The following is a 71,926-nucleotide window of genomic DNA, read 5'->3' on the forward strand; positions in this document are numbered from 1 at the left end:
TAAATGAAATACTTTCCAAGTGGCAATCAGATTTTGGATCACACAACCGCCATCAGAAATGATAACCAGTATACAATGAAGATGAGCGTTATGCATAAACGCAATGGAAGATATGTTATATTAATTATAATAAGCAGATCAGCGCAGGTCACACATAAACGTAGATCCAATTCACAAAATATACTCCAGATTTCCCGTAGCCATACAGAAAAACTATCACATTATTTTAGTGTCACAGCATCCGGGCACTACAAATGGAAAGGCCATACTTTAATTTTATAAGTCTTTAGCTCATAACGTTGTAAAACGCAAATTCCACTCTAAAGATCACTTTCTTCTTTAAATTTTCAGTCAAAACTGCACGCTATTTCTTGCATTTTTTAAAGATATAGATTTAATTGGATATAGAATTTAATCGAATGGATTGATATTTTCTATATACACTAAAACATAATGCGAATTCTTTATGTCGCGGATATTGATTGGAATTGATTGAGAAATATACATGCACTGTGGAATTTAATTCATGAAATATGATGTTTTCACAAGAGATTAGTGATCATTTTTTGTAATCATAGACTGATGTATCATGCGTCTAAATTCTATCCTTCGGATGTTGAACTTGTACAGAGTGTAGTCGGGTAAAACCTATTTGATGGTCAGGTCTCATTCCATATGAGAATTCTTACGTACAGTGTGGAATATTCGTCTCCTTAGCAATCTTCAATCTAATCATAAGCTGTTTTTGTTGCGATGTGTAGAATACATTACAATGATGACAAAGAATACAATTATTATTTCAATTATATGTTTGTTTATTCCGATAAATTACAATTCTATTCCAAACTCTGAAGGTTTCGTTTGTTGTCTTGATACATGAATTCCGAAGACATGAAGTAGTTTATTCTTATTATTGGGCGCTTGAATCCAGCGTTGATTAACGCAGGTGATATGTTGTCGCCGTGTTTGTATTGCTTCAAAATTGCACTTTGTCGCGATGAGCTTGCACAGCCTCTATTTGGTGTTTCCTTTCTTTGTATGAAGATTCTTGAATGGCGTACAAGAGAGTATTAGATGAAAATCGTCCGGTAGTCCACCGCAATTGATATGTTTGTTCAGTTTCAATAAGTGATGGTACCTCAGACCTTGCACGACAATGTTGAACTTCTGTTCATTCGACATCACTGACTGGTAGAATAAAATAATTGTGTTGCCGTGGTAGTGGAACATATCATGTGATAAGATTTTATGTACTTTCCATCTCAGATATGTGTAATTTCAACAAATCCGTAATGAACCGTGCGATATAGACCGCTTGTATATGATAATTTGATCTGACTGCTTTCTTGATGAACGCAATGCCCATTGCAATGATTACAATTACATCTGGTCTAGTGTATTTCAGTTCTTCGTTAGCAAATCTCAAAAACTCCGCCATCAATCCCAGTGGCCCTTCCGACGTTGATGTGCAGATATTTTTATAAGTATTCTAGATTCGGCATATAAATTCTTGCATCTTCAGTTCTGTAGTTTGTACCATATCTCCGAATACGACCATGTCTAGGACGTATTGAAATGCAGCGATAATGGAATTTCGCGGCTCTTCCTTTTCGAAGCAGTGTTTTATCACATCTTCCCATGATTTATGATAGCGAGCACAAAATCTGTCCATCTTTTCAATGTAGAACAATTGTCTCTTCTATTTTCAAGTGCGCGTCTACACTTAATTAAAAGCATATCTATGCTCATCTTATTTATTAATTTTTTTTAGAATGTTATTAATATCCACATGCCATGAGAATTATGGAAATTGATTTACAAAAAGATGTGATGAGTAAGAAAAAATGTGCGCTTTCAATGATTCTATGTACAAGGCCATACTAGAGCCCGTCCCTCCATAACTTGGTGTTGTGGGGGTCGTCGGGTTTCATCACACTTTATCGATTGAATCCACTAGTAGATCATGTTTATTCATTGAAAATGACAAGTTTCTGTACAGATTCTACGGTGTATTCACGCTGCTTGCTTAGAAATGATTTGTCTGAATTAAATATTGTTTTGTTTCAGGTTCGACTGATATTCAATGAGTTGGACATTATGTATCCATGATGTGTTAATTGTGTCGTATTTGTTTCAATTGTTCACTCGATTGAGATAAGTAAAAATAATCTCTGAGTTGGGAATGCCTCATATTTCTGAGTTGTGTTTCACATTTGATTTTTCTGTGTGGTTCATTAGAAATTTCTGTTGCAAGATATTACAAAAATTGATGTAATTAAATTTGTTTCTCGTTTTTGATTGAGTATTGTTGCTACCATTTAATAATTTGGACTTTCTCTACATGTTCAATAACAATATCGCATCTGTGAAAACTTAGTCGACTTGTCAACCACTTTGATGAAAGGTTTCCGGATGCAAAAAGATAGTGATCCCCGCGAGTCATATCGACATCTATTTGTGCTGCACAATAAAATATATCGCCTTTGAACTCTCTTATCTGACCTCTAGAGCGCCCCGTTTGCTGGACGAAGTAATATAGCCCCTAACCCTTTGAGTGATAAAGCATGAGAGCTGGGTCATATACATAGAGACATATGGTCTCCCGGCTTTGAGGAAAAGAGTGAAAACCGAGATGAAACCAGTGTATATTTTCTTCGTCTTGGATGCCCTCATCAAGGTTCGTAGTGTTTGTTAGAATGAAAATTGCATATTGGTCGATTTTATGGTGGTTCAATGATAGATTATTTTCCCCTGTTGTTGTTTACGTGTCGCCGCGCGTTGCTCTGTTCTTCAGCGTTAAGCATGTGCTATATTGTAATATTTCGCCTTTTGATAGATTGATTAGCTATTATTTCTCTCTGTGTTGAATGGTGCGCAGGTTTGGTTCCCTATTAATTGTAGCTGTTGATTGTGTTGTTTCTCGTTATTTCCTTACGTTAATGCTGTTCACTTAATAAGAAATTAAAAGTTGAGTAATGTTGGAATATGAAACTGATATTCCTTATTGCGCTCGAAATGTTATCACAGATATTGACGTTATTGCAATGATGGTTCTCACGTATAGGAATAATAGACTTTTTATAATACAATTTGTAATTTGATTGTCATCATATTGATTAAGAATATCTTCTTTGCTGTGGTATAGATTTTATTTCCTCTTGTGTTCTTATCGTTCGTGTTCTGTGGTCTTGCATACATCTATCGGCACCCGTCTTCAACAAATCAGGGCAGATATTATTAGATCTGGTTGTTGGCTAGGAGCGTGCTATGTGGTGAAGTTCATTTTTAACATGTCTATTTTCTGATGAGTTTCATGTTTTCTTCTGATTTTCTGAATGATAGATTACTCTGTTGTTTTGATTAGGAATATCTTCTTTGTAGTGCTGTAGATTTTATTTCCTCTTGTGTTCGTGTCATTCTTTGTCGTTCGTGTTCCGTGGTCTTCCATACATCTATTGGCACCGTCTTCAACAAATCAGGGCAGATATCATTAGTTCTGTTTGTTGGCTAGGAGCATGCTATGTGTTGAAGTTCATTTTTAACATGTCTATTTTCTGATGAGTTTGATTTTTTCTTCTGATTTTCTGAATGATACATTACTCTGTTGTTTTGATTAGGAATATCTTCTTTGTAGTGGTATAGATTTTATTTCTTCTTGTGTTCGTGTCCCATAGTCTTCCAGGGTCTCTGCTGTTCACAGTTAATTACATACAACTATCAGAACTTCCCGTTATTGCACTAATGATTCTCACGTATAGGAATATTAGACTTTTTAGAACACAACTTATAATTTTGTTTATAATCATATTGATTAAGAATATCTTCTTTGATTAAATGGGGTGATCGTTTCTCGTTTTGATATGGTGTAGCTATTATTTCGCTACATGTTGGATGATTGGTTCTATATTAATGCTATGTGTTGATTCGAATTATTTCCTTATGTCTGCGCTATTCACTTCAATAGAAATTGATTAATTAAATTTTTGACAAACAAAACTAAGCATTTTAAACTTTTTAAACAAAACTTGTAATTTTGATTGTAATCGTATTGCTTGAGAACATCTTCTTTGATTAAATGTGCTATCCCTTCTGATTCACTGAATATTTGTGTGTATGATTACAGTTAATAGAAAATATTGTGTTTGATCTGTGATACCTATTCAATGCTATTGTATCGTACCTGTAATAAGTATATTCTTTGTTACGTGTATTGTGTTTCTTCTGCATCAGGTTTCTGGGCTGGGTTTTTCTCCTTCACACAGAGTCATAACATAATTTCTGACACTAATGACTTTAATAAATATATTTTCACTTGTACTTTTGTGTATGGCTATCCTTTGCATGTAAACAGCCTACTGCACACCTGTTGTAGCTGAAAAAAATACGATTGAAGTCGGCCCACGTATGGCAAAAGAAGTCGACCCAGGCTGAAAAACGTGAGCTGGTAAGCGCGCACGCAGCCCTCCGGCGCCGCGCCACCCGTCGGTAAGCGCCTCCACCCGAGCGCCGCCCGGCGGGTGCGGGAAAAAATACGCGACCCAAGTCGGCCAAGGCTAAAAAATGTCGAAAGAAGTCGGCCCAGGCTGAAAAATGTGAGAGGGTAAGCGCGCACGCAGTCCTCCCCTGCCGATAAGCACGTGGACAACCCTCCGCACACGCGCCGCGTGCGGAAAAATACCCGCAAGGCTCAGGGGCAGGGGTGCCGTAGTTTCGCCCCCATGGTCCTTCTCACCCCCCTCCTACTGCTGATGAGGTCTCCTTATATAAATACCGGGATTATTACTCTGAATTTGTGTGCCGTGGCAGTACAGGCATTTCTGATGTGGGTGGTGGGTTTGGTTTGTTTATATCCCCACTTTTATATCATACTGTTCGCAACGATGCAGTCTTGAACAATCCCACTTGCGAAAGTTTATGGGTTGAGATAGACAAATGTTCTTTCTTAATTGCACATAAAAAGATTGTTATCGGTGTCATTTACCGCCCTCCTTCTGGGTCTGTGTACGAATTTATAGCTGCTCTTGAACAGTCATTGGATTTCCTATCTCGCGAAAATAAATCTATATTGCTTGTAGGAGACTTTAACATTAATATTCTCGATGAACAAAATCATGTTTGCCTCCTCTCGTTTATGACTTGTCTTAGTAGTTTTGGTTACGATTGTCCTGCTAAAACACCTACAAGAGTAACTTCTTCAACTTTGCTCGATCATATATGGCTAACTGACTGCGAGTTGTCCCAGGCTGATGTTTTTGAAGTTGACATTTCGGATCATTACCCTGTAGCCGCTGTATTGATGCTCCAACATAAGAAGAACGGTAGACATTCTAAAACTATTCGTTTCAGTGTTGATAACTTTGTTAAATGCCTTGAAAGTGTCAACTGGGCTTCTATTCTCTTCAACTCTTCAAGTGTTAATATTGCTCACGAACAATTTTCCGATTGTATTACTACGGCTATTGCAGCAGATCCTGGGGTATCTGTATCCCGAAATAAATATGCCAGCCCGGAGTCCCCTTGAATCACACACAGTATTTTAAAATGCATAAAAAAGAAACATAATCTCGGAAAAAAGGCCCTTTAGCGCTGGAATCTAAGTACGCACTATACGCACGTTATCTGGCGCGGGCATTAAATCATGCAAAGAAGCTTTATTACCATGCTCAAATCGCGTCATGCTCATCTGTTAAAGATAAATGGAAGGTGGTTAATAAATTTATTAACAGGAACGCCAGCAATACTCGTATAGACAAAGTGATATATAACAATACCACACTCCAAAGTCCATATGACATTGCTGCTGCTTTCAATGACTTTTTTTTTGGTACCTGCGTCAACCATGATACAGACGACACACCATTTGCTCCAATGCCATGTCGTCTTCTGCAGTCTTTTTTTCTTCAACCGACAACGCCAATTGAAGTGGCTGAGGTCATATCCTCGCTGCGTAATACACCTCCAGGGTATGACAACATAGCCGTATCGAAATTAAAACTAGTTAAGGCTGTCATATCACCTGTGTTGTCCCACATTGTAAATTTCTCATTTAACCAAGGCGAATTTCCTAAGTCGCTGAAACGCGCGATCATTGTGCCTGTACATAAAAAGGGCAATCCTTTGGTTATCATCAATTATCGTCCGATTTCTATTCTTCCGGTAATAAGCAAAACTATTGAAAGATTGTTGCAGAAGCGGCTGGTGAGCTATCTAGACAAATTTAACGTTATGTGTACTAACCAGTTCGGTTTTCGCAGTGGCCACTCTACAGAAACAGCTCTTTTAAAGGAGCATGGAAATGATCGTAATAAAATATGACGGGAGAAGTAGAAATTATGATTCTGAGCCCTGTGATACATATTCGCACAAAAAGTTTGAGCGTAGCGCGCAATCCTGGAGCGCAAGGGAGCTTTGAATCTCGCGGCAGAAATGCCCCCTCAGTCGGCTATCAGCCGCTGACGTCATGTGACCGCGCCGTCTTTTTCTTTATTTTTTGCGATTTCTCCGGCGCGCGCTGGCAAGCTGACCGGGAAGGAAGCGTTGTTGCTCATCGGACGCCGTGCGAAGGACAGGTGATGAATTGAACACTCTTTAGGCGACACGTCTGCTCTTCTCGACGAAACGTTTTATGGAGTTGGAGGCTAAGTTCCTCGAGCTTCGATTTCGCCACACGAATGTACCGGAGGCTGGTAAGTGATGCTGCTAAGTGTGAACGAACATTCGGATTGAAATATAGTGCTTCTTCTTGTTTACAAATGCATAGTCATGAAGACGCGGCGCAGTGACCAGTGTTTTCACTTGAAGATGTTGCCGACCATCATGACTTCTCCGTGTTGTGGTCAACACTATGGGCTCTGAACCGCATGGACACTGGCATCTCTGAGGCGAAAGAGCGGACCGATGAACGCATAGCTGTGTAACATTGCGCTTACCATATCTTAGTGATACCAGGAGCGTAACGTCTCCACAAACACTACAACATGAATACCAAAATAAAGTTAGTAAAGTTCATCTGCTAGCGATCTGTCGGAAACCCCAAAATACATGGTCAAATAATCATTTTCTTTTTTGAATGGTCATACGCAGAATACAACACTGGCACATGGAATAAATCTCCAACTGACAGGAACGTATTTAGTCGTATCACACATATATATGCTGCACACACAGACACAATACTGTTCACTAATGAACGACACCTCAGCACAATCAGAACAGTAATCACAACCGCGTACGATCCACCTCAACCCGGGCCGTCACTGCAACACAGAGGCCTGGCTACACCTTTTACACTGCCCGCAGTCTTGTTTTATGCAAAACTTACGAGACAAATCATGTAAGAACGCAAGTGAATGTCAAACGCAAATAAATAGCAACAGCGTCTCAGTCGGTAAGTTGCCATGATTCCTGAGCTAGCAGACGATTCTGGCGGGGAGCGGACGCTTCCGGCAGCCAATGAAGTGCTCGGACGCCTGACGTCACCACACGCCAGACTCGGCTTGGGGGAGACTGTCGCCGCGGAGCGCATTCTTCCAAACTAATTTTCTCAGGAAATTCGCGCTTTTCGAAGGAAATATTTTCCATAACAGTTTATGAAGGTAGTATGTTCATATCAAGCGGTGAAAAAATATATGTTCCAATTGATTTCCATGCTCCTTTAACATTTACGGAAGGCATCAAACAGTGAATTGATCAGGGGGGTATAGCTCTTTCTGTTTTCGTTGACTTCTCTAAGGCTTTTGATTGTGTCAACCACAAAATTCTTCTTTGTAAACTAGCCAAATATGGGATCACTGGACCTGCACTCAGCTTAATCAAATCTTATCTCGAGGATCGATCTCATATTGTTAGATGCAGGAAGTTCTCTCTCAACCTTCACTGTCTAACATTGGCGTGCCACAGGGGTCCGTAATAGGTCCACTCCTTTTCTTACTTGATATAAATGATCTTCCTGAGCAATTAAAATTTTCGGAAGCATTTCTATATGCAGATGACACGACTTTATTGTTAACTGGCAACGATATTATTACCCTTTCATTGAAATTAGAGGAAGACATTAATAATCTAGTCTACTGGTGTCGTACTAATAGATTACATTTGAACGCGAGCAAAACAGTGACCATGATTTTCCACTCGCATAAACGTAATGTTAATACACCCACTTCTTTATCCATCTTGGGAAGTCCATTGCAGTTTCGGCAAGAAACTAAATTCTTAGGAGTCGTGTATTCGACAGCCATCCTCGATTTACGTCCCATATTAACGATATCACTCGCAGGAGTTCATACGGTATCAGCGTACTCATAAAAAACCGACATTACTTTCCGCCGTCCATTCTGCTTAACTCTTACTATGATTTCATACACTCTCGTATGACGTACTATGCTTCTGTGTGGGGTTTAACTCACAAAACTCATATTCGTGCTCTTCAGGCAATTTAAAACAGAGCTATCAGAATTACATTTGGGTTACCGTTGCTCGCTCATGTCCCATATCACGAAATTCGCATTCTTACAGTTCATGACATAATCTCTTTTAGTATACTAAACCTGACCTACCGTATATTACAACTTAACCTCACTTTGCCAAAAATAAATTTTCTTCACCTTCGTTCAACCCAGCGTACTAGGGCAGGAGCTGGTGGTCTGTTGAACCTACCTACGTCTAATACAAACTATAAGAAGCTGTCGTTTTTGTTCCGTGTAGCTTGCGAGCGGAACCAACTAACATGTGACATAACACGCATTCGATCATATCCGTTATTTAGAAACAAACTAAAGCATGTGTTATTCCATAATGCATCTCGTTTGGCACCACCTTCGTTTTTATGTATCATCTATCTCCGTTCCACTTGCTTTTTTTTACGATGATATAAGTGTATTATAGCATGTATTATAGCATGTATTATAGCAGTATTATAGCAGTGTAGTGTGTGCTATAGCATCTGTAGAATCATCAAGTGTATTGTATAATCTTAAATTGTTTTTATCATTGTGCTCTGTTATAATACCTTCATTTTGCTATTCATGAGGAACCTTTAACCGGGAGTATTCCCTCTGGTTCCTCTATGTATATATTCATCTATGTATTTTCATTTGTTTTGGTAAAATAAATAAATGTCAAATGTACTTTGCATAATCTGGTGTCACACTCTCATGGCAGTGGAGACAGCTGCGCGATTCCACGCGAAACGATCCAACAGACCTGCTCGGCCCTCAAAAAGCCATCACGGAATTTTACGAATATTTTTGGCAGTTCATAATAGTGCGATTCGACATACCACGAAACGTTTCTTCCCAGACCTCAATGTGGCGGGTGCTAGACACACGCGAAGGTCGCAGCGCTGGCGAAAACCGTGCCTCGCGTGAACGGTAGCCGCCGCTCATAGAAAGCAGCTAGAAGTGTCCAGTTCTTTTGCATATAGAGGATGCCATGGTCTACACAGTGTCCAAATCGCGGATGTCACGCTATAATAGGTGCTGGTGTACACAGGCCTGAAGTTTCGCAATTTTACTCCTATTTCGCGATTTCTTTTTTTTTTAAATCAAATCACTAAATTTTGATGAATATTTTTGTTCAAAGGTCTCTTGGAATACTTCAACGGGAAAAATCGCAAGACACGTAACTTTCGTATTTATTGCCGGAAAAATAGGGAAAGTATGGGGGGGGGGCACCTTTTGCAAGATTTCCTACAATCAAGCGTAAAATACGCAATGAAGAGGTCAGAAGAGATGTGTGGAACCAATGCAGTTTTCTAGATCCAGCTTTCTTGTACAACATATACAAAAATTTCGAGTGTGTTCTTCTGGATACAAGAGAAAACTTTTTTAGTTAGAGTCACTTTGCAGCAGGTACACTGCAGGTGCAGCACCGGTAAAGACTTATCCAGCGTTTTCTAACGCGTACAGTGGCTGTCCAACTATTCCTTGAGGACACGAAATCGCTTCGTGCTGTAGCCAAAAGATGTCTGTGCGGCCAGCACTTCGAACCCGCTCACCGGCATAAAGCTGTGGTACGTCCTTGTTCCGGGTACAGCGATAGCTCGGCTGCAACGCTGCGCTAGCTCTTCTCGCTCAGCAGTGTTACGACTCATCTCGCCATCTTGGCTACCTTGTTTCCACCGGGACGCCATTTCGCCAAAACACAGCTGCCCACTCGTGTCCGTCACAAAAGGAGAAATGGAGGGCGTCTTGCACGAAGTCTCCAAGGCTGTGACCTCTTTCCCAGGCTCCGAGGCTACTTAAGCGGACGCGCTGACCCACTGTATTCAGATCCCTATTTTGTATATATCCCAAAATACACTTTCTCTTCGACCTGTTTTCCCTTCGTCCGTCTGCCTCTCCGTATTACCCCAGGATGTTGGGATTCCGGCCTCGCTACCATGCGGCGGTTCGCAACAACTGGGGACCAGCGGCGGGATAAAGCCCACGGCTTCGGGATGCAACGGGTAAGCTGTTTCACCTTATTGTCAGTTGGCGAGGAGTAGGTTTTGTGTAAATTCAAATCTATCCGGGGGTTACCTCTGTGTGTACTAGCTGGGATTTCGCATTGTACCAAGACGGTAGGCCAGCACGGTATTGTGAGACCGGCACTTGGATTTGGCGCGCTTGTTACGGGCAGATTTAATCAACGTGTGCAAAGAATTTGGGATCCCCATGGGCAGCAGAGCAAGGAAGGCTCAGGTCATACAGGCGATCGTTGAAGCCGAACTTGAGGAAGATGAGATTCAGGAAACTCTTAAGGCATTAGAAGCGAAACGGCATGAGGAGGGAGAACGGGAAAAGTAAAAGAGGGAATCTCAGGCGCTCGAACTGGAGAGGACGAAACTGGAACAGATTAAACAAACCCAGACGTTCGAGCTGGAAAAACTGAAGTTAGAACTCAAGCTTCGAAGGGACGCTTCGAACCCTTCTGAGAACCGCCAGTCAGTCTCCAGAACGGAGAACTTAGACATGTCTAGACTCTTGCAACCTTTCAAACTTGGTCAAGACATAGGACTCTTTCTAGTCAACTTTGAGACGGCATGCGAAAGAGATGGGTACGCGAAGCAGACATGGCCAACTCGGTTACTAACGGTTATCCCGTTCGAAGCAGCGGACAGTGTGGCTCGCCTCTCTGCAGAGGACGCGAAAAACTATGAAAAAGTAAAGCAGAGCTTACTCAAGCGTTTCCGTCTTTCCGCAGAGGCGTTCAGGTTAAGATTCCGCGATGGTACGGGAAGGAACGTAAGCAGCTTTGCCGAACGTGCGTTCGACATTAAAGCAAACCTGCGCGAGTGGCTAAAAAGTGCAGAAGCTTTCGGGGATGCGGACAAAACGGTAGAAGTAATTGCATTAGAGCAATTCTTTCAGGAAATACCCGAAGCAATCAAAAACTGGGTGCGAGATAAGACCGGCATAGCGACAATCGAAGCAGCCGCAGATCTCGCCGATGAGTATATCTCATTGAGAGGTATGGACACCAAGGAAGCCAAGACGCCAACGAGACAAAGTAGGCCAATACCTAAGAATGGGCACAAACAGGAACAAAAGGAACGCGTCGACGACGAAACCCCCCCACAATGGTCAGTCGAAAGGGGAGCATAAAAGGAAAGAAGAGCGGGAGGACCGTCAAAAAGCGAAAGCGTTCGAAAGGAGGCAACCTGTCGTGTGCCACAGGTGTAATGAAATGGGGCACATAGCTGTTGGTTGCAGAAACCCGCGTGTTGCGATGGCATACCAGAGTGACAACGATAGCGAGGAAGACCTAATGAAGCCTTACTTGTACCAGATGGAAGTAAACGGACAACAGTGTACCGTGTTACGGGATAGTGGGGCGACTCTAGATCTAGTTCATCCTTCATTCGTATCGCCACAGAATTATCTGAGCAAATGCGTGTGGATTCGGCAAGTGATGCAGGAAGAGAGAATATGTCTACCAGTAGCCGAAGTAACTCTAAAGGGCACATTCGGAGAACTCCGCACGGAGGCGGCAGTGAGTGACAACCTACCACAGAGATACTTGTACTTGCTTTCTAATCGAACAGCACACTTGCTACGCAAGTCGGGTATGAAATTGGAACCTGAAACCATTTGCGCATTGACTAGAGCGAAGGCGCGAGAGTTACAAGCACTGAAAGATGCTGACGACGCAAAAGAGCAGGAAGCCGCGAGCAAGAGAGGTAGCAATAGTGTCCGTGAAAATTCGCCCCCTCAAGGCAGTGACGACAGCAGAGTTGTTGAGGATGAGCCTAATGTAGGAAAGTTTCTAGCACCAGCAAGCTCAGCTCTCACGAACTTAGTTAAAATTGACCGGGAAACTCTCATCAGGCTACAAGGGGAAGATGCGTCACTAGCGGAAATGAGCGATGTTCATGGCGAGGGCATAGCCAAAAAAGAATGTGACAGTGTGTAAGAAAGACGGGGTTCTTTACCGTCACTATAAGGACCGGAATGGAAGGGTAGTCGATCAGTTGGCTGTACCGAAAAGTTTGCGCGGCGATATCTTAAAGCTTTGCCACGACAATTCTTGGGCGGGGCATCTCGGGACCAGAAAGGCGAAGCAGCGCTTGCTTCAAGAGTGGTATTGTCCCGGCTGTTTCAGGCACGTTGAAAATTACGTGAGGGCCTGCGACGTTTGTCAGAGGGTGGGAAAACCCAACCAGCGCACCAAAGCACTGCTAACGCTTGTCCCTATCATCACGGAACCGTTCCAGAGGCTGGTTATTGATGTAGTTGGTCTCCTTCCCGCGTCTAAAACGGGGTGTAAGCACGTGCTAACGATGATCTGTCCGGCTACTAAATTCCCGGAAGCTGTGCCTCTGAGGGAACTATCGTCACCTGAAATTGTGGACGGGCTGTTATCCGTGTTTGCGCGTGTTGGGTTTCCCAAAGAAATTCAATGCGATAACGGGTCCGTATTCACTAGTGCTCTGACCACAAAGTTCCTAGAAAAGTGCGGAATTCGGATTATTCATAGCTCGCTTCACCATCCACAAAGTAACAGTGTCGAAAAATGGCACTCCGTATTGAAGCGCGTACTGAGGGCATTAACGTATGACTACAAGGCAGACTGGGAGGCGGGGCTTCCTGGGGCACTGTTCGCGTTGCGATCTGTGCCTCATGAGGCAACCGGCTTCAGTCCGGCCGAACTAGTCTACGGACGGTCGCTTCGTTCAGCCATGCGTTGGATTAGAGAAAGCTGGGAAAGAAGCACATCAATACCACGGTAGTAGAGCATGTTCTCGACCTACTGCAACGACTGCAGGATTCACGTGAAATGGCTGAGATCACCATGCGAGAAGCACAGAAAAGGGCTAAGTCATATTACGACAGGAATGTCCGACCCAGAGTCTATAACGAGGGCGACAAAGTGTTGGAGTTTCTTGGCTCTCGTGGGCCGCAACACTAAGTACACTGGGACGGCCCATTCAAAGTGTTGCGCAAGCTCTCTGATACCATCTACATGGTAGAATTCAGGGGGAAGCGGAAAGAGGTGCGTACTTATCACACGAACCTGATGAAACCCTAAATTAGTTCGACACACGTGGTTAGCGTGGCTCTAAATGCGCCCGAGGAACAACCAGCTGAGATCCACGAGTGGGGTGACATAGGGGATACAAAGCCGACCGTAGATGGTATTGTGGACACGGTTGTCGGCCATGCCGAGCTATCGAGCAATCAGAAAGCTGATATTGTGCAACTAGTGCGGGTCTTTTAGGACCTTTTCTCAGGCAGACCGGGCAGAACTGAACTATTGACCCATGACATAGAGCTTACCTCGGACACCCCTGTGCGCTCACGCCCCTACTGAGTTTCCCCACGTCAGGAACAGGTAATGAGAAAAGAAGTCAAGCGCATGCTTGAGTTGGGAATAATCGAGGAGGGGAAAGTGATTATGTTTCGCCGATGATCATCGTGGAGGTAACAGGTAAAGACCCCAGACCTTGCATCGATTACCGAAAGTTGAATGCGATAACGAAAAATCAAATGTACCCGATACCGAACGTGGAAGAGAGGGTGGAGAAAGTCAGCCGCGCGAGATACATATCTACCCTAGACCTCGTGAGTGGGTATTGGCAAGTAGCGATGTCTGAAAGAGCGAAGGAGTATGCGGCATTTACGACCCCTTTCCGCACATTCAAACCCCTAATGCTAAGTTTCGGCATTAAGAATGCGCCATTTTGTTTTTCTAGGCTCATGAATCAGGTGTGACGCGGAGCCGAAAACTACGTTGTTCCCTATTTGAACGACATAGCCATATTTTCGGACTCATGGGAAGAGCACGTAGATCACCTTCATGACGTGTTCAGTCGCTTGCGGAAAGCGGGGTTAACGCTGAAAGCCAGCAAGTGCCATCTAGCACAAGCCGAGGTACTGTACCTGGGACATCGCGTAGGGCAGGGAAAACGCGCACCGGCCGAAATGAAGATAGCCGCGATATCCGAGTTTCCCAGACCCCAAACTAAGTCGGATGTTCGCGCATTCCTAGGTTTGACCGGATACTACCGGAGCTACATCAGGCAATATTCCGAACTGGCGAGCTCACTGACGGATGCGCTTCGCAGACATGCTCCAAATAACCTAATCTGGGATGAAAAGAAAGAAAAGGCTTTTCAGAGCCTGAAAGCTGCGCTGACCAGGCCCCCGGTTCTCAGAGCCCCATATTTTAATCGAACATTTTCCGTCCGGTGTGACGCAAGTAATCGGGAAATGGGCGTAGTTCTGAGCCAAATAGATAATAATGCATATTTTAATCGAACATTCTTCGTCCAGTGTGACGCAACTAATCGGGAAATGGGCGTAGTTCTGAGCCAAATAGATAATAATGAGGAAGAACACCCTGTCTTATTTTCCAGTCGCAAACTCTCTCTCAGAGAGGAAGCCTACAGCGCATCGGAGAAAGAGTGCGCCTGTCTGGTTTGGGCGACTCAGAAGCTTTCTTGCTACCTTTACGGAGCCGAGTTCATTTTTGTTACAGACCACTGTCCCCTGACGTGGCTTAATCAGATGTCTGGCAAAAACCAACGCCTCCTCAGGTGGAGTCTGGCATTACAGCAGCACAATTTTCTTGTGCAGTATAAGAAAGAAAAAGCTCACACCAATGCCGATGGCTTGAGTCGCGCCTGATATGCGGACTCGTTTGTTCCCTGTCGTCCTGCCTGTTGGCCAAATTGCGAGTGGGGTTGTGTCAAAATGTCTTTGTTTGCCATGAGAAGTGATTAGCCTCTGAGAAGCGTATCGGAGGAATTGATGCGGGTTCCTGTTTGCATAATATTGCGGGCTGCAAAAATCGTAAGGTTAGCGGAAAGTTTTGCGAGGAAAGAAAAATGACCCTGGCTGTGTGACAATGTGGGAGGGAGCTACTGCCATGTTGTAGACTGGGTTGTGGTGCATTGTTTTGTTGCTGTTAGCCACGTTGAAGTGAACTCGTCTTGGACACCCATGCCTAACCCAACCCTGGTGAGTTACTACCCGGAGCAGAGCGCGATCACGGCAACTTCGAACCTCCTGGGAACAGCCAAGGTCCAAGATTTGGTCGTCGCCTCGACATTGCAAGCTACGGCGGCATACGGTAGAAGCTGCGCACCGGACAACGAACCTGCCTCTCATTCGAGCACAGAGGTCACCAAGCGAAATGGATATTTGAGTGGATGCAAGTCACCTCTTCTGGACTCCCCAGTTGGACCGCAGCCCATCCGAGGTCAACCCCGGCCGGCGTCGCGCTGTTACGACTCATCTCGCCATCTTGGCTACCTTGTTTCCACCGGGACGCCATTTCGCCAAAACACAGCTGCCCACTCGTGTCCGTCACAAAAGGACAAATGGAGAGCGTCTTTCACGAAGTGCCCAAGGCTGTGACCTCTTTCCCAGGCTCCGAGGCTACTTAAGCGGACGCGCTGACCCACTGTATTCAGATCTCTATTTTGCATATATCCCGAAATACACTTTCTCTTCGACCTGTTTTCCCTTCGTCCGTCTGCTTCTCCGTATTGCCCCAGGATGTTGGGATTCCGGCCTCGCTACCATACGGCGGTTCGCAACAGCAGTGATGGCTACTGATCGGGTTGATTCTTAAATGCACGCTCTGCTGCTGCTATTCCATCTGAGTGAGGAATGTTAGTATACAGGGAAGTGACATCTAGGGTTGCTAACAGACAGTTAGGGGGAACGTTTATTTTACGTATATCTTGAAGGAAATGGTTGGTATCCTTAACGTATGAGTCGAATTTAGACGGGATGGGCTTGAGGAGATGATCCACGAATGATGAAAGATTCTCAGTGGCTGTACCATTACAGGAAACAATCGGCCTTCCGGGGTTACCCGGCTTATGTATCTTGGGGAGCATGTAAAATCTACCAGGCCTAGGGTCCTTTGGGAGTAAATACTGGTACAAGCTCTCGTCAATCTTCTTGGCGCTTTTTAACCTTGTTAGGACTTTGGTTACATTGGCACTAATTTCGGGGGTAGGGTCAGTTTCGAGAGATCTGTAAAATTCCGCGCACTGAAGTTGGCGGAGGCCTTCTGTAACGTATGATTGTTTATCCATTACAACTATCGCGCCTACTTTATCTGCCCTCTTAATTACGATATCCTTGTCGTTCTCTAATGCCGACAAGCTTTCTTGCTCTTGCTTAGTTAGGTTATACCTGAGTTTGCGTTTTGCGCTGCCCTGATACGCACGGAAGATATCCTTCTGAACTGCTTTAATGTACAAATTAAGGGTTTTATCTCGGTTAGGTTCTGGAGTGAACTCTGATTTTATACGAAACGGATTACCGTTCGACTCTGTCTTTTCATGAAAGTATTCTGCAAGCCGTAGCCTCCGGGCAAAGTTATCAAGATCTACATGTAACTGGTATTCATCCACCCTTGCATCATTAGGGCAGAACGATAATCCTTTACCAAGTAGGGAACGATCGGAGTTCGTAAGTTCACGGGAAGAAAGGTTGATAACGTTACGATCTTTTGGTAGTCGGTCGGCATCACCCATTGGAGGGGAATTATTACTTAGATGCGTTTCAGGGGCGTGCCGCAGATTAGGGTTTGAGGCTACGGCAGAAGTGGACAAGAAATTGGGCGGGTTTGAGGCTGTGTTATCGGCGGTATGATGTTGTATGTTATCCCGAGTGAGCTTTTTTTCTTTCTGTAGTTTTAGGCTCACTCGTTTCCTTTGAAAGAACTCGTCTAGTTCTGCTCTATGAGAATCAGATAAGGTGGTTGCGTTTGCGACGGTGTTTGCCTCCTCTGACAGGGAATTGATTGTATCTTGACACGGCATAATTAGTATTTTGGTTAGGGCTAGGGACGTATTGTGCAGGGTTGATAGCCACTCTTTTTCCAGGTTTTGGTTAAGAGGAAACGTAGATATCTTACGAATCTGCAGTCCTCGCGGGAATTTTCCACTCCTTTCATAAGTAAGCAGAGTATTAAGGTGAGAGGGGTAGCGCGCAATTTTGTCCGCGATTTTTCTGAGTCGGAAAAACGCCTGAGTGTCACTGCTAGTTAAGGTGGTTGCGTTTGCGACGGTGTTTGCCTCCTCTGACAGGGAGTTGATTGTATCTTGACACGGCATAATTAGTATTTTGGTTAGGGCTAGGGACGTATTGTGCAGGGTTGATAGCCACTCTTTTTCCAGGTTTTGGTTAAGAGGAAACGTAGATATCTTACGAATCTGCAGTCCTCGCGGGAATTTTCCACTCCTTTCATAAGTAAGCAGAGTATTAAGGTGAGAGGGGTAGCGCGCAATTTTGTCCGCGATTTTTCTGAGTCGGAAAAACGCCTGAGTGTCACTGCTAGTTAAGGTGGTTGCGTTTGCGACGGTGTTTGCCTCCTCTGACAGGGAATTGATTTTATCTTGACACGGCATAATTAGTATTTTGGTTAGGGCTAGGGACGTATTGTGCAGGGTTGATAGCCACTCTTTTTCCAGGTTTTGGTTAAGAGGAAACGTAGATATCTTACGAATCTGCAGTCCTCGCGGGAATTTTCCACTCCTTTCATAAGTAAGCAGAGTATTAAGGTGAGAGGGGTAGCGCGCAATTTTGTCCGCGATTTTTCTGAGTCGGAAAAACGCCTGAGTGTCACTGCTAGTTAAGGTGGTTGCGTTTGCGACGGTGTTTGCCTCCTCTGACAGGGAGTTGATTGTATCTTGACACGGCATAATTAGTATTTTGGTTAGGGCTAGGGACGTATTGTGCAGGGTTGATAGCCACTCTTTTTCCAGGTTTTGGTTAAGAGGAAACGTAGATATCTTACGAATCTGCAGTCCTCGCGGGAATTTTCCACTCCTTTCATAAGTAAGAAGAGTATTAAGGTGAGAGGGGTAGCGCGCAATTTTGTCCGCGATTTTTCTGAGTCGGAAAAACGCCTGAGTGTCACTGCTAGTTAAGGTGGTTGCGTTTGCGACGGTGTTTGCCTCCTCTGACAGGGAATTGATTTTATCTTGACACGGCATAATTAGTATTTTGGTTAGGGCTAGGGACGTATTGTGCAGGGTTGATAGCCACTCTTTTTCCAGGTTTTGGTTAAGAGGAAACGTAGATATCTTACGAATCTGCAGTCCTCGCGGGAATTTTCCACTCCTTTCATAAGTAAGCAGAGTATTAAGGTGAGAGGGGTAGCGCGCAATTTTGTCCGCGATTTTTCTGAGTCGGAAAAACGCCTGAGTGTCACTGCTAGTTAAGGTGGTTGCGTTTGCGACGGTGTTTGCCTCCTCTGACAGGGAATTGATTTTATCTTGACACGGCATAATTAGTATTTTGGTTAGGGCTAGGGACGTATTGTGCAGGGTTGATAGCCACTCTTTTTCCAGGTTTTGGTTAAGAGGAAACGTAGATATCTTACGAATCTGCAGTCCTCGCGGGAATTTTCCACTCCTTTCATAAGTAAGCAGAGTATTAAGGTGAGAGGGGTAGCGCGCAATTTTGTCCGCGATTTTTCTGAGTCGGAAAAACGCCTGAGTGTCACTGCTAGTTAAGGTGGTTGCGTTTGCGACGGTGTTTGCCTCCTCTGACAGGGAATTGATTGTATCTTGACACGGCATAATTAGTATTTTGGTTAGGGCTAGGGTCGTATTGTGCAGGGTTGATAGCCACTCTTTTTCCAGGTTTTGGTTAAGAGGAAACGTAGATATCTTACGAATCTGCAGTCCTCGCGGGAATTTTCCACTCCTTTCATAAGTAAGCAGAGTATTAAGGTGAGAGGGGTAGCGCGCAATTTTGTCCGCGATTTTTCTGAGTCGGAAAAACGCCTGAGTGTCACTGCTAGTAGTATATATATATATATATATATATATATATATATATATATATGTGACGACGAACAGAGAACGTCCGTTCCCGATGGAGTTGCTTCCAATTAGTGTCCATGCGCGCGGCCGCTCAGTGCCTCTTCTTTCATATGTCACATATAGTGTCTGTTTCACATTCCTGCTTTGCTTTTTTGGTTTTCTTTCTTTTCTATTGTTATAGTGTCTTTCTGTTGTCCTTTCTTTCGTTTCCTTTTTCTTTCTTTTCCATTGTTATAGCGTCTCATTTTATTCTGTTTTTGTTTCCTTTTTTTCCTGTTCTGCTGTTCTAGTCTGCTTTCATTCTTTCCTGTCGTTCTTTTCCGTTGTTATTGTGTTTCTTTTTCATTATTTCTTTCATTTCCCCTTCTTTTTCGGTGTGATAGTGTCTCTTTTTTGCTCTTTCTTTCCTTTCCTTTTTCTCTTTTTCCGTTTTTATAGGGTTTCTTTTTCATTCGCTCCTTTTTTCTTCTTTTCCCTTCTTATAGTGCCTCTTTTTGCTTTCTTTCTTTCCTTTGCTTTTTCTTCTTCTCCATTGTCATAGTGCCTCTCTTTGATTTTCTTCCTTCATTTCAGCTGTTGTAGTGTCTCTTTTCATTCTTCCTTTCCCTTTTGTCATATTTTTCATTTATCCTTTCCTCTTCTTTTTTTCATTGTCATAGTGTCTGTTTTTTCATCCTTTGCTTCCTTTTTCCTTCTTTTCCATTGTTATATTGTCGCTTTTTCGTTCTTTGTTTCCTTTCCTTTTCCTTCTTTTTCGTTGTTATAGTGTCTATTTTTAATTGTTTGTTTCCTTTCTTTTTTCCTTCTTTTCCATTGTTTTAGTGTCTCTTTTTCATTCATTCTTTCCTATCCTCTTTCCTTCTTTTCCGTTATTTGAGTGTCTCGTTTTTCATTATTTCTTTCCTTTCCATTCTTCCTTCCTTTCCGTTGTTATAGTGTCCCTCTTTAGTGTATGTTAATCTCGTTTTAATGTGTGTTTGTTCTTTCGCTTTCCCTTTTCCGTTTTTTAATAGCAAGCAGGCTCTTTGCATTGCTAACCTTTCCTTTTTTAATACATACATTCCCTCCCCTTCCTTCCATTATTATACAGGAATACTGCTACCATTCCGTTTATCTGCATTCTTGCACACACTGAAGGGAGAGGGTTCCCAGTGAGTTAAGAGCGGCGAGGAATTGGTAAACATATGCTTCAGCTTGAGCAGGGAGTGTAGTCAGAGGAGCAAATGAGCGACAGGTGTAACCTTTCTAGTAACGCAAATTACAGAAGCTGGATCAACAGTTACGACACCAACGACCAAACAATGCTATCAAGGACAGCCGTTGATAAGGAGTCAGCGAGTGGGGATGAGCATCGAATACCGACACTTTGGAGCAGTCCTCGAGGCGATCTTGTTAGTCTATCCTATTCATATGGACCTACCCTGTCTTCATTACGTTCCCTTAGATTGTTGAAATGAAGGCACATGAAATTTCGTCATTATTTACCAGCTAACACATCGCCTGCAGCTGTGCTCGTCAGAGTGTACAGGTCTTCAACGCAGACAATTGCGCAGGTTGACGCGTGCTGCTTGTCCCCTATAAGCTTACTGTAAAGTACTAATAATTGCGTAAGTATAAGTACTGTAATTATAATAACAATATGGATGACCCTTGCCAGAGAATCGTACCCCATCCGCGATACCTTTCTTTTCGTAGATTCAAGTTGTGAATATGCACGCCCGCAGCAGGTAAAAAGTCTTCTCGTGGATGGTAGCCAAGGTCGTGCTGAACACTGGAAGGTAGTGGGTTTGAACCCTGTCGCAGGCTATGCTGTCTGACGTTTTCACTGGGTTTTCCGCTAGGCTTTCCAGAAATATGTAGGTACAGTGCCCCTTGAAGTCGGCCGACGACGCGCACCAACACCCCTGAGCTCCGCTCTTTTTCACTGTCCACAGTGGTTTTGTGGCAATAACATTGAATAAGAAATGCGATGGTTCTTACCTGCTAATGACTACTCACTTGCAGGAGAGGATTAAATATGCCGCTTTCACTCTATGTATTCTCTCGCAGGCTTTGGCTCCAGGCGAGGGATTCTTTATGCTCAAAGGTTCCCATTGGGCGTACGACAATCAGAAGTGCCTGTACCTGAAAAGGATGGGGACACACCTCAACCACACTATGGTAGCTTACTCTGGATGGCTAAACAAAACAGAATAGTAAGCGGCACTTCGCTTTCTTGGCATGTTTATTTTATTTGCTTAAAAATGATATATTTTCCGGACAGCACGAGGCACCCGATACTTCTGTCAACACACCAGGGATCTGGAGGCGCTGACAGTCTGCTGAAAATCGAAACAAAGTCTGCAGGTAAGGGCAATTCCAAGCAAGCAGTCGCTCAAGAATAAGCAATAGCAAGTAGCTGAAACAGCCAAGCAGCCACCCATGAGCACCCCAGCGGCGATCCCCTGTGGATGCTGGGTATGTTCTGCGGGCGTGTTCGATGCATCCTAAAGAGTTTCAGTCTATGTCTGTACAACACTGCTGATCAAGAGAAAACTATACGAAATGTTTGTCTCGGACACCCATTGGTGATTCTTAATAGGCAGTTTCTGGACGTATTTTTTGTCCGCGTGTTGCTTGCCTAATAAATGGAACAATCCTAATCTTCGTCCCCAGCAGTGTTGTCTTTTCAGCTAACTAACCATCCCCTTTCTAGTCTCCTGCGGCCCTGTAAATGCCCCTGCTTCTGTAACGGTCCTCCTTCGATGGAATAAGCGTCCCCGAAGATTTGTGGGACCCGCTTAATAGGTAGCTGAAAAGATGATGACGTCGCTGCAGACGATGATGATCACAATTATTCCTCACACTACATATGTGGCATTTGGACATCTCTACTGTTCATTACAGTGTTAGGTGTATAACATGAACACAAGACATCATATTGCAACGTGCTTCATCTTCATCAACACATATTTGAAGAAGTAAGAGCGCAGTGCGGCAGTGCGAAACAACAGGTTTAATGTGGGAGCGAACAGCAAAGGTAGAATGAGTGCGCGAGAAACAGTGCTCATGCGCCATAAGGCTGTTGTCGCCCTCTTCTAACACCCCCCCCCCTCGACAACTAATGCTCAAAGAGACCCATGTGCTCCCTCAGAAGCAGTAGTCGCGGTCGCGGGATGGGTTTGGTTAATGCGTCGGCGACCATCCTGGCTGTTTCGCAGTATTGCAGGTGTATGACTCCGCGTTGGACCAAATCTCTGAGATGATGATGTCGCACGTCAATGTGTTTTGTTCGCGCGCTGTGTCCCTCGCGAAGTGCAAGCTTGATGCAGCCTTGGTTGTCCTCGTAAAGGCAGGTCGGCTGAAGTTGGTCATAACCAAAAACTTGTAAGAGCTGTCGAAACCACAAAACTTCTTGTGACGCGTGTGCCGCTGCGACATATTCGGCCTCTGTAGATGACAATGCTACAGACATCTGTTTCCTCGTGGACCAGGAGACGGGACTGCCTCCCAGCTGGACGAAGTACCCGCTAGCCGATTTGCGGTCCGACACATCTCCTGCCCAATCCGCATCCACGTAGCACTCCAGCTTCATACCTGGCTGCCCGGAGAGCTTCAGCTTTAAGCTTCTGGTGTACTTCAAGTAACGTAAAAGCTTTTTCACGGCATTCCAGTCTTGCTGGCGTGGCTTACTCACGCGACGACAAAGAATTCCGATGGCACAAGCAATGTCCGGTCGCGTAGTTGTGCTCAAGTACAGCAGCTCCCCGACAGCTTGACGGTACTGATCGTTGGTCGGCAGTAAGCTGTGATCCCCACTAAATTTCAGGTAGTCGGGGTCCATAGGTGTGTGACTAGGCTTGACGTCCATGAGCTGGTATTTTTCCAGAAGGGTGTCGATCTTTTTAGCTTGGTGGATGTAGAAGCAACCATCTTCTGATCTCTCTATTTCGATTCCTAGGTACCGGCTGACATGCCCAAGGTCCTTGAGCTCGAAATGCTTGTTCAAACTTTTCCAGACTCCAGTAATGACTGAATCATCCTTGTGGCAAATCAGCATATTGTCAACATAGAGAAGGATATATATGCGACTGCCTTTTTCTGTCTTGAAGTAGAGGCAGGGGTCTGCCTCGCTACGGCTGAAGCCCTCTTCAAGAAAGACTTCGTTTGCCTTGATGTCCTATGCCCTCGCGGCCTGCTTGAGCCCATAGAGGGATCTCTGCAGCTTGCAGACTAGATGTTCTTTACCCACCGAAACGAAACCTTCGGGCTCTCTCATGTATATGTCTTCTTCAATCACTTCATTGAGGAAAGCAGTCTTCACATCGTAGTGACGAACCTGCAACTTTCGTGATGCTGATACCGTGAGAAGAACCCGCAAGGTCGTAAGCTTTGCAACGGGGGCGAAAGTAGCGTCGTAGTCCTCTCCGTATTTTTGAGAGTACCCCTGGGCAACGAGCCTTGCCTTGTATCTCTCAACATTGCCGTCTTTGTCTCTCTTTGTTTTGAAAACCCATTTGCAACCGAATGGTCGTTTTCCAGGGGAAAGCTCCACAAGAGCCCACGTGTTAAGTTGGTGAAGTGAAGCAATCTCTTCGTTTGCAGCCTCAATCCACTTCACTCTCTCACAAGCTGGCAATGCTTGAACTTCTTTCCAGCTCCCAGGATCAGCAGTTGGCGCGGCCTGAGCGATGTAGGAAAATCGGTCAGGCGGGACGCCCTTATTGCTCCTAGCCGAACGCCGAAGCTCAGTTACGGCTGTCCCTCGATCCTCTCCCGGTGTACCACTGACCTCTTCTTCCCCGGGTGGAGATATGCTCGGCCACATCTCTACTTCTATCTCGCTGGGACTATCTGCACCCGCTTCATGACGTAGCCGATGATCTCCTGATTCTTCGTGACATGGTGGAGACGATTCCGAGCAGAACTTCTGTATGATTGGAGCTTCATCGTTTACGGCGTCCCGAGTCACCTTTATCTTATGACTCCCCTTGAGAAGTACTCGGTATCCCTTCTGAGTTCCTCCGTAGCCAACCAGTCTCCCTTCGACAGCACGAGCATCCCATTTAGACCGTTTTTCCTTTGGAACATGCACGAAGACGTGACTCCCAAACATCCTGAGATGTTCCAAGCTCGGCTTTTTGCTGTGCCACAGCTCGTAAGGTGTTCTGTGAACTGCTCTGCCTGGTAGTCGGTTTTGGAGGTAGCACGCCGTCACAATGGCTTCGCCCCAAAAAGTCGTTGGCATATCCGCTCCAAAAAGCATGCTCCTGGCACTCTCACACAGTGTGCGGTTTTTCCTTTCTGCTACACCGTTTTGCTGAGGGCTATACGGAACGGTGGTCTGAAGCTCAACCCCACAGTCTCGCAGAATCAGTCGAGATGTACTGCCAGTGTACTCGGTTCCGTTGTCCCCACGCAGGACCTTCGGGTACGTGCCAAACTTAGTCTTTACTAATGCAAGGTACTCTTTAAGTTTCAAAGGCCTCGTCCTTGGACTTTAGCAAGTATAGCACAGTGTACCGAGAGTAGTCATCGATAAACGTTACAAAGTACTTGTTCTTGCTCGGCGTAAGAACCCTCATGGGCCCGCAAACGTCCGTATGTACCAGGTCCAGTACGCCTTCCGCTCTTGAACCGCTCACTTTTGGGGAGGATGCCCGCTTCATTTTTCCTTTTATACAGCTTGTACATTTGAGCAGCCGGTCGCAGTCTTCAATAAGGATTCCGTCTGCCAAACCATCCCTGTACAATTGCTTTACGGCTTGTGCATCTCGGTGCCCTAACCGATGGTGCCAAATATGGATGCAATTCCTATGATGCGAAGCTTGTGTAATGTTGGCCACTTCGGTCTTAGCTGTCACAAGCCGGTAAAGGTCCCGCTCGAGCTTTCCTGTAGCCAAGACCTGCTTATTCTTAGCAACCGTGCACTGGTCTCCCCGGAAGGTCACCACGTTGCCGAGACCAGCTAATCTCTTCACGGAAAGGAGGTTACCCTCCAGAGAAGGCACGTAAAGGACTTCTGTGACAGGAACAGTCTTGACTACCGACGGCGATACCCGACACTGCAGGGTGCCATCTCCCACGCCTTGAGAAGAAACGTGCTGACCGTTCGCAACTGTAACCACTTCTGTCTTCTCCCTGAAGTTCCGCGTGAAAAAGTTCAGGTCGTCGCACATATGACTTGTGGCGCCTGAGTCGATGTACCAATCCTTGGCAGAAGAATTTCTCGATAAAAGAAAAGCAATCTCCGACGAAGACGAGTGCTGAGATACTGCCGTCTTAGCACGCTGTCTGCTTCTTTGTTTCTGCGATTTTCTCTGCGCCTTCCAAGCAGCGCAGTTCCTTCTGATGTGTCCATTCTTCTTGCAATAGAAGCACTCTCTTGTATCGCTGGACGTATTCGTGTCACGGGAACCTTGCACACGAAGTGCCGCTTCCGAGTCGGTCATTGCTGACACAACTGTCATCTCTCGCTTCCTTTTAAATTCGTCTACAAGCTTGCCTTTTACGTATTCGAGCGTGAGGTCATCGTCGGGCCGTGTATCAAGTGCGGTGACCAGTGCTTCGTAGGAATCCGGAAGCCCGCTAAGAAGAAGAGCAGCGACTTGGAAGTCAGTTATCTCTTTCCCAATTCCTCGTAGTCGCTCCACAAACTCCAAGGTGCGCCTTATGTAGACTGGCATCTCTTCATCCTTGTCCAATCGTGACTGATATAATTTCCTCAGTAAATACAGCTTATTACTGAGGTTTGCTCTCTCGTGAACCTTCTTCAGTTCACCCCACATCTGCTTCGACGATGAGCAGTTACAGACGTGCACTATTTGGCTGTCATCGACGCTAAGGCAAATCGTACTTTGCGCTTTCCGATCTCCAGCAACCCACGCAGCCGACGGATCCACTGGGGCTTCGTCTGCAACGTATGTCCAAGTGTCCTCCCGGATCAGAAGCATTCTCATCTTGAATTTCCAAGCCTGGTAGTTGCCGTCTGTCAACTTCGCAACCATGAACTTGCCCGAGTCTGCCATAACTCCGACGGCTGACGCAGCGGTAGTTCAATTAGCAAAGACCGAGGAAGATAAGCAGGGAACAGTGCTTCTGAACAAGGTGCCCTGGGCCCATAACCTGAAGAAGTAAGAGCGCAGTGCGGCAGTGCGAAACAACAGGTTTAATGTGGGAGCGAACAGCAAAGGTAGAATGAGTGCGCGAGAAACAGTGCTCATGCGACACAAGGCTGTTGTCGCCCTCTTCTAACAATATTGACGTCCTTCGGACAGCGCATTACACATTAACCTCACTAACACTTTGACTTAGAATTAGCACAATAGGTAAAGCCATTCCATAAGTTAAAGAGGCATATCATAGAACAGCATTTCACATGTAGGACATAGTAGAAGCATGCAAGCTGGTTAAAGAAGCCGCGATCCTGAGTGTTTGGGTAAAGATGCAGACGATACATGATGTAGACGGGACGAGTCGCAAACGACGAAGTGACATTTATTGCACAGTTACAAAAATGGGCGAATGAGGGAGTCCTTTGTACTAGATTAGAACAGACCCAGGAAACCTCCAGAAGAATACAGTAGAAAGCTGCTAGAGCGGGTTAACGAGGTCGACGACACGGGGAACTGATCTCAATGGAAGGGTTACTGAAGCCTCTGTGGATATGGATTGTGGCGGCAAATTAGAAAAGGGTACGAGACAGGTTACCTTTGCAGAATATGATAGCTGATGTTTTTTTTTTTTAAATAACGGTTGATAGTTACAACCGGCAATATGCTGCTACAGCACAGAGGAGATACTTCTTTTTTACATAGCTTGCGTGCTCTCTTTGGCTGTGGTTGAGGAACTTCTTCGTGCTGGTCAGTGTAACAGGCATTACAGTCTAAAGGAACACAATAGACAACATTTCCTTGCAAGCGACATATGGATGCATATGAGAAGTTGTACTGTAGGGGACACGGTTGTCTAAAATCAGCACTCCGTCGTTTGCCGCACCTCAAATATCCAGGTGTCGCAAGACTACTTATTGCGAGTAATAAACACGTGCAGCACATGGTCCACCTTCAAATGCAATATTGGCACAGCACTTTCAAGCGCAACAGAGGTAATTTGGGACGGCGAAGTACTGACAGGCGATTTTAGCTAACCGTGTCCCCAACAGAACGTTGGAAAGGAGTAAGATCGGTGAGGTTTTGGGAGAAGCTAAAGGCTGCTTTTATGCCATGTGAAGGCGTCAGCTTGCAGTTGAAATGTGGAATGTTATGGGAAAAAGGTATTATGAGTGGCAAGCCAGAAGGATTAGGGCAAGAAGGGCAAGGGCGCAGGCGGGCTGGTACATAGTTACAACAGTGAAAAAAAAAAGGATTTTTGTGTTTGAGATTGTGTCGTCTTCCGTTTTTCTTCCGTGTCTCGGGTTGCGCCGTTGTAAGTTCGGATTAGGGGAAGTGGTTTTGCACTTGGGAGACGAAACTTTCATAGTACCGATGAATGGATTCAATAGGATAACCAGCTTGCAAAAGTGGTGTTACCCGTGAAAATGCGGCAATATTGACAGATGAAGACAATATATTTTCGGAGAGCGAGAAAGAATGTATTTGACTATGCCGTGTTTAGCAGACTTTGGATGACAGCTATTGCGAAAGAGGTTCTCTAAGGTTTTTTGACCTTACTGTTTATACAGACAGTGTTTTGCTGGCGGTATAGCAGACATGGCCAGAAATCCATGCTCTTCCGTAATAGAGCTATTACGGAGCACGGATGTCTTGAGCGGGGGAGTCTTAGCGGTTGGTTGCGGCTGTGGAGGAAATGGAGTCCCGCGGGTCGCTTTGGTATTGTAGGGCCCACACCATAGCAGGGTTGATGGAGACGCTTTTCTCAATAGTGTTTCTTTAACAACCGCAGTGGCCACTACCTGTAGCTAGCAGGGTGCAGCCCCCATATTGCACACATTTGGCTTCTTTTCGAGTTTAGCATTCTTCGATAGCGTGAGGCCCTGAGAATGTCTTGCAGCTGACAGGCCCGCTGCAATTCTTCACCAGGGGCCAGCAACCACGGCCTTTACGGAACCGAATAACTCGCTCAACGGGTACTTATTGAAGACTAGCGTGACCTCTTCAGTAACTGGGACGCCAGGCTTGAAAGTTATGATAGCAATGTGAGAGGGCCGTGAGGTAGAGACGCAGTATTCACCCTTACGGTGTTCATCCCTGTCACACGACAAATGGATGAATGAAATGAATCAATGACATTCGCACTGTATGACATTCGTTTCGTGTCACACGGTGAAACCAAATGGCAATACATGCGAATGCCATTCGTCCAGCGAATGAGTGGCAGGAACTCATTCGCCTTTCCCTCTCGCATCAAATGCGTGCCCTGGCAGTGGAGAAGTAGAAAGCAACAACAACAACGCTAAACCGTTTTAGGAACTCAAAGACGAATGAAAAGTTGCACTCCAATATTCTATCACGAATTTGATAACTTTCGACATGAAGGAAGGAAGGCTTAATAATATTTTTCGGAGAACTACGCTCGTTCCCAGTTGCCATGTTGCTATGTGCGGTGCGGATAGGCTTCTTACTTGTCTTTCCTGGGATGCCATCTAAGTGACGTCGAAAATACAGCGATTTTGTGAAATAATCTAATGTTTCGCTAGTTTCCATAAAAATAAATAAAAAACACAACTCATGTCAATCGCTGGGAATGCCATTTAGTTTGCTGTGTGACAGGGCCATAAGTCTGGTGACGGGAGACATCGATCGCGCCGGAAGGGGCTAGGAATTCGAGTTGTTGGGCGTCGGTGTAAAAGCCGACGCACATGGTGCGCATTTCAGTGAGGAACGCGCTGCGGAACATGCTGCAGGCCACGCAGCGTGCCGAAATATGCGTGTCAAAACGCACAAGACGCATATCCCGCAGCTGCCTTCACAATGGGCTTGGCGTGTGGTCTTCCACCAAATGCCGTGTATTCGCACGGCGCGACATCCTCACGGAATATTCTGACGGAAGAAAAAGCGAAAACATCGCTAACTGAGCAGATAGTTCCGTCCCATGTTATGCTTAGGATTTACACGGTGCAGAATATCTGGAGCGGCGCAGTGTAACTTAGCAGACGACACTGTCAGCGTTTTTTTCCTCTCGTCCGCTACGGAATATCTTGTGACCGTGTCATAGGATATTCCCCACTGCTGGCAGCGTACGTGAAGACACACGACGTTGAGCTACCTCGCTTACATGACAGCCGAAAATTATTACGTTTTTCATATATTCCGCTTCTGGGGAGTGTATGTTGTGTGACTACACCGTAACCACAACAATGCTGCTGCTTCCAACAATGTGCAGTTCCTCGGTAGCCAGTTGGTACGTTGTTGCCTCGCTGGGTTCAAGACCGACCGCAGGTTCGATCCTGGCTGAGAACGGTTGCAAGAACGAGGGCATAATGGAAACGGAGGTGCATGTCGAATACTGTGTCGGCGTAGAAGATTTCCGGCGGCCATCGAAAGAGGGACAGGTGGTCGAAACTATCTGCAGTCCTACTCTGTGGCACGTGCAGCATGTCCGCCACATAAGTAGGCTGATGCGTAGCCTTAGTTCGCAATTACTTTGGTTCAGAGGGTATCAGGGTCGATCGCAACGTACGCCTTTAGTCTGAATTGCTGGAAGAGTCAGCTCCTGGAGGAGTGTCGTCGATCCGTTCATTCGTGGTGGTTGGTATCGCGAAGCTCCCACATCACGGAGATCACACGAAGTGACCGAATAAACAGAAGTTTGGCTTAGCGCCCTTGTTCCCTGTGCAATCTTGACGGGTCATTAAAACCAGCAGCCACTCGACATGAGGGTAGCGCCACCAAACGTGTAGCATGTGAACGTGCCGGTTGTGCTTTGGAGCCTATGCTCTTTGCGTAGCCGACAGAAGTGAAAGAGTATGTGTTTATACCCCTAGACATCGTATACTCAGTTCCTTTGGAACGCGGTTTTTGCAACGTTGGCAATGAGCGTCTAAGAGAACACATGCTTAGCACCGAGAAGAGACACGTTTCCAATGAGCTTGTGGGCTACCTTCGCGAGCATAATGGCTGTCAGCCTATTTTAAGTGATATTTGTGTTTTGCGTACGGAAAAGGACAACTGGCAAACGATTGTTGTTGGAATGTTCGGAGATAGCCACGAGGTGAAACTCTATGAGTAAACTTTCATTCTAACCCCCCCTTCGGAGGTTTTGGGGGATAGAAGCGTTTGGTTCGTAATAAACATTTGTTTGACCCTCTCACACTGTGGGTGAAGGAAAGTCGCATCTCCGAAGATTCGCCAATGAACAAAATAAAGAAAAAATGGTGCTCCTTCACGAATTTTTTGCGGACGATCTATCGAACGGATTCGTGTTCTGAAAACGGCACCGGTATCAGGTGGCCGAACGGTCCAGATGTTCTCATTGGGACAACTTCAGAGCTTCATATACTTAAAAAAATAATTATTGAAAGTTAATAAAGACATTGCCTTAGGAGTTTGCTAATGTCGTGCTTCAGCATAATTTATGTAGCTATTGATTTCATCTCGGAAAAAGTTATGTATATATTTTTCAAAAAAATATGTTCGCATTTAGCTGGAATACCCTGTATATACTCTCTGCAACTTCGCATATCACGTGCACCCGCTGCTGGAACGAAGTTGTGCAACCCGCGAGATGGCGCAAGAAAATACATAATCATCATTATTTGTTCAATCCCCACGAGAGCGAAAACTGAAAATTCATTTGAAAGTTTGCAAGGAGGGATTCCAGAACACATTCTCGTGATATATTTTTCATCGATCACTGGGGAAGATTTCCTGCTGCTTGCGCGCGTGTCCCCTTCGCAAACCGCGCCCCAGCTGACCCGCAACCGGTTGACACGGCGCAACCTAGCTGCGTGCCAGTAAAGTTGTAACATGTGAATAGACCGTAACAGGTATTACAGGCGTCAGCCCAGAAGGGCTGGCTGGTAGACCAAGCGCTTTCATACGGCTTTTCATTCGTTCTTTAGTCCGTGCGAGCGTGGGTTCGTTCGTCCGTTTGTTTGTTATGTGTTGTGGGAGAGGTTAGCCAAGGCAAGGCTGACTTGCTTTGCCCATTGGGTGAGGTGGCGTGGTGCTTCCGCAACGTCCTCCGAGAGAGTTATGAGTCGCCTTGGAGGAACCGGATGACGGTGTTCCGAGTCCAAATGGTGGTAGGGCAGCAAGATAATTCGTGAGGGGTTCGTGAGAGAGGTGAGAAGTTCTGTGTCGTTATGAGAGGTTCGCGTCACCATGTGCCGCGAGGGTAGCGGTAGCGGTCTCATAACAGTGTTCGTCCCGCTTACCAACGTGTCACAAGCTTGAAAGGTCGGAAATCGTTCTAACGCATCCGTAGCGTACCCCTCCTGTTTTTCGCTTTTTTTTTTTGTCATGTTTCAGCAGCGTGAATACCGCATGTCGGCGCACTTCCAACATACGGCATTTTGAACATCTTCATTCGCACTGTGGTGGAGGTGCTTGTGATGGTAATGGAACTGCTTGACTTAGAGCCCTGCTCGCGAACGGAACACTATGGAACTGCCTGCTCACGAGGGCAACAACACAGCGGGTATCGTGCTTCCTGGGCTGATTTCGCAGGGAACTGTGCCGGCATTTAGCATCTTAAAGCATCTCGCGCGAAAGAAGTGGGCACGACACTGCACACACTACTGTGTACGTTTCAAAATTTTACATTTGAACTCTCTGCTTTCCACCAGTGGATGCATAACTAATCCATTAATCTGCCCAGCATTGGTGTGTGCCTTAATAGAAATTCACTGTTGTACCGTAGTGCACGTATTTGGCACGAGCTTTTCAGATATATTCCTGTTGTTTCTCCGCCACTTGCCAAATAGCCAAACTCAAGGATTGATTACATGCTAGAACACGAGATGTAGACATTGCACAGGTCAATGAACTCCAGATATGATAATATTACTTTGATAGGTAATTCGCTATTAAAATGTATAATTTAATTATATAATATATAATTTTATTATTTAATTATAAAATATTTTTGTCCCTTCCTGTTCTCTGAAGGATATCTGTGATAATCCAGTCAATTTATTGCAATGTTGATTTACGCTATTCTTCTCTCCCATAGCTTACTTCTACGATATCAAGCACGCTGACAAGATGACATCATGCATCGTTATGACAGAACACAACGATACCACTGCCCAAAGTGAGTTGGCCTTTTTCAGTTGTTCGCTTCGTTCTTCTACGCATCACTTGCGAGCGACCAGCACAGTTATTTATTTTTTGGTGGGAGATCGTGTTCATTGATGTCGGTTCGGCACGGGTTCAACCCAGGAGCAGATAAATATTCGGTGGTTTCGTTCATTGTAGAGGTCCAAACTCCATGAACCTTCGGGTCGGCAGGCATCCCTTTACGCAGAGCTAGCATCACGGCTTTCTGGTCGGTGAAGTGGCACTTTAAGTATTTCACTGATTCAACTAAGGGTCCGCCACAATACGCTAAGTATATGCACGTATTGCGTTCCAAAGAGATAGAGTCTTTTATAGTCCTCTCTGTGCTTCGCTTTCGTCGCTTTGCAGCAGCATCCACAGCCAAGCGAGGCCTTCGGGTTTCCTCGGACTCAGCTTACCAGAGCTGTCGCTCAGCCTCAGCCTTCTTTCGCTGCCGCTCCTCCGCACAGCTTTCGTACCCCATGGCACGCCCACGCAGACACGTCTGAACCTGTCGACCACTGCAGTTGCACTGCCGGCGCGCCCACTCCGCTCGCAGCGCCTCTCTCCACTTCCGTGGCTACAGACAGGCCACGCCGCGATTCTTTCGTACGAGGACTCTAATTCTCACGCATTCAGTGTTGAACGGGTTATGGAAGTTGATTTTCAAGTAGACTCGCATTGCCTGAATGTAAAGGTGATGTAGACCGCCGTACACAAAGCTTATAAAAAATCATATTTCTCTCACTGAACCCCAATTGGACAATCGTTTCTAAGAGGGCATTCACTTATACCCCTGTTACGCGGAAGGCCATCGACGACCATTGAAACGAAATGTCTTGAAAACCCGTATAGTGCTATCCTGTCGAGCACCAATGTCCTCTCAGAGGTTGACACAATACACGCGTGCTGCTGCTACGCCTGTTTTTAATGCAGTTGGTTTCAACGGCCGTCAAAGGCTGCCTGTGTAACAGAGGTATTAAATGATAAAAAAAATAAAAATATTGCACTTGTGAAACCATCAGTGTGTCGTACAGAGTGACAAGAGCTGAGTAAGTTCCTAAATATATGTGAATAAATTCATGGTTGCACTTGTATGACTGTGAAAGAAATCAAGTTGCGGTGATAGGCACTCAAACAAAAATGAAACTCCGTTACAGTTACTCCTCAAATCTAGCTGAGTTACGCCTGCATTACGTCATGTCATTTGCCTGTAAAATGACCAAGTGGTTATTAGCTTACAACGACACAAATCGACGTTAGGTAACTGACGCTGGGAAAGTATGCCAGTACCTCGATATAGTACCTCGGTAAGTTACATAGCCTTATTCCATCAAATTCACGAAGAGCACGTGAACTGTCGCATTCAGCAGGTCACTGGCGAGGCTCAGTGACCATTTGCTGTCTTGCGAGGAGTAAAGAAAATGGGGAGGGACTAGAAGCTGCCGTTACTCCCCGTTTTATTCGTTCTTTCCCTTAGAGTGTAGGACACGTTCTAACTCCCGCAGTCACCCACTCCTTCCCGCTGTCAGCTCTCCATCAACCACGTCTGTACGTTGCTTATAGTTAGAGTTGCTTCGCGGCGCTAACAAGGAATAAAAGAACTACCCAAGTACTGCTGATAGTCTTCGTTAGTTTTCGACCTCTCGGTTCGGTGACTGCTGGATGAAGTCGCATTAGAACTGCTCGCGCTCCCAACCGTTCAATCTTCCAAGAGGTAGGGTTGTTGGTGGCGTGCGGTTGCCGTGCGTTGCCACTATGTTACTCGGCGCGTTGATGTGTTGATGGCACGTTGTGTGCTGATATCATGAAAAACTGTGCGGGGATTCGAGCCCGGAACTTTCAACCTGGGCAGGATAGCGGTGTATCTGGCAAACAGATTAGCGCCTACTGCAGTTCCATCGCTCCAAAGCACGTGGCCCCCCTCACGTAAAATGCATGCCTGCCGCTCTTTCTGCGCTTGTGTAGTGCGCACTTCCTGTTTCACCTGATGTGCATTCTCAAATTCGGGGATTTATACGCCCAGATACATTCGCTTTTCAGGGTTTTCTATATGAACGATGAATTTGAATAATGTCGTATTTCGCAGAAAACGTCTAATTGATAAGTGAAGCAATGAATTTTAGCTAGTTAGTACCCTAGTAGTCGCATATGCTGTCCTACATGATATTCGTCCGGCCATATAACCCACCTGTGTAAACGAAATGTTTCCGGATCTAATAGTTTTTTGTAAGAAAAACATGTGTCGATGTGAACGAAACATGTGCCGGCATATTACCCGTAGAGCCATGCATTGTTCGTGGTTGGACAGACAATCGTTAAACGAAGCAACGACAGGAAAGTTAATGTTGAGTGACGACAATATGGCATAAAAACGTATGTGATGAACCTTATCCAAAGCCGAGCCTGAGAAAGCTGTTATCTGTCTGAAAACTAGGATTGCGTTAATCCTTTCTATAACCATGTTGGAATTTGAAGAAAAAGTTCAGTGATAGTTGATGTGGGAGCAAAGTATATGTTCCAGTATTGTTTATGCGTCAGGTGAATGATTGCCAGATGAGGACTATAAGCAGTTTAAAAAAAAATATTTTTATTATTATGTTGTCGATGGACATCATTAAAATTACTCATCATACCTGTTTCGGAACTGACCCGCGACCCGTGCAGACATAAAAAGCAGGGAGGAGTCTCCGAATCTTAACTGGGACATCGAAACCGAAGGACGAGAGCATGAAATATGTGATAGAAGAAGCGAAAGTCACGGTATTTACGACGACAAATAAATATAATCGTAAATATAAGTTTGTTTAATTTAATAACAATAGCCGTAGCATGTGCTGATGCCGATGTGCTTGCCGTAAAAACTGTAATAAACCTCTGCTGAACCTCTTCGAGACATCTATCAAACTCCATGGAAACTCAAAATGGGAAAAGTTCGAAGAACTAGAGAGCGATGTAAGCAGAACAAAAAAGGGGGGTTGAAGGGGCTCCGCAATAGGAGCAACGAGGTGGAAATTTCTCATGCCTGTAGATGTTATCTAATCAACATGAAAACTGAAATAGAGTGAAAAGCCCAGGTAATCACCCGTCCATGCCACTAACAACAACTACATATGCAATTGTTGGACATGACAATAATGACAAACGAATTGTCCGAACGCCATTTTACGATAGACGTGACATCATATTTGAGGGGAGCAGTCACTCATGCAGTAGGTATATCGGTTTTTAGGTCGTCAGCATGTTGCGTAACACCTGAATTTTAGCACAAATATTCAAAACATGACAACGATGGTTTGATTCAAACAATGTTTGAACACTTATTGCGGCTTTTTGGGACGCAGCGGACACGACATGGTGTCAGAAGTTTAAGGTTACGACGCCACGAAGCCTTGAAGGGATATCGCTCACGGGAACGGCGAATCATTGACAGCACCCGGGATGCAAGGTGGGTTCTCAATGCAACAACCACTGCCGTTCAGCTCTGACACCGCTTCGCAGTGGTCCGCAGTGGATAGAACACTTCGAAGACTGAAAGAACTGATGTTCTGAAGCTGGCTAACCTTTTCAGAGACCTTCATCTTTCATCGTTACTTCGAAGACTACCGGTACGCGTCGGGCGTCAACGAACGCAGCGGCGAGGCGCAAGTGCGCACGCTTCTGTATACGATGGGACGAGAAGCCAGGAAAATATTCAACACTTTCGAACTCAGCGAGCAACAACAAAAGGATTATGACCTCGTGAAACGCAAATTTGTCGAGCATTTCACGGAGGCTGAAAACCTGGTCTACGAAAGCGCGTGCTTTCACTCGCGCGTCCAGGAACAGGGGGAGTCAGTGGATCAGTTCGCCACTGCGCTCAGGACTTTGGGCCAAAGATGTGACTTTGGAACGCTGAAGGAGCGGATGGTCCGAGACCGATTCATATTAGGTCTACAGGATAGGTCTCTCTCCGAGAGCCTACAGATGGACGCCAAAGCCACTTTATCTGCAGCATTGAAGCTGGCTCGACAACGAGAGACTGTGCGCCGTCAGCAGGAAGAACTGCGTCGTCAAAATACGCCAGTGGAAGGAAATCACGCGGCGCCGGACCTGGACGCGGTTCACAAGTCCAGGTACAAGAGGTCCCACAAGCAAAGAGCCTGGCAACGAGGTAAAGCACAAGACCAGCCAAAGAATTGCGCTTACTGCGGTGGCACATCGCACAAGAAATCCACTTGTCCAGCAAGAAAGTGTTATTCATGCAACAAGCACGGGCACTTCGCTCGAGTGTGCCAGTCAGGGAGAAGATCGAAAGAGATTTCTGCACTGGAAGAAGACAACGAGGCTGCGTTCCTCGGAACGCTGTCTCTTCAAAAGCAAGGTCCATCAAGGCATGCAGAGATCACCGTCAATGGAATACCAATTTTAGCGAAGATTGACACCGGCGCCGACGTTTCGGTATTGCCAGTTCCGTTCGCTGGCATCCCTTGCAAGTTACAGACTTGCGCGGACCAGCGTCTTCAAGGGCCAAGCGGCCAGATGCTCGACATAGTCGGAAAATTCACAGCGGAAGTTCGCTGGAAAGACAGGTACTGCGAGGAGGAATTCTACGTCATGGATCCTTTGCGTAGTGCGCTACTGGGAGTGCCACTGATTGACCGTCTTGGTCTCATAAAGTTCGTTAGCAACCTGGACAAACAGCAGGAAGTAGAAGAGGAGTTTCCCCAAGTTTTCCATGGGTTGGGAACTGTTTCTGGAGAGTATACTATTCGACTGGTGAAAGGCTGCGAGCCGTTCGCTATTTCGGCGCCCAGACGGATTCCGATACCAATGACGGCAGGTGTCCAAAAAGATCTTCAACGCATGGAAAGAGCTGGGATAATCCGTCCAGTACAAGGCCCAACGTCCTGGTGCGCTGGAATTGTTCCAGTGTTGAAGCCGTCTGGAGACGTCAGGATCTGCGTCGACCTGACGAAGTTGAACGCAAGCGTCATGCGTGAGAGGCACATCTTATCCAGCGAGGAGGAGACTTTGGGACTGCTGGGCGAGGCGACAATTTTTTCGAAACTTGATGCAAATTCGGGATTTCAGCAGATCAAGCTGGCTCCTAGGTGTCAGGAACTCACGACGTTTATTACGCCGTTTGGTCGCTACTGCTTCACGAGGTTGCCGTTTGGAATTACATCGGCTCCAGAATATTTTCAAAAGCGAATGGCAGAAGTTCTTGATGGGCTACAGGGGGTCGCAAACCTCACGGATGACGTCTTGGTCTATGGCAAGGACAAGGCGGAACATGACAAGCGTCTCAGGCAAGTACTGCAGTGCATACGTACGGCGGGCATCACTCTGAATCGGGAGAAGTGCGTGTTCGGCACCGATGAAGTGACATTCCTGGGCTACAGAATCAGCAAGGATGGGATTCGTCCTGATGAGAAGAAAGTAAAAGCAATAAGAGACTTGAAGCCTCCGTCAGACGTAGCGGGCGTTAGAAGAGTTCTTGGCATCTTAAATAATCTATCAAGGTTCCTTCCCAATTTGGCTGAGAAAACGAGGGCGCTTCGTGAACTTCTGAAGAAAAACACGGAATGGCACTGGGGCCATGAACAAGATAAAGCGCTCCAGGAACTGAAAAGAATGGTCTGCTCGTCTACTTGTATGGCGAAGTACAACCCAAAGTTCCCCACCATTGTCTCAGCTGACGCTTCACCCTATGGGCTGGGAGCCGTTCTGTTGCAAGTGCAGCCGTCTGGTGATCGGCGTACAGTGACCTTCGCATCCAGGTCGCTTTCGGACACTGAGAGAAACTACGCACAGATCGAGAAGGGGGCCTTGGCAGTGACGTGGGCAGCTGAGCGTTTCCAAGATTTCCTCAGAGGCCTTCACGCAACGTTCGAAACTGACCACCGTCCTCTTGTACCACTGTTGGGGAAGTCGCCAGTAGATCTACTTCCGCCGCACATTCAAAGGTTCCGGTTGCGCCTCATGCGATTCGACTACAGTGTAGTCTACGTGCCAGGGAAGAGCCTGGTCATCGCTGACGCACTCTCAAGAGCTCCTCAGCTGAATGACGCAGATAGCGACACACTCACTGTCACTGAAGTGGAAAGCTTCGCCAGCGGAGCAATGATGGGCATCCGCAATGTATCTTTGCGGCTTCGACGTATTCAAGACGCCCAAAAGGATGACAATGCTTGCCAACAGTTAAAGCGGTACTACGCCACCGGGTGGCCACACTGGTCGTCGACACCGCTGGAGCTTCGTCCGTACTGGAAGGATCAAGCAGGCGTCACAGTGCATGCAGGAATTCTTGTGTTCGGCATTAGAATAATCGTTCCCGAGAAATTGCGAGCAGAGGTCCTCGACTCCTTACACGATGGGCACCAAGGAATCGTCAGGTGCAGGGCACTCGCCAGAGAAACTGTATGGTGGCCAGGGTTGTCAGCACAGCTAGCAAGTGCAGTGAAAACCTGTCAGAAGTGTGCACAGAACAGAGAACAACAGGCCGAGCCGTTGCTTCCTTCAGAAACGCCAACGCTTCCGTGGCAAGTGGTAGGAGTCGACCTGTTTGACTTCAGGAAGAACACCTACCTACTTGCTGTCGACTACCGTTCAAAGTACCCTGAGATTTCACTGCTGCTAAGTGCGACCTCTTCCGGCACGATCGATCGCCTCAAAAGTATTTTTTCGGGGCACGGGATTCCGGATACCTTGGTATCGGATGACGGCCCGCAATTTTCCTCAAAAGACTCCAAGCGTTTCGCCGACACTTACGGCTTTCGGCACGTAACAATTAGTCCTTTGTATCCCCAGGCAAACGGAGAAGTCGAGCGCATGGTGAAGACGGTAAAGCGACTCTTGGAAAAAGCCGATGATCCTTACCTAGCGTTGCTGGCGTACAGGAGTACGGCTGGAAACACGGGATATAGCCCAAGCGAAGTGCTTATGGGAAGACGTCTTCAAAACAGAGTGCCAGTACTTCCCGCGACGCTGCGGCCGAAGAATCTCAACCAGCGTGAGATATCAAAAAAGGAAGCTGCCAAGAAAGAGACACAGAGGAGAGATTATGACAAGAGGCACCGAGCAAGGCCGCTGCCGGACCTGCAGCAAGGAGTCAGGGTCTAGGTCCGGAGTGCGAGGACAGAAGGGGTCATAGTTCGACATTCTGGATCTCCGAGGTCATACGTGGTGCGAACGACAGCGGGCATGCTGCGAAGGAACCGGAGAACCCTGGTTCGACTAGAACGTCAGAGCAGGGGCGACGCTACCGGACCGTTTCAGCTGCTACCGGACCGGCACATGCAGAGTCCAGGGATTCTGTCGGCAGAGCAACATAGTACTCCTGACTTTCAGCCATTGGAAGAGTCCGAGGCTGCCGATTGAAGTAGTTCGGAGAAGTCGGACACAAACGAGCCACCTGCACGAGTTAGCGAAGACCGCACTAGCAGGTTCGTCCGTGTATCTCGGTACGGGCGGCAAGTCTTCAGGCCGGACATACTTGGACTTTGAGTCGGACATAGAAGAAAGCTAAACTGGGTTGTGTTTTGTGTCTGGGGTGGTAACAGGTGTTTGGGTATGGTTAATGTTGAAAGATAAAAAAAAAACTAAAAAGGGAGATGTGGTGTTAATACAAATGGTGATCTGGTTTGTTGACGATGTACGCATGCTCGCCTGGCGAGGATAAAAGAGGACGAGGAAATAAACGGGGGCTTTTTTCGGTACCTGGCACGAGATCAGATGCAGCGTGGTTGCCTGGGGCTTTTTGGGACACAGCAGACACGACACTTATGACCACGCAATTCAATCTCTGAGTAAGGTATTTTCCAAGTCATGCACAGAGGGTGTCAGAAATGCCATGATACGAATTTTTACCGCAATACGTGATGTACATACGGTGACACATATACAAGCGGTATGTTCTCAGGAGTATGTCGGGTCACAATATTGTCAGAAGACATTCAGAAAATGGGAATAGACTGAATCAACCTGTGGATGTTATTATATCCTTATTGTTCCTCTGAAATACAGGTACGTGACAAGGCTTGACTCGACGGATCCGCCTGCAGTAAATTCATACTAAAGAATAATAAAGTCGCTGATGCCTCAATGCAGGGAAACGTGCATGTTATATAACATTTTGGTTTGATATTTTCCTGTAATCTATATGTCATCAATATTCTAGTAAGTAGCTTCTGGTGTTCGGGAGCTCTAGTCCTCTGCTTGTCAGGAGCTCTGTTTCTCACGATTCTCGGTTTCTTTGCAGAATGCATGATGTGGGTCCGCGACCACTTTGCCCGCACTACGAATGCGGATGCGAAGCAAAGATTGACAGAATGCGAAGCAAAGTACAACAGCCTCGATTGCAAGACTGAACAACCCAAGGAACCCAAGTGTCCAGCTTTAACTTCAATACTTCCAATAACGACTGACGAATCCGACCTCAAATCGTGTCGTTGAAGATATCCTTCTTCACCGTGCATTAAATAATTGAATGTTTTGTGGTATATTGTGAACCGAAAGTGTAACAAGGTGTAATGTGTTCAGCGGATACATACATTGACCAAAGTTTTCATTCTCCTTGTGATTGCATCTCACCTACTTATTATAGGTTTAAAAGTACGTATGTCTCTTATTTTGTCAATGAAAAAATGACTAGGAAGCAAGCGAGCTGGTGAAGATGATGCATAATGCAAAAACCCAGAGACTAGGGAACACGAAGGCACAGACACAACACGAAGCCTCAACAGGTCTCTCGAAGTATCTCTCTATTGAGACTTCGTGTTGTGTCTGCCCTTCGTGTTCCCTAGTCTCGGGGTTTTTACATTATGCATCTTATTATGTGTTTTAATGTCCCGGCGTCGGTTTATTGGCGCCCCCATTGCCGGGTAGTGTCGTCGCAATAGCCCTCCCCCGCATTACGGTAGGGTCGCCGCGGGAGAGCAGACTCCCAAGTATAGCTGTGCGTGGCTGTCTAGGGAAAGGAAGGGAGTTGCCTCAGGACAGAAGCCGCCGATATTTCGAACACAGACTTGGGCTTGTGAATGCGTGGTTAACGGGGTGGGTGTAATTGCTCGCAGTGCTTTTAATGGAGTTAGCGTGTTGAACATGCTTGCATGTTTTGCAGCGCGGGAGGTTGCAGGGTCGTGTTCCCGTGTACGGGGTGCTCGTTTTGCTGATTTTGGCATTGACCAAGGAGTCTGCCAGGTTTTTTGCGCGTCGGTATGTCACCTGTATGGGATTTGTGAATATATTGCTAAGTCGGTCACTGCTTTGGAGGAGGGGCTCGTGCTTCTGTACACCCACTCGTGCTTCTACACCCACCACCTGGCTCACAACACAGTACCTAAAGGCCTCACCCTAAACCAGTTCCTGCATTAGGAAAACTGACTCCTGAACTAGAGCTAGAGTGGGCATCAGCCCTTAACAACACTGCCCGTACGTTTCTAGAAATATTAAAGAAACAGTGCCATGCGCAACTCGCTACGATCCAGGCCCATATGAACAATATCAGTCTCACCGACGCGGAGGCAAACACTCTCGAACTACACATTCAACAACTGAACCGTGAGCTAGCTAACAAGGAACACTCAAAACTCAGAAAACCTAATTCCAACGACGACACGGATACCGGACCCACTAACACTACACACGCAGCAGCCGAACAAATCATTTCCAGCACCACAACCACAACTCTCCGCAACATCGCTGAGCCACCCCGAGAAAACGCTGACGCAAGCACCGTAATAGATATATCACTCTCACTAACCAGCGACGAACTACAAGTCCTCTCTAGGGGGTTAACATTCTGCCCTACACTCAATTCTGTTAACGAATACGAAATCCACAAAGACATATCAGACTTTGCGAGACGGCTACGCCTTAGAGAATTCTTCGCTCATACAACACAAGAAAACAACAACGACCTCCGACTACCATCAACCTGGACACCAAATCACGGCCGAGAACCCGCATTAGACCTGTACATTAAACAAGTAAGCAACGACATCCTTCGCGGTATTTCCCAAAGCTCGCGCGGTCACAACCTCACTAAAACACAGCGTGACATCATCAAAGCGCTAGCTGATAGAGACGATATCATTATCAAGCCCGCAGATAAGGGTGGGAGTATCGTCATCTCGCCCACAGATAAATATATTTCTGAAGCTCATAGGCAACTCAACAATACGCAACACTACCTCAAACTGGACCATGACCCAACAAAGGAGTACACGGCGCTCATAACCCATACCATACAGGACCTCCACGAACGAAAGCTCATCACACGTGATGACCTCAGATATCTCACCCCATCAAACACAGGCGCAGGTCATTTCTGTTTACTGCCCAAAATCCACAAGGTACACGCCAACGAGCTCTATACGGCTGACATCCCTGGCAGGCCAATTGTATCTAATAACAACACACCAACAGAAAGACTCTCGAAATTCCTGGACCACTATTTAAACCATATTCCGACAACAGTGCCATCGCATGTACAAGAAACACCCCACCTCCTCAGAATAATCAGAGGTATAAACAACACTCGTACATTTGGTAGGGACACAATACTAGCCACGCTGGATGTGACATCACTGTATACTAACATCCCACACAACGACGGAATCACAGCCCCCTGCAATACCCTTTCTACAACAAACACCAGAAAAGACACGGAAACCATACTCGCTCTAATGGACTTTGTCCTTAAACTGAACTACTTCGAGTTCAATGGCGAATACTATCTACAAGTACACGGTACAAGTATGGGCACACCTGTTGCACCCACATACGCAAATATCTTCATGGGGTTCTTAAAAAACAAAGTTCTCAGCGCCCTCCCATTAAAACCCACGGTGTACCTTCGGTACATCGATGATATACTGATAATATGGGAACACGGGGAACATGAATTTCAAAAGTTCGTAGATCTACTGAACACTGCGCACAGCAACATAAAGTTCACATCACGACAGTCAACTCACTTAATTAACTTCCTCGACACCACAATATCACTAGACAACGGCAACCTCACTACAACCCTGTACAAAAAGCCAACTGACAAACAACAATACCTTCACTTCAAGAGTCACCACCCGCGTCACTGTAAGGTTGGAATTCCTAATGGGCAGAGCGTAAGACTACGCAGAGTTTGTTCAAACGACACAGATTACGCTGAGAAGCTTGACGAACTCTGCAGTACACTTGCCCAAAGGGACTATCCAGACTCCCTTCGAACTGAATTCCGTCGCAAGGCACTCACGCTCGATCGAGATGAGGTTCTGGAAAACCGAAAAAATCCTGACGCGTGCCAAATAAGCTTCATCAGAAGATATTCCAACGCACTTCCAAACATCAAAGCCATTCTACAGAAGCACGAGCCCCTCCTCCAATGCAGTGACCGACTTAGCAATATATTCACAAATCCCATACAGGTGACATACCGACGCACAAAAAACCTGGCAGACTCCTTGGTCAATGCCAAAATCAGCAAAACGAGCACCTCGTACACGGGAACACGACCCTGCAACCTCCCGCGCTGCGAAACATGCAAGCACGTTCAACACGCTAACTCCATCAAAAGCACTGCCAGCAATTACACCCACCCCGTTAACCCCGCATTCACATGCACAAGCTCCAATGTCATATACTGCATTGAATGCGGCCACTGCTCTATGCAATACATTGGTGAAACCGGCCAACAAATGAACAACCGCCTTACCGGACACAGAACCGACACGTCCAACAAACTTCCCAAAGCAGTCGCCGAACACTTTAACGTTCCCGGTCACAGTTTTGACAACATTAAACTGTATATTCTAGAAACCGGGTTTAGATCCACACGTGACAGACGTGATAGGGAGTCTTATCTCACATACAAGTTCAACGCTCTTCATCCGTCCGGTATCAACATATCACAAGGCACCATAGAAACACTTCACAAATAAAATATGCTTTTCCCTTCTACCTCCATTATCATCTGTTATGTTCTGCATGACCACTGCTTTCTAATTTCTTTATTGCATGCCACAACTTTGTATTACAAATATTTAAAAAAAAGCCTTTGCTCATTCTGGAATTTTCCCCACGTAACCACTAACCTCCTTATCTTTCGCTATGCTTGCCAATTCTTGCCTGTTGTCCCGTTCCGTCCGCGTGTTCGTGAACCTTCCATTTTCTGTAACCGGTCTGTAGCCTAGATCACTACGTTCACATAATCCCCCCCCCCCCACACACACACTCTAACAAAGCAGTCATTCACTCCGGCCGTAGAAGCCCGTACGGAACCTTTCTTCCCTCCGGGCTGTTGACCCACAATTCGCATGAACCTTTAACACGTCACACCTAACCCTTTAAATACCATGCCAATGATGAGGACGGTGCCCAGAAGAAGAACAGTCTCTGTTCGAAATATCGCGGCTTCTGTCCTGAGGCAACTCCCTTCCTACATCTCTACCGGTTCGCTGGATTTCTACCCATCTATGTCTAGGGAAAGGGTGGTCCTATGGAGGTTGAGTGAACCCTGAGGTTGGTTTGGACCCTTTTTGGTCCCTCTGGGAAAGCAACACGCTGCTTTGGCCCCTGCTTCCCATAGACGGGTGGTCCTGGAACACCCGGCCAGGACTATTCAGCTAATCACCCTCTCCCTTTCCATTACCTCCTCTTTTCTCTCCTTCTCTTTCTCCATTTCTTCCTCCACTTTCTTTGGCGACTAGGGTCAACCTTTGGCAGTCTCCTCCTTCTTCACGGAGCTGCACTTGGGTATAGTGCGGATGGATGTGATAGCGTGCCGAACCCGTTCCCTTGGCTGGGGTCGGTGCTGGCCGACACACTGACTGCACTCAAGCACCACTTTTTTAATGGATTCTATGAACTCCAAAGAACATGATCGGCACTTCAACAAAAGGTACCGCGCCAATGTATTTCAAGAGCACACGCTCAACTTTTTCACTCCCGGACCAAGGTTTGCCAACTTCTTTGTTCTGCATGCAGAGGACGAAACCAAACAACTTGCTAAGATATACCCCTTTCTGATAGCGAGAGACCTGGAAAAGGTTATCGGGAAAACCTACATTGTTAAAAAGCTACCAACAGGGGACCTTCAAATCGAAGTTATTAGCAGAAAACAAAGATCTGCTCTCCTCTCTCTGACTGAAATTGGTGACACGGTAGTCAGTGTAACAATGCATCGATCGATGAACCTAGTAAAAGGTGTGATATCTGAAGAACAGCTCCTTGACCCTACTGACTCCGAGATTCAACAGGGACTCCAAGGTCAGGGTGTGGTGCCAGCAAAGCGAATTGTCATGCACAGTGATGGTAATGAAGTTCCATTCAAACATGCTGTTCTTTCATTTCAACTGCACAAGCTCCCTTCCACTCTAAAAGCAGGATACGTGAACTGCTACGTGGGACCGTTCGTCCCAAACCCCTGCCGGTGCTTTAAGTGCCAGCGGTTTGGACACGGGTCACAGGTCTGCCGTGGGAGGACTACGTGCACAAAATATTATGACACTGAGAAAGGCCATGTAGTGGAGACCTGCCAGAATCGCGTCCGATGCGTGAATTGCAAACGTGGCCGTCCTACCTATACTCCCGATCCTGCCTTCAGTGGCAGGAAGAGAAAGAAATATTGAAAATCAAAGTAACGCCGAACATTTCTGATAAAGAAGCAGTCAACCACATCCTCTAGGGATGTTGCTGGCGCCTATTCTGTTTGGGACGGTATCAGAAAGGACCCGTCTCAGACCACTCAATATATGGAGGTCGAGGACGACTGCTCATCACAAAAGCCGTCGATGAGCCTCCCAGGCACATTCTCACAACCCAAAGAGGGACGTCAGAGAACAAGTCGTAGAGGTAGGGGCGATAGACTCTCCGAACAACAGAACCCTCGCGAAGAGTGTTGCCTCCCTAAGTACAGTTGACTTCTGTACCACGTACTCTACATGTACAAGTACCCTCTATATGGCACTACATGGCTTCTTTTCCTCTCATTTATAATTAATTCTACACACATTATCCAGTGGAACTGTCGCGGACTCAGCTACCCCAATTTTCGAGTGTTACAGAATGGAATGGTACTCACACGATGTGTTTATAAGGGAACACTGATTATGTGCGCAAAATAGTTATCTGAAACTCCTCAAGGTTTTTTCGAAAAAGTGATTTTTTAGTTTCACTGACACTCCGTCTTGTGGCCCGCAAACCCCGTGTCGACGACACATTCGTGGTCTGCCGTTGCTCCGGCTTATCATGACATTTGACTTGGTTTCTTCCACCATGCCGGCCGGTTTCTTCTGCCGAGCCGTCTGCTGCGCAGATTAAGATTGGATTGCGATTTCTGGACTTCACTGAACCCACGAGGAACGTGAGTTTCGCTTCCTTCGACTGCAAAGCATTTGCTAGGACAATGCAGATTTCCTGGTGTGTTTCGTGTTCTCTGCTGCGTGCCAAGAATGCGTGAGCGTTTTGCTCCCGTCTGCAAGAACACTTCAGCATGCAGTTCCAATGTTTCAAACCACAATTTTCCGGAAGGCGAAAGAAAAAGCTATTGACTGCAACAATCGGTTACAACGCCGACTGGGTGCCACCTTCCAAAGCAGCGATTTGATGTGTTCATTTCGCTGATTCGAATGTTACGGAAGCAATGCGCAACTGGTTTCACACAAAGCCGAAGATATCTCGTCCGGGATGCTGCGTCAACCTTATCTGCAGCAGGAGATTGCAGAGGCAGGACTACGCATCAGATAAAGGTAAGTCGCGTAATGTCCCAAGCAGCACAATAGGGCTGGACGGTATGTGTCTTATCAATGTTCTTTAGATTCAGGAGTCTGTTCAATGCTTTCTACCAACCCGTCTACCCGTATTGCACTCGACTTTCAGTACATTGTGCTGCTTGGGGTTAGACAAGTCAGTCATGCAGGGCAAATGCCATTACATAAAAAAGAAAAATACGCTATCTGTCAGTTACTGCTTCATCTTTTAGAGATTAGGCCCCAGCGGTTGTATTCTCAGAACATATTTGGAATTGCCTTATCTGTTAAATGATTTCGCAGGCATTCTAACACCACCGAAAAGCTTGCACTCCACATCTCAACTATCACCTTCTGGGTTTCAAGGTGAAGGCTGTCATCAGTGCCAACAAGACGCCCCTTCAAAGTTCATCTGTTTTTCTAGACAGAACAGTGACACCTGGTACTGATGACATTTCATTTTATGATGAATCAAGCGCATTGCATCACGTGTGCTTGACTTCTTTTATTTGTATACCCTTGCTGTTGCTCGTTAGCTTATACCCCTGTCACACGGGCATTTTCGATCCTGCTCGACCGAACCTGCTTGAACCCAATGCAGATCGGATGGTGCTACACGGCCGCTTCCAAGGAGGATCGAACTTTGATCCTGCTTGACTCAAGACAGTTCCCATAACAGGATTGAGAATTTCAAGACGGCTCGACGGCCGCCATTTGCATCCTCGACCCCGGTGAACTGTCATAAGTTAAGACGGACATGCGCGCGAAGCTACAAATGATGCTTACATCGGTATACGATAAATTACCACTAATATCGCTGTTATATAGGAAACGCGAAATTAATGAGTCCCGTTTATTCATTTGCACAAGTCAACCATTCAATGCGCATTGAAAGTGGCCGTGTAGCAGCGTCAAAACTCGAGCGTGCTCGGGAAGTTCGATGCAGATCGGATTCGAGAAGGATCGAAATGCCCGTGTGACAGGGGTATTAGAGCATCTGTTGTAACCTAAAAACGATGAAGAGGAGGAGTGATCTGAAACCACGCCCCCTCGCTCTGTGTGTTCACGCGAATAAATTATTCTTGTCTCTACGTCTCTTTGTTCATCAACATGGTGCCGTGACCAGGATCAATCGGCATAGACGACCTCCAGAAGCACAACGCAAGCAGATTACAGGCATCTTGTTAGAGCCCAGAGCAGCAACTCCAGATATACCGATGTTTGTCCAGTTAGAAGGTGAATCTGCACTTTACCTAAGCGAGACGTCTTCGATCCTGGCGGCGGACGAGGAGCGAACCACCCTGAGACGATGATGATGATGATGATTCGTGTTTTAATGGCGCAGCGGTAACTACGACCATAATGCGCCAAGACCATGATAAAAAGCATTAACAGTTTAAGAGATAATGATCTAGTGATTAATTAAAAGGTATAAGGATTTGGTTAAAACTAACGCATTACCAATCAAATGGTATAAGAGAAAGCTGTAAAACTAGAGAGCATTTAAAAGACCAATATTTTGGAAGAATTTAAGAACCTGTTCAAATGGCACGAAAGCTTCATCCCCTAGTAAAAGGGAAGGATGGAGAGGTAAATTGTATGTGTAAAACTCGTGGAAATGACGATGTCGGTGGGTTTGATACAATGGACATGTGATGAGAATGTGAAGGACGGAACTGTATACGCCACACCGTGTGCAGAACGGGGGGTCCTCCCTACGGAGGAGGTGACCGTGCGTCAAATGGGTGTGGCCAATCCGGAGCCTGGTGGAAACAACTTCATGGAGGCGATTGCTAAAAACAGGGGTTGGTTTCCCTACGGCTGGTTTAACTAGATGGAGTTTGTTGTCATGTTGTGTATCCCAATGCTGCTGCCACTTGCTGTTTATGCTTCTGAGAAGTGCTGGGCGGAGGTCATGGGAGGGTACATCAAAATGGCTGATTTCTAATGAAAGGGCAGCTGTGGCAGCTGTGTCGGCGACTTCGTTTCCGGGTATACCAACATGACTGGGTACCCAGCAGAAGGTTAAAGAAAGGCCCTTTTTCGTCACTCTACTGGCAAGGCACTGTGCCCTGCTCACAAGCAGATTTTTTGACATCCCCATGTTGCCTATTGCTTTCAGACAACTTAGAGAATCCGTGTAGATGACTGATGACTTGATATGATATTGTACGATGTAGTTCAATGCAGTTATGATACCATATACCTCAGCACTAAAAATGGAGAGTACGTGAGGTAGACGATTTGAAAGTGTACATCCGTCGGTTATCATTGCGCATGATACGGCGGTGTCTGTTTTTGAGCCATCTGTATAAAAAGCACTGTGTTTGCCAAGACTTTCCTTTAGGGACTCGAACTCCTGCTGGAGTACGACGGGTGGGGTGTCCTGCTTCTTCCACTTCGTCAAGGTATAATTAATACGCGGAGGGGACTGCCATGGTGGAATACGCGAGGTAGCCCGTACTACCGTGGAATCACAATGGCGGAAGTTATAAACCTCACATCCTTGAAGGACCCTCATGCTGAATGGAGGGACAACGGTGTGCTTATTAAGAAATAGCTGTTTGTAGCATGTGTCTTCGACATAGGGGATGGCTGGGTTTTGGGCGTATCCTTTTACCCTAAAAAAGTATTGAACGGACAGGTAAAACCGCCTCCTTTCTAGCGACCATTCGTTGCTTTCAACATAAAGGCTTTCTACTGGTGATGTGCGGAAAGCTCCAAGTGTCAGACGCAAGCCTAAATGATGCACTGGATCTAGGACCTTAAGCACGGATTGCCGGGCTGAACCATAAACTACACACCCGTAATCAAGTTTGGACCGTATTGTTGAGGTATAAACTCTGTAAAGGGTCTGACGGTCCGCACCCCATGATCTATGGGACAAAATTTTTAAGAGGTTCATGGATTTTGTGCATTTGACTTTTAAGTATTTGATGTGGGCAAGAAATGTAAGCTTCGCGTCAAAGATGACTCCCAGGAACTTGTGTTGGTCTTTTACCTGGAGGTCACACCCATTTAGCTTAAGTGAGAGCGGGGGAAATAATCCTCGTACCCTCGAAAAAAGAACACAGATAGTTTTCTCGGTTGAGAAACTGAACCCATTTCGAGTCGCCCATCTACTCAGCTTGTTTATGGCAACCTGCAGCTGCCTCTCACACACTGTCAAATTCGTCGAGGAGCAACACATTTGGATGTCGTCTACGTATAAAGAATATGTTATGGAAGGAGGGATAACTTGTGTGACAGAATTTATTTTCACAAGGAACAGGGTGACACTGAGAATGGAGCCCTGCGGGACTCCATTTTCTTGCATGAACGAACGAGAGAGAAGTTCGCCAAGCCGGACTCTAAATGTTCTTTTCTGCAAAAAGTCAGCAATACATCTCAAAAGACGACCACGTATTCCAAGAGAATGAAGATCTTGCAGGATACCATACCGCCACGTGGTATCGTATGCTTTTTCAAGATCAAAGAAAACGGATGCACAGTGACGCCTTCTGACAAAAGCTTCCCGAATGGTTGTTTCCAAACGAATGAGATGATCGGTTGTTGAGCATCCCATTCGAAATCCACACGGAAATTGCGACAAGCAGTTATTCTCCTCCAGATAGTGCACAAGACGGTTGTTAACAATTCGTTCAAATGTCTTTCCAATGCAGCTCGTGAGGGCAATCGGCCTGTAACTACTTGGCGTTGAGGAATCCTTTCCAGGTTTCAGGATTGGGATGATGGTAGCAGTCTTCCAAGCAGTTGGCATTGTGTTCCTGGACCAAACTTTGTTAAAGAACTCGAGTAGACAAATTTTAGACTGTTCTGATAAGTGTTGTAGCATTGAGTAGGTTACCCTGTCTGGTCCTGGGGATGTGGTGTTTCGAAATGATAAAGATCTGAGAAGCTCCACCATCGTAAAGGGCTGGTTATACATAAGCTCTTCACCACCATTCATTGGAATTACTCGTTTCTCTGCGTTGGATTTGATTGTTCTGAATTCCCTGGAATAATATGATGAGCTTGAGACATTTTCAAAGTGCTCTCCGAGAGCATTGGCTTGTTCTTCTAGGCTGTTTTTTGATTGGCCATTAATACGTAAAAGAGGGATGCTGTAACCAATATGCTGTCCCTTGATCTTTCGGATCCTATCCCAAACAATTTTGGATGGGGTATGACCGGTTAAAGATGACACGAAACCGCGCCAAGATGACCGCTTTGCTTGGTTGCGTGTCCATCTTGCTTTGGCCCTCGCTTTCTTAAAAAGCAGGAGGTTATTTGCGGTTGGATATCTTCGGAATATCCCCCAAGCACGGTTTTGAAGTTTGCGTGTCTCCTCACATTCGGCCGTCCACCAAGGCTTTGGGCGCTTGGGCAGGCGGCCAGAAGACTGTGGAATACTTTCAGTTTCTGCTTGTATGATGACATTCGTGATGAGGTCGTTAGCATCCTCAATTGCTACATGATTCAATGGGATCAAAGTAAGGTCGCACTTCTCAGTAAAAGAACCCCAGTCAGCGTCCTGGAGTCTCCATCTGGGAGGACGTATTGTAAGTGTATTAAGCCCTGAAAGATATTTCAAGATCACTGGGAAGTGGTCGCTTCCAAGAGGGTTTGCCTCAACTCTCCATTCCACATCCTGCAAAAGCGATGGGCTGCAGAAGGACAGGTCCAAAGCAGAGAAAGTCTGAGTTGAGGTATGTAAATAAGTTTGTGATCCTGTGTTTAAGAGGCAAATCATGGATGATGAGAGAATTGCTTCGAGCATCTGCCCCCTGCAGTCAACCCTTACGCTGCCCCAAAGAGGATTATGGGCATTAAAATCGCCCAAAAGGAGAAAAGGCTGTGGCAACTGGCTGCATAAATTTTCTATGTCTGTTTGCGTGATGGTTGTTGCTGGTGGCAAGTAAACGGAGCAGACTGTCACCATTTTATCGAGACAGACCTGCACAGCCACAGCCTCCAATTCTGTCACTAACTGTACTTGTTTGGTTGGAAAGCATGTTCGTGTAACGATGGCTACACCGCCGGATGCACGAGCTGCGTCAGTTCGATCTTTTCTGAAGATGTTATGTCTGCGAAGAGGGTTCGGAGTGTTTGCGCTTAGATAAGTCTCCTGCAGACAGAAACATGCCGCGTTATAGCGGTCAAAAAGATCGCTCACGTCATCTAGATTTGACAGCATTCCACGGCAGTTCCACTGAATAAAACTTTTCATTATAATCAATGAAATAAAGATGGCGAGCGCAGTACAAAGGAGGATTGAGACTTGGAAAACTTTGCTGAGTAACTTGGGAAACAGGAATTGCATTTAAGGGGCTTGAACTCTTCGCAGTTGTTGTTTCTGCTGTTCATTTGCTTTTGCGCCCCTTCCCCTGCCCTTCTCTCTCCTTTCTTTCCCTGACATATCAGGGAGGCTTGATGATGATTTCTGTGACATCCTGTCATCATCATCAACTTCCATGTTTTGAGGTCCTTTCTGGGAGGGGGCTTTTAAAGTCCCATCCCAAACAGACGGTATACCGCCGGCCGTACGAACGGCCGGGGGTGTGTTTTTCTGGCCAGTTGAACGGCTTGCCTCCGTAACAGCAGGAGCCACCTGAGTGTCTCTAGCCTCCTGTTGGGGAGTGTAGGGTGGGAACTCAGAGACCTGCGAGCAGGTTTGAGTTTCCACAGATTTCCTTGGTGGTGCCACTCCCCTGCGCACCACTTCGCAGAAAGATCCTTTCATTTGAAATTCGTATTGTGTCTTTGCAGCTCTGTAAGGAATGTTTTGTACAGTTTTGATCTTTATGATTTCTTTTTCTTCTTTCCAGCGTGGGCACGATCGAGAGTACACCGGGTGGTTGCCCTGGCAGTTGGCACAACGGTACTCATTGCTGCAAGTCTCTGGCAAATGGTCTTTGCCAGAGCATTTTGGGCAGGTGGAGTGTCCGCGGCAAACAAGCGAACTGTGCCCAAAATGCTGGCACTTGAAACAACGTCTTGGGTTTGGAATGTATGGTCTGACATTGCAACTGAGGTAACCAGCCTTTATATTAGAAGGTAACGCATGTAGCTGAAAAGAAAGAATAATGTGCTTGGTTGGGATTTCCTTACCATCCCTCCTCATAATGATCCGTTTTGCAGAGACCACGCCCTGCTCACTCAGTCCATCTTCAATCTCAGTTTCTGTGCATTCCAGGAGTTCATCTTCTGATATTACACCTTTGGTTATGTTCAGTGTGCGGTGTACGTTAACACTTACAGGTATGTTCCCGATGTTTGACAGTGTCTGTAGTGTCGTGCTTTGATGTTTGTTCTGTACTTCGACCTGGATATCCCCAGCATTCAGTTTTCTAGCATTGTAAGATTTACCGATTACTTTTTCGAGTTCCTTCGCCACAACAAAATGAGAAATTTTCGCAAGTGGCTTTCCCTCTTCCTCAGACTGAATTATTAGGAACTTCGGAAACCAGGGGTCTGGAGACATATCAAGCAGATTCTGTTCAGGTCTCTCGGTGCGGCTCCGTTTTAGGCGCCGATCAGTTTTTTTAGAGTGGTGGTTATCCATATAAGAAGATACTATTGTTCAGTGCAGCAGGCGTGTCGCCCACCATGGGGCCCGACTTAGGGAACGTGCCCCGCACGCTAACACCTACCTCTGCACTATACCCTAGTGCAGCTTCTGGAGAGTGAAAGACTGCCCAAGGTTGACCCTTGCCGCCAAAGAAGGTGAAGGGAAGAAATGGAGAGAAAGAAGGAGACCAAGGAAGAGAAAGTAATGAAAAGGGAGATGGCGACTAGCTGAATAATCCTGGCCGGGTCTTCCAGGACCACCCGACTATGGGAAGCAGGGGCCAAAGCGGTGTGTTGCTTTCCCGGAGGGGCCCCGAAGGGTCCTAAACAACCTCCGGGTCCACTCAACCGCCAGGATCCCCCTTTCCCCAGACACGGGAAAGCCACGCACAGCTATACGTGGGGGTCTCCCTCCTGCGGCGACCCAACCGTGAGTGCAGGAGGGGGCTACTGCGGCTGCTGCCGGGCGATGGGGGCGCCAAGTTCCCGACGCCGGGCCACCCTGAGACAAGCAGTGAGATATATTCATTTGCATCACGATGAATAGGCACACCGTATCGAAAAAACGGAAAGTTCTCAGAACGCAAGTCACGAACCTTATCGGAGAAATTGAACGGACCACTCAAGGGGGAGTTGGTTAGGGGGTTGTAGAAACACTCACGCACCAGTTAAAGGCTTTAGACAGTCTCCTGAAAGATACCAATAGCCAGTACGAACAGTTTATCACTGCTGAAACAGCAGATGGAGAATTTGAGAGATGGGTTGATTACCAAATGAAAATAGCAACCGCGTTCGCAACATTGGCGCGGGCAGGTATACGAGAACCAGCAAGTGCACAAGAGCAAGGTGCAAGGAGAGCAGTCAGCACTTCACGAGAGGAAGTAGTCAAATTACCAAAACTTGAAGTGATCAAATTTGATAGAAACAGAATGATGTGGCATAGATTTTGGAATCAGTTCTCAGACCACCGTTCACGATAGACAGGCGATGTCGAAGACTCACAAGTTCAGCTACGTCTTAAACTCCTTAACGGAACCCGCTGCATCTGCAATTGAAGGATTACAGGTTTCAGAAGAAAACTATGACCGTGCAGTACAAATTCTTACCGAGCGATTTGGACTCCCACAGCATATAGTGGACAGTCACATGGATTCTCTCATCCATATAAAACCTGTAACGTCGACAAATGACAAGGAAGGACTTCGATATCTACATCAGACTGTTGAGGCCAACACTAGAGGGCTGGAGTCTTTGGGCATAAAACTGGAATCGTATGCTACAATGCTGCTACCCATTCTTCTAAAAAGCATTCCAAAGCAAGTCGCTGTTGATTTCAAACTGAAAGAAGAAGAACGAAAAAGGAATGGCCAGCATAACCAGAACCAAGCGGAAGAGGTTACGTTGATGAAGGAGAATGTCGAGAAGCTTAAGAGACTACTTCAACGGCTGCAAGAGTTAGTAAAATGTCAAGGAGACGACGATAAATGGCGGGCAGTGTTCAAACGGGAACAGCACACCTCGTACTCCGCAACGGGAAAACTACAGGGAATAAAAGGAAAATCATATGCTGCTTTTTCTACGACCGCAACAAGCAAATGCATATTCTGTGGTCAATCTAACCACAAAACAGAAGAGTGCCAGAAATCGCTAACGTATGAAGCCAAAATGCTGAAACTCAAAGAAGAGCGACGCTGCTTCAAATGCACAGGAGAAAGGCATTCAGCAAAGCTTTGCAACAGCAGAATTAAATGTAGAAGATGCAAAGGCGGGCACGCTACAAGCATGTGCCGGAACAAGCGAACGCAATCATCATTGGTGTCAGCGGACGAGTTGGAAAGTCATCCAAGGCACGGTAGACCGCCTAACCCAGAACAGGGATGCATAGAAGAGGGAGCAGAACAGCGTTCGGCAGAGCATACATATCATGCATCCGAAAGACGAGATGCAAGAAACAGAAAAGGTGAACTTTCCAGGAGCGTGTTGCTTCAAACCGTTACAGCGCTAATAGAGGGAAGGCGAGGCACGCAACCAGCAAGGACACTACTGGACACTGGAAGTCAAAGGTCCTTCATTACAACGTCATTGTCCAAGACACTAAGATGTACAATATTGGGAACGGAGAATCTGTTCATCGGATCTTTCGGAGGAGCAGTTTCAGAGAAAGAGAGGCGAGTCGTTGAGCTGAAGATAAAGAAGCACAAGGGCACACATGCACAGACGATCAGAGCTCTCGAAGTAGAGAAGATAGGAAGTAATATCTTGCCAAGAGTGGATCCCAACATGCAAGGTCTACCAGACGAAGTTAAGCGACATTTGGGGGACGAAGAAACAGTACCAGACGATCAAATAGGCGTCGTGGTAGGATCAGACCACTATTGGGAACTTGTCACTGGAAAGACATACAGGATAAGCGATTCAGTAACCGCGGTGGAGACAACTCTCGGTTGGGAGATACAAGGGCCAGTTACTTTAAAATGCCGATGCACTAGGCAGGCCGCAGTCAGTGTGCTAAAAGTGTCGCTTGGATGTGAAATAGAAGACGAATTATTAGAAGCATTTTGGAGAGAAGAGACGCAGGAACATAGTTATTTTACAACCGAAGATGATGAGAGACTATTGGAGCTTTCCAGGAATCTTCAAAAGGTCAACAATCGATATGCAGTGAGGCTTACATGGAAGCACGAGGTCAATCTGGAGGATAATTATCACTTGGCCCACAAACGACTATTGCAGCTAACAAAGAGGCTCCAGGAGGACACAACCCTATTCGAAAGGTATGACAAAGCCATCAGGGAATATTTGTCATCGGGTGTATCAGAGAAGGTCAAGGCAGGTCAAAGTAACGGTGAATTCGTGTACTACATGCCACACCAGGCTGTCATTCGGGAAGACAGAACCACCACCAAGATCAGGATCGTCTTCGACGCTTCATCTTCTGAGACACCCGGGACATCTGTAAACGACTGTTTGGATGCAGGGCCAAACCTTAGCCCCGATATAGTCTCGGTTCTTCTCAACTTCAGAACGCACAAAGTAGCACTTGTTGCAGACGTGAAACAAGCGTTCCTGCAGATTCTCACACAAGAAGAAGACAGAGATGCACTTCGTATGCTGTGGTGGGGGCATATACCATATACTACGGAAAATAACAAATTGGAGACATGGAGGATGACAAGGGTAACCTTTGGAATTGCCTCGAGCACGTTTCTACTAGCAGCGACGATAAAAGCACACTTGCAGTCCGTGAAGGATAAGTAACCGGACACTGTGCGGATGTTGGAAAAATCTGTTTACGTCGACGACGTGATCATCGGAGGAAGCAGTGATGAGGATGCAAGAAAGGTTTATTTAGAAGCAAGAGAGATATTTAGCACAGCTGACCTAGAATTAAGGAAATGGACGTCAAGCTCCAAGGATCTGATGCAACTATTTGCAAATGACTTCGAGGGAGAAGAACCTGACAGACAAGTACGCGAAACAGGGCAAATCAAGGTACTTGGACTTAACTGGAATTTCGAAAAAGATGAGATCGAGATATCTACAAAAAATAGCGTGAAAGACATGAACGAAGCATCACTATGGACCAAACGTACGGTGCTACAACGTGTCGCAAGGATATATGATCCATTGGGGATGTTAGCACCCGTAATTGTTGCAGCAAAGATATTACTGCAGGATCTGTCGAAAACAAAGATCTCATGGGAGGATCACCTGCAGACGGATCAACAAGACCGATGGGTTGAATGGTTTACGGACGTAGAAGAGATGCAAAAGATCACGATGTCTAGATGTTATGACGACGGAAATCAGAGCAAGGTCGTACGTACTGAACTGCACATATTTTCACTATGTCTATGGCTAGAAGACAAAGGTCAATGGCCAAGTCAAGCGAACGAAAAGAAAGATTTGAGGGATGAAGGTGTGGAAGGCACACACACTAAATCAACCGTGCAAGCCGTCCAACTTTCGGCAGACATGAATCATAATGAGACACAAGACATCTTTGATATTAACCGTTATATCGATTACGAAAAGCTGCTAAGAGTAACGGCACAAGCATTTCGTTTCATTAAGCGCATATCAAAAGAAAGAATATCGGGCATATTAAGCGCAGAGGAACTGGAAGAAGCAGAAAAGTACTGGATAAAGCGAGAAGAGAAAAAGCTGTTTGAAGGAAGTGGAACCGCAGACAGTCCGTTGTATCGAAGTATCCGACATTTCAAAGATGAAGAAGGAATCTGGCGACTGGACGGCAGAATGCGCGCTAGCGACATGTCCTACGAAGAGCAGCATCCAATAATTCTGGATGGATATTTCACAGAGTTACTAATACGTCGCATACAGGAGATGTATCACGCGGGCGTCAGGGACACTTTGATACGACTACATTCAAGATTTTGGGTAATCCAAGGGAGACAGCAAGGTCCATAAAACCGGAAAGCGCACCACTTCCTCAGGACCGGACTACTCAGCAGCTTCCATTCAGAACAATGGGAGTGGACTTCGCAGGCCCGCTTTAAGCAAGAGCCCACGAAATAGAAGAATCGAGCAAGAGATATTACATTGTAATATTTACTTGTGCCACCAAAAGGGCTGTACATCTGGAAATGGTGGATAGCACGTCAGCAAACAGCTTTCTGCAGGCGTTTAGAAGATTCGTCGCACGCCGCGGATTATGTACCACTATCTACAGTGATAACGCCAGGTCCTTCAAAAGAGCCAACGAGGACATTAGCTTGATGATACGCGACCCCACGGTTCGGAAATTCACAACAGCCAACCGAATACGATGGAAATATATCGTCGAAAGAGCGACTTGGTGGGGAGGGTTCTATGAAAGGCTGGTAAGAAGCATTAAAGCTGCTCTACGAAAAGCCGTTGGAAAAGCTGTGAAGACTAAAGAAGAGCTTGAGACCATACTCGTGGAAATTGAAGGTATTCTAAACGATCGATCACTCACGTACGTGTACACAGACGCGGCGAGCCCTCTTCCTCTCACACCAGCGGGCCTCATTGGTGGGCGACACACCATGCCTTCCAACCACACAAACAGTGACGTCTTTAACGAAGACCTGCTAGCAGCATGGTCTCTCAGGCAGCAAGCCACAAGGCTATGGTGGGAAAAATGGAGAAAATAATATTTGAAAGAGCTAAGAGGCGCTTTCATGAAGAAAGGTCAGCGAAAGCCCAGAGTGCAGGTGGGAGACGTAGTTCTAGTGGAAAACAAAGGGCCACGGATGCTATGGAGAATGTGCCGGATAGAAAAGGTTTAATACGGCAAAAAACGGCGTTATAAGAGCATGTCAACTAAGGATGGCAAATAGAAACGTCATACGTCGTCCGATTCAACAGATATATCCGCTAGAAGGGTGCACGTAAGTCCTGGGCGGGAAGATGTTGTAACCTAAAAACGATGAAGAGGAGGAGTGATCTGAAACCACGCCCCCCTCGCTCTGTGTGTTCACGCGAATAAATTATTCTTGTCTCTACGTCTCCTTGTTCATCAACAGCAACCATGCCTGAGGTGTTCGTGTTCTTACTCCAACACTTTCAGGAGTACATTTAAGCAGTATCATATGCACGGCAGTTGATGTGTTTCGGTCATAAATTGTTTTTCGATACGTTTCAGGATTACATTCAAACAGCACCATGTGTGCAAAGTGCATTTTTTTCTGAGGTTTAAGTAAGGTAAATCTGTCCGCTGTTGTGTTCTACCAATGCAACAGAAGCTTGTGTTGCATTCAAGTGGTATCATGTATACAAAAACTTGTTTTATGCCTTTCTGTAGCTGCTGCACTAATACTGTAAGTACAGAGACATTCCTGCAGAACATATCGGAGCATCTTGTGTGCTATTGTTGGTATGATCTGCAGAAGTATATTGATAATGTTGATTATTCAATGACTTCAGCTAACATTTACATTCTTACTTCCAGGTAAACCCGTCACGCAGATGCCCTACCCCTTGGTATGGTTAGTTTAGGATAGTACCGAAACAATCCACCTGGATCATTATTTTTCGATTGGCAGAGGCATTACTATCACAACACATCACGCACTCCGTGTACGATGCATCAAACTTATTCTCAGGTACAGGGGAGCTGGTACGCAATTACAACATGAAACAATTACCACAGAGATCGTAAAGTCATGCCTTTTCCTCCGCACCTCGGGTTTCATGTTGTTATCCGCACATGCCAGCTCATTTCGCCTCTGCTGTGCAGCATGAACAAACGCACATATTGTTTTTGTTCACATGACACGGGGACATAAATATTATACAGCATTCTACATCATGTAATCTAACAGTTGTTCACGTTTGGATATTTTAACCATGGAATTTACCCTGCAAGCACCATACCATGCCCAAACATGAAGAACTGCTAGACAGCAGCATGTACTGTTGCCGTAGCATTTATGGCTTGCGTCTTGTGATCGGAAACAATGGTATCTTTTTCTGCTACAACCGGTAAACCACAGTAAAGATTTAGAAATACTGTGTCATATCATAAACCACTATGGGAAATGGCAGTTTGAAAAACTGGGGAAGACTGTCATTAGAACGGGGGACGTGTTCTAAGGTGAAATTTTTTACAGTGTGTGCTGTACCACGTAATACACTGCAGGTCCACCACAGTGTGGTAACGCTCTGAATACTGATTTGCTCAAAAAAGGAATGTGTGCGTTTCTTGTACTAACTTCCCCTTATGCAAAGTCGCAGAAAAATGTTTTCAGCCAATGGGGAGGGAGAGGACATCATTCTGGACTCTCGTTGACCTACAATGTTGTGTGTGAAGGTCATTTTGAAGAGTGTAGGTGGTACAATACTGTGTTCACACATTTTTGGCAGTGTTGACTAATAACCATAATTAAGCAGAAAGTACATTTGTTGCTCCATATATTTGTGTCATGGCAAAGTATGTAGAGATACATCTGTCTCAACGTACAGGTGCCAAAACTGCTTTTTGTCAATGAAAAAAATGGGCAGGAAGCAAGCGAGCTGGTGAAGGTGATGCATAATATAAAACCTGCATGCTTTTTGTGGCTAAAATATGACAAATAGTTGTCTGTTCAACACCACTAATCATGTGCCGGCCTCCATGACGCGTCTGTGGCATTACAAAGTGATTAACATGTCCCATAGATATGTGCAATGCTGAAGATGACTGAGTACATTCTATGAAATCTTGTTTCAAGAAAAGTACTGGGCGATTTGCGAACAGCGCCTGGCTGTGCCTTCACAATTCTATATAAAAATATGTAAAGTTTCCGGAAGGACACATGATGAAGGTCCACAGCAAAAACCATGAGACAAGGGATAGGAAGGGGCATACACAATGTCTCAACATTGTGTGTGTATGCCCCTTCTTGTATCTCCTTTTTGGGTCTCGCCATCATAGACACTATCACCAGCTCACTTACTATTGAACCGTTCTTTGAACGATAAAGGTCACTTGCATGAACTGGATGGCAGCCAACGTGCTGTCAATAAAAAAATAGTGGAAGGAGCGCAATATAATCATTGGGATGTGCGTGGTCATTGTATTCTGACAAATGGTGACTTAGAATTTCAGCATAGAATTTCAGTATACTTGTGTTCTTACCCTTGACGCTCATTGTGTGTCATCGGTCACCTGTAATCTGCTGACACATAGCACATAGCTAAAACACAGTATATTTGTATTTGTTTGAATACATTTTGTACAGCACATTGTTTTTTACATGTTCTTTGGAAAATATAAATAAACAAATTATCTACTCTGCAAGTCTCCTCTCAACTCTACAGAGCAGTTTCGAATTTCACTAGAAGCCATGTGTGAAACCTAGACCAAACTAGTGTTGAAGGTTCATATAGGTCATAGATAGATACTATTATTATTATTAGATCATATGTCAGGCTTAGGTCCTGGTTGGTAGCAACGCAATTGAACCTTATTAAAAATTGTTGCAGGAGGTGACCAACATAAATAAATTAGACCAACTGACTCTCACAAATTTTGTGGTGTTATACTTTCGGAGTAACATTAATACGCCACAGTGCTCTTTTTTTTTTTTTGTTCCTTTTAACCTAGAAATATTAGGTCTTCGGCATCACCAGCCTTAGTTGCTGAGCATGCAGTTATTTACGTTGAGCGCTGCAGTTTCATATTTGTTTCTCTCGACAAGCAAGCCCTGCTTCTCCATTTCGATAAAGGTCTACCATATTTGACAGGGCATTTGTGAACAAGGAAAACATTTCGACTCTCTGTATTTTGCTACGAAGTGCACCGTACAAGGCAGAGGACAGCATCAACCATTTCCACCAAGGTTATTAAATTTGTAATAAAGTGTTTTGGTGGCAAAGTTACTTGAGTGGCAGTTGTGCAATTTTAAGTACAACTGCCACAAAAACAATTAGGGTATGGGTAGTGGTGCCTAGTTGAACATGTGGAGTACACAGTATAATAAGGGGGGGGGGGGTTTACGCCGCGGTACAACTGAGTGTGGAATACACAGCACAGTGTAAAGTTCCTTATTCTGGCAATATTAGCACGGTTCAAGAAGTGGGAAATGTTGCACTACCCTTAATGACATGTGTTGGGCCCAGCAAACAGGATACATATACCCTGATTTGAAGACACTATGGCTAACTCAAAAGCAGTATGAGATCGATCGGTATGCCTTTATTTGCGAAACTATTAGAATGAAATATGGCCTGTGTGGTATAGAGCAATGCGCACACTCAAGTAAACAGGCAAAAAAATACGTACAGGGGCTCTCGATCTATATGCCGAGATGCGCTCTACGAGATAAACAAAACACTAAACTGCATCCAACACTTTTTGTGGGGGCAACTCTAATGACCACTTTCATATAACTCACGAATGGTTTAACGAATGCAGTTCGAATGGTCACGATACATTCCTACGCCGTTCATTGCGGTCACGCTATAGTGCTGCACAATATACATGTGTATCTCGTGTAACAAGCCTGCCAATCGCACAGTGTGCACACGGACAGAAATACAGTCTTCTTTCTTTGAAGACCAGTCCTCTGCAGGTATATGCTCAAACGACCACCAAGTCTCCCGTTGTTGCTCAATCGCTTCCATTCCTGCACTTGCACTAAAAGTAGCAAACGGATCGACGTGAATGGCAGCTGTTGAACTGCGAAGTTCTCAAGCACATAATCCAATTTCACGTGGAAAATGTTCTTGAGGTGAGTTCGCAGTTGTTCAATAATTCTCGATTACCTCGTACGAAACGCTCATGGTAGCCGGCCGCCATAACTGGAGACCTCGCAAACGGGAGAAGCCGCAAGGGAAGTCGGAGAAAGCCTCAGCTTTCATCCACTCAGAAGCACGATTCTCTATCTACGTAGATGGAGCAGGTTCTTCCCTTCTACGTCACAAAAATGGCTGCGCCCATGGCTTGTTTTGGTTTCTTTGATTAATTATTTTCGTAATAGGAAGACAAAATTGAGAAACGAAGGTGCATTTCGGGGGCAGTTGGACGTGCTCGTTCTGAATATCACAACCGTTTTAACACATCGGGAAATCGTCGTAGCTGACCTTTAAGTGACTGAAAGACATCCTGATGTTAGCGACACATATGGTGCCATCAGCATGTCTTTACAAGAGACAAACCTTCGTCCATGTCTTTCAAACGTTTCTCGGCAGTGGAACATCTTTAGAAAAGATATGCTTGATTCAGGACGTGAGCCTAGCAGTGTGCCACTTTTAACACGTAAAGACTTTCCCACTAGCAACGTTCAACTTAACAAAAATATTCCAAAGGCCAGCACAGCACATGACTAGCAACGAGAAAATATCAAAACACTGCCTTGACACAACAAAAGTAACAATTTACTACAGACGTTTCCCATGCAAGAGACATCCTTAATAAGAAAGAGAATGAGAGGCGAAGACAAGTAGCAGGTCAGCGAACATCTGGGGCAGAGTGCCGCGGTTTGCGTTGCACGATGAGGGGTTGCCTCGTATGTGCCACGACTCGAGCAGTTTTCAAGGACCCCGTCTTTTTTCTCTGGCCAGGGTCACTGCATTCAGGATTCTATTCCACCTTAAGGGGACTGTCTGGAGCTATCACGCAAAGTGCGGGCGTTGTTATACGATTTCTTATGTTTCCTGGAGCCACCATGCAAAAGCTTTCCCTTGAATTCGGCCCCGATAATTTTATTGAATTTGGACTTTGGACACTACATCCGGTTGAAAGCCGCACTCCGATCACTGGTGACGTCACCGGTGTCGAGTTGCGGGGTCTGCTCCCCCGAAAATATTTTATCGAATTTTGAACTTTGGACACTACCCCCGATTGAAAGCCGCACTCGGATCTCTGGTGACGTCACCGGTGTCGGGTTCCGGTGTCTGCTCCGCCGCGCATCGGAGGCCTGTCTAGCAGTCGCCAGTGCCTTTTCGTACTTTCGATATTTCAGCACGCGCCGCCTTTTTGCTACTTCTACGTCGCTGAACACGTTTGTGGCAATGGGAGGATACAGGTTCACTGCAAGAACAACAGAGAGAACAAAATAGGAGTATCGTTTTTCGGTTTTCCGAAGCGCGAGCGTCGACAGCTATGGATAGCAAACGTTCATCGCACTGGATGGCAGTTCTACGAATCGAGTACCCTCTGTTCCGAGCACTTTACCGCGGATTGCTTCGAAGAGTCCGACAGACTTCAGCGGGAGCTCGGCATACCTCGTCCAGGAAAGACGCAGCCACACATTGAAACAACAACAACAACAACAACTTTTTACTGGATGATGAATGGTGAGTTTCGTCGCCGGGGGCGATACTCTAACCCACTGCTGCAAGTCTGCTGCACCTTGAAATTTGACGCCGTACCTTCGGTTTTCATTGATCCTCCAGTTGGTATCAACGAGCCACCAACTTCTTCGAGCTATGATAGCGTAAGTCCCTAACTTTCCTGATCGTCTCAGGTTCACATATTGTTTGCTCCACATCTTTGATTGACGCGCAGGTGCAAGTCCTCAGTGCAGTGTCAGTTCCTTTCGGAGAGACAAGTGAGTATGGTGAAGAATAAGTTTCTGCTTTGTAAAAAGTGAAAATACATATGGAGCCGCAATATTTGTCAACGGCACATTTCCTGAAACTAGTATCGCGCTCACTGCCGAAGTGGCACTCATGAGTTTGCCCGATGGTTTGGCGTAGTCAAGATCGCCGGTGAACTGCATGGTAGATATCCCGGAAATGTGTGCTGTGTTTTCGTATTTCAGTTGACAGAAGGCACATGGAGGAAAAATATGCAGAATGGACAAAGCCTGCATGCGCTGATGTATTCTGGTTCTCTTTTCCAAGGTGTATCGAAACCATCTCCACCTACTTCCCAGATGTCCGGTGTGCATTACTCTGCGTCTTCAGGTAGTAACAAAGGTGGCACAATTTCTGTTAATACTGCATCATTGGGTTTGAAACTTTGCAAAGACCCGTTGTAAAACCATACTGACTAACTACAACACATTTTGCATTCTGGTCGTCAGATGCAAACTAGTTGTTTATTTCACCCCTTGCATGTTTAACGATTTCTACCCCAAACATCAGTTTGGTTCAAAGCCATTGATGATATAACTGTATCTCGGTATTTGTGTATAAGTGGAATATACCAAGTCATTATGGTCCTGAAAAAAACATTTTGCACACAGTCAAACTAATCACTCTCTTTACAAATGTAAGTTGCTCACTGCAGTTCCGCCTCCATTCATAGGGTCTCGGCGTGCAATGAAAGATGCAGCAACCAAAGTGCTAAGTTGGGGTAGTTGGTCTGACATTACTAGTTTGACATTACTTTTCTTGACATTACTAGTGACATTAGCTGCCAAGGGGGACGTCGGACAAAGTAAGAGACACGACAACAGAAGCAGCTTTGTTTGAAATGAATGAATTTTGTTTGAACGAAGCAGCTTTGGTAAGTAAGTTGTTTCTGTTGACGTGTCTCCTACTTTGTCCGACGTCCCCCTTGGCAGCCTAAACTAGTAAAGATGCAGCAACCCACACAGATGAGAGACGTCGTCACACGTCCCACAATCACACAATGGAGACCTCCTGCTCAAGATGCATTCACTCAGCCAGTGCCTATAGAGGATCCACCTCGTTTGGTCATAGTGAAAGTTCCTGAGCCGTCAGATAGTGTCCAAGATCTTCCTTGATCATCAACAGCTGCTGTGGAGCATCCACCTTTTTCCTAATCAGTTTCATCACCAGGGCATGATGACACATCCGATACTGTACTGTACTGTTCATGTCGCGCTGAAAAAAAACATGGCGTGGTTGGGCTTGTCATACTGAATACATATGTTGACCATGATAACTTTTGTGTCTCAAAACTAACAAGATTATATAGTGCCAATCTAATGTTAAACATAAATGTGGTTAATTTTATACATCTGTGTATGAGGCCGTACTGATGTGTCACTGCCATCTGATATATGGTCCGAGGCTTTGTGTGATGACCCGTCATTCACCTCAGCTCGGAGCTTGGCTATGACAGTGATGGAGAGTGAGCGCACAATTTTTTACTCCCTGTAGATTACCTAACTTTCTGCCGCCAACCCTTGGTTTATTGCAATAGATGTGGTAGATACGTGCCATCTTGTTGATGAGTTGGATTGGGATTACGATACATTGTGGGAGGATGCTCTTAACCTTCGCTGTCTGCTTCATTATCTGCTGCAAGAAAGGGGTTAGTACTTCCATTCCTTGACAGCAATGGGACTTTGCTATCTGACTCCCTAGTTGCTCTTAATATTACAAATGTAGGAACCAAAATGTAGGAGAGATGCTGTAACAAACTAGCAAAGACAGGGAAGAATGGTGTGATACATTTCCTTGAGCTTTGTTTTATTCGCAGTGTGGGGTTGTATGACTTTTGAAGTTTTCTCATGTCAATAAGATTAAATATTACTCTTAGGTCCGTAGCGCAGCCTTCATCGCTACCCGACATGTCCATCGTGGCCCGCTCTAGCCTTATAGAACTCCTAAAAGTGTGTACCGTGTGCTCATCATCCACTCGCAAACGTGCAGCCAGCCACTTGTTAATGAGAAACGTATGGGCAATATTGCAATGTCCTCAGCAATCCTTTTTTCTGGTAGCAGCATCACCAAGTCGCCGCGCCTGTTCGACATCATGGGCCTTGCTCATATACACCGGAGTCAGTACTTCCTCTAGAAGTGCTATTTATTTCTGGTAATACGAGATGTGAGTTAATGCGTGAGTTAAGTTATGTGTACTTTGTGTTACGATTACTGCATGTGCTTTAACAACGGTACACAGCACATGTCTGGGTTAAAAGAGCCATCAATCATGCGATGGTCATGCCTTCCAGTGTTGACGATCCCGAAATTCAGATTCAAATGAGCATGGAAAATATGGCTCTGTGTCGTTTGTCTGTCGTTGTTCAGCTTACTTGTTAGAATTAGAATCCACGTTCATGCTGCGTATGCCAGTTACATCATTTAGTGACTGCAGAATAGCGAGACTAAGCTGCGACATGTACAAATACTTTTCTTTTTCTGGTTTTCTGAATTTGCTCAACATCATTTTAAATATCAGTTTGTGCCTCTATTGTTTCACATGTGAGAAATGGATATCTTGCATTGTGCGCTGGCATAATGGTCATAGAAGAAAATACAAACACGTCCTTCCAATATGATTTCCGATGTCTAGGACAATGTGCTAGACATGCAATGCCGAATTTTGAAGCCACAAATGGATTTCATATCTGTTGTTCCTGCATGTAATATTGATAATATTAGTTTTCAGCGCAAATGTTCCAAATGTATGCCTCAGTTTGATGCAGAGGTGGGCATGCAATGATAACATAATCTTGTGGTATTTTTCAACATGGGTCTTGGATGGACATGCAACTTCTGCAAGACATCCAGAGTCCTGTATATATCTGTAGTATCACAAGTGTGTGTTTTCATCAACATAAAAAAAAACATTTGTTTCACGGTTTCTGTGTAGCTTGTACAACAGTACAGCCAGGTTTCAAGCCAGACTGGGCAGCAAAATCGTTCTCCGGTCATACAGATAGCAATCTCTAAAAAAAATCAATAGGTGGTCAATACAAATCATAGTAACTTCAATAAATTGCTCATCTTCGAAACTGCTTGTTATATCTGTCCCACCTTCAAACCCGTGATGGAGTGGTGATGGAAATACACTGCGAATAGATGATACGCAGCAGCCGGGTATTTGCCTGCGATGTCCACGGCCAAGGCGGCCACACAACCAACCTACGAACAAGGTATCTGCTGCAAACCGGATGGTACTGCACACACACACAAAAAAAAAATAATATTAATAAATAGTGGAAAGAATAAGTCAAATTTGTGGGTGCCGTCCCGAAACTTAGTTTGATATGGTGAATTCATAGTACCGCAACACATTGATGTCATACACGAGCTTATTGTAGAAAAACATAAAAACAACCTACAAGCACAATAACATAGTTATGTAATTCAACGTAATATTTACATCACGTAGCACACACATATGAACAGGTAGTACTAACATACTACGCATATGCTCGGACATTTCATGCATTTAACATATACAGTTTTACATATTTACATGTACAGTGCAACCTTTTTTGTCTACATACACATTGACATACACGTTCTTTTTTTATATTGCTACTAAGCGCTTGCACATATGCACATATCATATACAAAACACTTGCACATACATCTATATTTACATCAGTTGTGATATATTTACAATCAATTACGTCCAGCTGTTACCGTTTTGACAGTGCTGCTAAGAATTAGCTTTCGAAGCTGGGAGATCGATTTTGCAGTTGTCTTTATTCTCACACCCTCAGTTGAGTTCTTAGCTCATCGGGACCCATGCTGTCCACATGGAACGTTTTGTTCGTTTCTGACGTGCAAGTGGGCCTCTGCCTTTTTTTCCCCCTAGAAGCCACTGTGCCACCCTCCTACCAATATTCCCTGTCCGTCTTACTGTATGGACGTCTTTCACGCTCGCAGTTTAGGTTCTCCCCGCGTTTTGCCAGTTTGAGCGCGTCCCTTGCCAAATCCCATTTCTTTTACTTCTGGTAGTGGATCTTCTTGGCGATAGCATTTTTTTTTCTCGATAGCTTCACTAGAAAACCAGCTGAGACTTCTAAATTTAGCATGTTTTTCGGCGGCATGATGTGTAAGAATGTGAATATTTGGGGTGACGTAATATGGACCATACCCCTTCGTTGCTGTACTCCCGAGTTCGATAAATAATCTGAGAAAATCAGTTGCCTGCGACTGCACATCCATACCTGTGGGTGTCGGTTTCGAAGTCTTTGAGCAATTTTTTGAATGTGTGACACAATTGTACGACTTTGCGTTCTGTGTCGGAGTGCATTCCGTTTATTGGACAAGTCTCGTAACAGGGCGTTCGCGTTGGTCCTTGACAGGATGGAAAATATTTTCCTTTCTACCCCTCATTTTCCGTAAAGAAGTGAATATGGACTCCAGATTCGTTCACGAGGGCCACAAGTGACTTCATATGCGTGTCCTCCATAAATCCTGTCCTTACGCTAAGGCTACAAGCCATGTCCTGGAATTCTCTGAGGACGTTGTCGAAAAGTTTGTCGAATACCCTGATTTTCATATGGAGGACGTCTGGCACCACATCTTTAGGCTCAATATTTAGTAACGGCATAAACTGGACCGCGTTTCGAAGTTTCTTGCAGTGCTCCCTGAGGCTTTTCAAAGTGTGCGCAAGAGGGGGTTCGTTGAAAACGTGCGGCTGGTTACGATAATCTGTGCGCTGTTGCGGTGGCGCTGTGTAGAACGGACATAAATAAGTCGATGACGCCGACTGCATTCCGGGTACCGTTAATAAAAATGTGAGCTCTGCTCCCAGAAAACTGTCAGTCAATTGTCGGTGGAATGAAAATGTCACCAATGCGGATGCCTTCCGGTTAAATGACCTCGTTAATCTCTAAGATGACGTTCGCAAATGCTTCTCTGATCATGAAATAATTATCTGGTACGTCGGCTAGAGCTATGATGCGGCGATTTTTATGATTTTGTGGCTTTCCGGTGCGTCTAAAACAACGTAGGACAGGATTGTCCATGACGCTTTTCGACTGATATGGCTTCCGTCTCCTTCTGATTTTACCACTAGCTTCCCGGACCGGCTGATTTCGTCTAGCGTCTTCTTCTCGTTATTAATTATATCCCTGATAAGGTGCTTCAGGTCCTTTATAAAGGACAACTCGGCCCCGGTACACCCTCGTGGCGTCTCCGCGACGTCTGCAAGCATATCTATCTTCTCGCGGAGCTCGTTAATTAGTCTGAGACGTGGCAGAGCTGCTATGTGGTGACAAAGCACTTCCCAGAAACCATTGCTTACAAAGTAGTCGTCAAGCAACGCGGTGATGTTCCTGACCAGATCCCTGTCGCTCGGGTCGATGTCTGATAGCCTGCTACCTTTATGTCCTCCATGGGGCTTCCTTGAATCACGAAGTACCGATAGGTTAGTTCCCGAAAAGGAAAGCTTATATGCGTGATACCTTTGAGATCCTCTACTACGATGTCCGCAATTGAGCGACCTGTCGGCGATCTGTCCTTGCCTTTCCCTGGCCGATTATGCTTCCCCTTTTGCAACCAACAGGACTCGCGGGCTCAGATTAGTTGAATGAGGAGCCAGGGCGTGGCGTCCCCCTGGAGCTACTGCGGGCAAACTCTGATGCACGATGGTTTAAGAAGGCCAATGAAACTTCCAGCTCTTTATTTCTATGTTGTGATGCAGAAAGCTCGCTATCAAGTTTAGTCACCTTTTGAGATATATCTTCATTTTGACTCTGCAAGCAGAGGATTTCGAACTCGAGTTCTGCTCTAGGTGACTCCTCTCCTACTCCGGGTGACTCTCCTTAAGCGCACGCCTCGTCACAAAAATGGTGCACGCCTCCAGTGTTCAACGAATCAGGGCAGATAACGATATCATTCGAGATGATGGCTGGCTAAGAGGATGCTATGAGGTGAAGTTCGTGAGGTGAGATGAGGTGACGGAATGACATTTACCACACCTCCTACCAACCATTATCTCGAATGATATCGTTATCTGCCCTGATTTGTTGAAAAGAGGAGACGTACGCCTTCTTGTGACGACTATGCAGCACATAATTGCATTATAAAGGGTGTACGCCTCCTGTTTTCAACAAATCAGAGGTGTGTCAGATCATGGTTGGTTAGGTGGTGAAGTAAATGCATTCCGTTCCATTCATTAAATTTGCCGTATGGCTAGAGTATACCCTATTGAAAAAAAAATCTTGGGGTCACCCTAAGGCTCTGGGGTCCTAAGGTATTATGGGACATCTGGGGTAACCCCAGTCCTCCCCGGGTAACCCGGTCCTGAGGTATGGGGTTACCCCAGGGTCTGAGGTTACCCTAGGATCTGAGGTTACCTTAGGGTTAGGGGTTACTCTAGGGTTGGGGGTTACCCTTGGATCTGGGGTGACTCTAGGATCTGGGGTTACCCTAGGATGTGGGGTAACCGTAAGGTACGGTCGCAGGAAAGCACACAAACACTATAAATAGCAGCAACAAATGACTTTGTTCAACACTTACGTACCTTTAAAAGCGTATTCATTCATAAGTACACACTGCCGCAACGCACAAGGTGTCACCGTGCACGTATTCACAACGTCCAAACGATGAACAGCGATGGTAAAACACCTCTTTAAGCACTCTGTGTTCTGTTCTTCTGCGTTCCGTGCCCTTTACAAGTCCTGCCTTCTTGTCCAACTTGTCTTTCTTGCATAAAATACCGTCAAATATATGTGATTGTCTATCCCGATCACCAAGAAGAAAGTGCCAGAACCAGTATTGATGGTGCCTGCTCCTTTGTAAAGACTTAATCTGTAAAAAATATCATGTAAAGAACACTGTTACAGCAGCGTGCCCGTAATAACATATATAACATACCCCAAAGAACACACGCGGTGCTGAGGATGTCCTCAAAGTGTCATCGTGTCGTCGTCCTTCGGCATGAATCCGCAGAGCGTCCTGAGGACGATACTCGCGGATTGTCCGCGAAGAGTCATTCAAGTAGGTCCTGTGAGTGTACCTGTGGGCAATTGACTGGATGAGAAATATTTTGTATAGTTTACCTGCTAAGATTCCCCAAATACTGAGTGATACATTTGTTTTGTTTTTGGGTC

The 71,926-nt window shown here is 45.7% G+C and overlaps 2 protein-coding genes across 2 annotated transcripts; both read left to right on the top strand.

Annotated features, from left to right (window-relative positions):
* Positions 1 to 21,322: 21,322 nt before the first annotated feature.
* Positions 21,323 to 40,942, top strand: LOC135374817 (uncharacterized). Its single transcript, XM_064607748.1, has 4 exons — positions 21,323 to 21,462; positions 21,531 to 21,613; positions 32,381 to 32,461; positions 40,709 to 40,942. Exons 1-4 carry the CDS (start codon positions 21,344 to 21,346, stop codon positions 40,900 to 40,902), a joined length of 477 nt encoding a protein of 158 aa, XP_064463818.1. The 5' UTR covers positions 21,323 to 21,343; the 3' UTR covers positions 40,903 to 40,942.
* Positions 40,943 to 54,734: 13,792 nt separating this feature from the next.
* On the top strand, positions 54,735 to 57,005 carry LOC135393064 (uncharacterized). The gene has a single exon (XM_064623642.1). It carries the CDS (start codon positions 54,735 to 54,737, stop codon positions 57,003 to 57,005), a length of 2,271 nt encoding a protein of 756 aa, XP_064479712.1.
* The last annotated feature ends 14,921 nt before the right edge of the window (positions 57,006 to 71,926 follow it).

Source organism: Ornithodoros turicata, chromosome 1 (assembly GCF_037126465.1).
Source record: "Ornithodoros turicata isolate Travis chromosome 1, ASM3712646v1, whole genome shotgun sequence".
Lineage (NCBI taxonomy): Eukaryota > Metazoa > Arthropoda > Arachnida > Ixodida > Argasidae > Ornithodoros > Ornithodoros turicata.

Coding starts and splice junctions, on each gene's coding strand:
- LOC135374817 (XM_064607748.1), top strand. CDS start 21,344: ATGCTCAAAGGTTCCCATTGGGCGTACGACAATCAGAAGTGCCTGTAC. Junction 21,463..21,530: donor TGGCTAAACAAAACAGAATA/GTAAGCGGCACT, acceptor TTTTCCGGACAG/CACGAGGCACCCGATACTTC. Junction 32,462..40,708: donor CAACGATACCACTGCCCAAA/GTGAGTTGGCCT, acceptor GTTTCTTTGCAG/AATGCATGATGTGGGTCCGC.
- LOC135393064 (XM_064623642.1), top strand. CDS start 54,735: ATGTCGAAGACTCACAAGTTCAGCTACGTCTTAAACTCCTTAACGGAA.